Below are 72,089 nucleotides of genomic sequence, written 5' to 3'. Positions count from 1 at the left end.
GGAAACCACTTTTGCACTTGTATTAGTGTGGAAAAAACACTTTTTGCACATGTGATAGTGTTGAAAAACCACTTTTCGCACTTGTGTTAGTGTTGAAAAACCACTTTTCGCACTTGTGTTGGTGCAGGAAACCACTTTTGCACTTGTATTGGTGTGGAAAAACCACTTTTCGCACTTGTGTTAGTGTTGAAAAACCACTTTTCGCACTTGTGTTAGTGTTGAAAAACCACTTTTCGCAATTGTGTTAGTGTTGAAAAACCACTTTTCGCACTTGTGTTGGTGCAGGAAACCACTTTTGCACTTGTATTAGTGTGGAAAAAACACTTTTTGCACTTGTGATAGTGTTGAAAAACCACTTTTCGCACTTGTGTTAGTGTTGAAAAAATCACTTTTCGAACTTGTGTTGGTGCAGGAAACCACTTTTGCATTTGTATTAGTGTGGAAAAAACCACTTTTCGCACTTGTGTTAGTGTTGAAAAACCACTTTTCGCACTTGTGTTAGTGTTGAAAAACCACTTTTCGCACTTGTGTTAGTGTTGAAAAACCACGTTTCGCACTTGTGTTGGTGCAGGAAACCACTTTTGCACTTGTATTTGTGTGGAAAAACCACTTTTCGCACTTGTGTTAGTGTTGAAAAACCACTTTTCGCACTTGTGTTAGTGTTGATAAACCACTTTTCGCACTTGTGTTGGTGCAGGAAACCACTTTTGCACTTGTATTAATGTGGAAAAAACACTTTTTGCACTTGTGATAGTGTTGAAAAACCACTTTTCGCACTTGTGTTAGTGTTGAAAAAACCACTTTTCGAACTTGTGTTGGTGCAGGAAACCGCTTTTGCACTTGTATTAGTGTGGAAAAACCACTTTTCGCACTTGTGTTAGTGTTGAAAAACCACTTTTCGCACTTGTGTTAGTGTTGAAAAACCACTTTTCGCACTTGTGTTAGTGTTGAAAAACCACTTTTCGCACTTGTGTTTGTGCAGGAAACCACTTTTGCACTTGAATTAGTGTGGAAAAACCACTTTTCGCACTTGTGTTAGTGTTGAAAAACCACTTTTTGCACTTGTGTTAGTGTTGAAAAACCACTTTTCGCACTTGTGTTGGTGCAGGAAACCACTTTTGCACTTGTATTAGTGTGGAAAAAACACTTTTTGCACTTGTGATAGTGTTGAAAAACCACTTTTCGCACTTGTGTTAGTGTTGAAAAACCACTTTTCGCACTTGTGTTGGTGCAGGAAACCACTTTTGCACTTGTATTAGTGTGGGAAAGACACTTTTCGCACTTGTGTTAGTGTTGAAAAACCACTTTTCGCACTTGTGTTAGTGTTGAAAAACCACTTTTCGCACTTGTGTTGGTGCAGGAAACCAGTTTTGCACTTGTATTAGTGTGGAAAAACCACTTTTCGCACTTGTGTTCGTGTTGAAAAACCACTTTTCGCACTTGTGTTAGTGTTGAAAAACAACTTTTCGCACTTGTGTTGGTGCAGGAAACCACTTTTGCACTTGTATTAGTGTGGAAAAACCACTTTTCGCACTTGTGTTAGTGTTGAAAAACCACTTTTCGCACTTGTGTTAGTGTTGATAAACCACTTTTCGCACTTGTGTTGGTGCAGGAAACCACTTTTGCACTTGTATTAGTGTGGAAAAAACACTTTTTGCACTTGTGATAGTGTTGAAAAACCACTTTTCGCACTTGTGTTAGTGTTGAAAAAACCACTTTTCGAACTTGTGTTGGTGCAGGAAACCACTTTTGCACTTGTATTAGTGTGGAAAACCACTTTTTGCACTTGTGTTAGTGTTGAAAAACCACTTTTCGCACTTGTGTTAGTGTTGAAAAACCACTTTTCGCACTTGTGTTAGTGTTGAAAAACCACTTTTCGCACTTGTGTTGGTGCAGGAAACCACTTTTGCACTTGTATTAGTGTGGAAAAAACCACTTTTCGCACTTGTGTTAGTGTTGAAAAACCACTTTTTGCACTTGTGTTAGTGTTGAAAAACCACTTTTCGCACTTGTGTTGGTGCAGGAAAACACTTTTGCGCTTGTATTAGTGTGGAAAAAACACTTTTTGCACTTGTGATAGTGTTGAAAAACCACTTTTCGCACTTGTGTTAGTGTTGAAAAACACTTTTCGCACTTGTGTTGGTGCAGGAAACCACTTTTGCACTTGTATTGGTGTGGAAAAACCACTTTTCGCACTTGTGTTAGTGTTGAAAAACCACTTTTCGCACTTGTGTTAGCGTTGAAAAACCACTTTTCGCAATTGTGTTAGTGTTGAAAAACCACTTTTCGCACTTGTGTTGGTGCAGGAAACCACTTTTGCACTTGTATTAGTGTGGAAAAAACACTTTTTGCACTTGTGATAGTGTTGAAAAACCACTTTTCGCACTTGTGTTAGTGTTGAAAAACCACTTTTCGCACTTGTGTTGGTGCAGGAAACCACTTTTGCACTTGTATTAGTGTGGAAAAACCACTTTTCGCACTTGTGTTAGTGTTGAAAAACCACTTTTCGCACTTGTGTTAGTGTTGAAAAACCACTTTTCGCACTTGTGTTAGTGTTGAAAAACTACTTTTCACACTTGTGTTAGTGTTGAAAAACCACTTTTCGCACTTGTGTTGGTGCAGGAAACCACTTTTGCACTTGTATTAGTGTGGAAAAACCACTTTTCGCACTTGTGTTAGTGTTGAAAAACCACTTTTCGCACTTGTGTTAGTGTTGAAAAACCACTTTTCGCACTTGTGTTTGTGCAGGAAACCACTTTTGCACTTGTATTAGTGTGGAAAAACCACTTTTCGCACTTATGTTAGTGTTGAAAAACCACTTTTTGCACTTGTGTTAGTGTTGAAAAACCACTTTTCGCACTTGTGTTGGTGCAGGAAACCACTCTTGCACTTGTATTAGTGTGGAAAAAACACTTTTTGCACTTGTGATAGTGTTGAAAAACCACTTTTCGCACTTGTGTTAGTGTTGAAAAACCACTTTTCACACTTGTGTTGGTGCAGGAAACCACTTTTGCACTTGTATTAGTGTGGAAAAAACACTTTTCGCACTTGTGTTAGTGTTGAAAAACCACTTTTCGCACTTGTGTTAGTGTTGAAAAACCACTTTTCGCACTTGTGTTGGTGCAGGAAACCACTTTTGCACTTGTATTAGTGTGGAAAAACCACTTTTCGCACTTGTGTTAGTGTTGAAAAACCACTTTTCGCACTTGTGTTAGTGTTGAAAAACCACTTTTCGCACTTGTGTTGGTGCAGGAAACCACTTTTGCACTTGTATTAGTGTGGAAAAAACACTTTTTGCACTTGTGATAGTGTTGAAAAACCACTTTTCGCACTTGTGTTAGTGTTGAAAAACCACTTTTCGCACTTGTGTTGGTGCAGGAAACCACTTTTGCACTTGTATTAGTGTGGAAAAACCACTTTTCGCACTTGTGTTAGTGTTGAAAAACCACTTTTCGAACTTGTGTTAGTGTTGAAAAACCACTTTTCGCACTTGTGTTAGTGTTGAAAAACCACTTTTCGCACTTGTGTTGGTGCAGGAAACCACTTTTGCACTTGTATTAGTGTGGAAAAAACACTTTTTGCACTTGTGATAGTGTTGAAAAACCACTTTTCGCACTTGTGTTAGTGTTGAAAAAACCACTTTTCGAACTTGTGTTGGTGCAGGAAACCACTTTTGCACTTGTATTAGTGTGGAAAAACCACTTTTCGCACTTGTGTTAGTGTTGAAAAACCACTTTTCGCACTTGTGTTAGTGTTGAAAAACCACTTTTCGCACTTGTGTTGGTGCAGGAAACCACTTTTGCACTTGTATTAGTGTGGAAAAACCACTTTTCGCACTTGTGTTAGTGTTGAAAAACCACTTTTTGCACTTGTGTTAGTGTTGAAAAACCACTTTTCGCACTTGTGTTGGTGCAGGAAACCACTTTTGCACTTGTATTAGTGTGGAAAAAACACTTTTTGCACATGTGATAGTGTTGAAAAACCACTTTTCGCACTTGTGTTAGTGTTGAAAAACCACTTTTCGCACTTGTGTTGGTGCAGGAAACCACTTTTGCACTTGTATTGGTGTGGAAAAACCACTTTTCGCACTTGTGTTAGTGTTGAAAAACCACTTTTCGCACTTGTGTTAGTGTTGAAAAACCACTTTTCGCAATTGTGTTAGTATTGAAAAACCACTTTTCGCACTTGTGTTGGTGCAGGAAACCACTTTTGCACTTGCATTAGTGTGGAAAAAACACTTTTTGCACTTGTGATAGTGTTGAAAAACCACTTTTTGCACTTGTGTTAGTGTTGAAAAACCACTTTTCGCACTTGTGTTGGTGCAGGAAACCACTTTTGCACTTGTATTAGTGTGGAAAAACCACTTTTCGCACTTGTGTTAGTGTTGAAAAACCACTTTTCGCACTTGTGTTAGTGTTGAAAAACCACTTTTCGCACTTGTGTTAGTGTTGAAAAACCACTTTTCGCATTTGTGTTTGTGCAGGAAACCACTTTTGCACTTGAATTAGTGTGGAAAAACCACTTTTCGCACTTGTGTTAGTGTTGAAAAACCACTTTTTGCACTTGTGTTAGTGTTGAAAAACCACTTTTCGCACTTGTGTTGGTGCAGGAAACCACTTTTGCAATTGTATTAGTGTGGAAAAAACACTTTTTGCACTTGTGATAGTGATGAAAAACCACTTTTCGCACTTGTGTTAGTGTTGAAAAACCACTTTTCGCACTTGTGTTGGTGCAGGAAACCACCTTTGCACTTGTATTAGTGTGGAAAAACCACTTTTCGCACTTGTGTTAGTGTTGAAAAACCACTTTTCGCACTTGTGTTAGTGTTGAAAAACCACTTTTCGCACTTGTGTTGGTGCAGGAAACCACTTTTGCACTTGTATTAGTGTGGAAAAACCACTTTTCGCACTTGTGTTAGTGTTGAAAAACCACTTTTCGCACTTGTGTTAGTGTTGAAAAACCACTTTTCGCACTTATGTTGGTGCAGGAAACCACTTTTGCACTTGTATTAGTGTGGAAAAAACACTTTTTGCACTTGTGATAGTGTTGAAAAACCACTTTTCGCACTTGTGTTAGTGTTGAAAAACCACTTTTCGCACTTGTGTTGGTGCAGGAAACCACTTTTGCACTTGTATTAGTGTGGAAAAACCACTTTTCGCACTTGTGTTAGTGTTGAAAAACCACTTTTCGCACTTGTGTTAGTGTTGAAAAACCACTTTTCGCACTTGTGTTAGTGTTGAAAAACCACTTTTCGCACTTGTGTTGGTGCAGGAATCCACTTTTGCACTTGTATTAGTGTGGAAAAACACTTTTTGCACTTGTGATAGTGTTGAAAAACCACTTTTCGCACTTGTGTTAGTGTTGAAAAAACCACTTTTCGCACTTGTGTTGGTGCAGGAAACCACTTTTGCACTTGTATTAGTGTGGAAAAACCACTTTTCGCACTTGTGTTAGTGTTGAAAAACCACTTTTCGCACTTGTGTTGGTGTCGGAAACCACTTTTCGCACTTGTGTTAGTGTTGAAAAAACACTTTTCGTACCTGTGTTGGTGTCGGAAACCACTTTTCGCACTTGTGTTAGTGTTGAAAACCCACTTTTCGCACTTGTGTTGGTGTAGGAAACCACTTTTCGCACTTGTATTAGTGTGGCAAAACCACTTTTCGCACTTGTGTTGGTGTAGGAAACCACTTTTTGGACTTGTATTAGTGTGGAAAAACCACTTTTCGCACTTGTGTTAGTGTTGAAAACCCACTTTTCGCTCTTGTGTTGGTGATGAAAATCCACTTTTCGCACTTGTGTTCGTGCTGAAAAACCACTTTTCGCACTTGTGTTGGTGTAGGAAACCACGTTTCGCACTTGTGTTGGTGTTGATAAACCACTTTTCGCACTTGTACTAGTGTGGAAAAACCACTTTTCGCACTTGTGTTGGTGTAGGAAACCACTTTTCGCACTTGGTTCGTGTTGAAAACTTTTTCTTCGCACTTGTGTTGGTGTAGGAAACCACTTTTCGCACTTGTGTTTGTGTTGAAAACTCACTTTTCGCACTTGTGTTGGTGAAGGAAACCACTTTTCGCACTTGTATTAGTTTGGAAAAACCACTTTTCGCACTTGTGTTAGTATTGAAAAACCACTTTTTGCACTTGTTTTGGTGTAGGAAACCACTTTTCGCACTTGTATTAGTGTGGAAAAACCACTTTTCGCAATTGTGTTGATGTAGGAAACCACTTTTCGCACTTGTGTTGGTGAAGGAAACGACTGTTCGCACTTGTATTACTGTGGAAAAACCACTTTTCGCACTTGTGTTCGTGTTGAAAAACCACTTTTCGCACTTGTGTTGGTGGAGAAAACCACTTTTCGCACTTGTATTAGTGTGGAAAAACCATTTTTCGCACTTGTGTTGGTGTAGGAAACCACTTTTCGCACTTGTGTTAGTGTTGAACACCCACTTTTCGCACTTGTGTTGGTGTTGGAAACCACTTTTTGCACTTGTGTTTGTGTTGAAAACCAACTTTTCACACTTGTGTTGTTGCAGCAAACCACTTCTCGCACTTGTATTAGTGTAGCAAAACCACTTGTCGCACTTGTGTTTGTGTAGGAAACCACTTTTCGCACTTGTATTGGTGTGGAAAAACCACTTTTCGCATTTGTGTTAGTGTTGAAAAACCACTTTTTGCACTTGTGTTGGTGTCGGAAACCACTTTTCGCACTTGTATTAGTGTGGCAATACCACTTTTCGCACTTGTGTTGGTGTAGGAACCACTTTTCGGACTTGTATTAGTGTGGAAAAACCACTTTTCGCACTTGTGTTGGTGTAGGAAACCACTTTTCGCACTTGTATTAGTTTGGAAAAACCACTTTTCGCACTTGTGTTAGTGTTGAAAATCCCACTTTTCGCACTTGTGTTGGTGTGGGAAACCACTTTTCACACTTGTGTTGGTGAAGGAAACCACTTTTCGCACAAGTATTAGTGTGGAAAAACCACTTTTCACACTTGTGTTACTGCAGGAAACCACTTTTCTCACTTGTGTTCGTGTTGAAAAAACACTTTTCGCACTTGCATTTGTGTTGAAAAACCACTTTTCGCACTTGTGTTGGTGTCGGAAACCACTTTTTGCACTTGTGTTAGTGTTGAAAAACCACTTTTCGCACTTGTGTTGGTGTAGGAAACCACTTTTCGCACTTGTGTTGGTGTAGGAAACCACTTTTCGCACTTGTGTTGGTGTTGAAAAAACACCTTTCGCACTTGTATTAGTGTGGAAAAACCACTTTTTGCACTTGTGTTGGTGTAGGAAACCACTTTTCGCACTTGTATTAGTGTGGAAAACCACTTTTCGCACGTGTGTTAGTGTTGAAAAACCACTTTTCGCACTTGTGTTGGTGTCGGAAACCACTTTTCGCAATTGTGTTAGTGTGGAAAACCACTTTTCGCACTTGTGTTGGTGTAAGAAACCACTTTTCGCACTTGTGTTTGTGTTAAAAACACACTTTTCGCACTTGTGTTGGTGTAGGAAACCACTTTTCGCACTTGTGTTAGTGTTGAAAACCCACTTTTCACACTTGTGTTGGTGTAGGAAACCACTTTTCGCACTTGTATTAGTGTGGAAAAACCACTTTTCGCACTTGTGTTGGTGTAGGAAACCACTTTTCGCACTTGTGTTGGTGAAGGAAACCACTTTTCGCACTTGTGTTGGTGTAGGAAACCACTTTTCGCACTTGCGTTGGTGTTGAAGAACCACTTTTCGCACATGTATTAGTGTGGCAAAACCACTTTTCGCACTTGTGTTGGTGTAGGAAACCACTTTTCGCACTTGTGTTAGTGTTAAAAACCCACTTTTCGCTCTTGTGTTGGTGTTGAAAATCCACTTTTCGCACTTGTGTTCGTGCTGAAAAACCACTTTTCGCACTTGTGTTGGTGTAGGAAACCACATTTCGCACTTGTGTTGGTGTTGAAAAACCACTTTTCGTACTTGTACTAGTGTGGAAAAACCACTTTTCGCACTTGTGTTGGTGTAGGAAACCACTTTTCGCACTTGGTTCGTGTTGAAAACCCACTTTTCGCACTTGTGTTGGTGAAGGAAACCACTTTTCGCACTTCTATTAGTTTGGAAAAACCACTTTTCGCACTTGTGTTAGTATTGAAAAACCACTTTTTGCACTTGTTTTGGTGTAGGAAACCACTTTTCGCACTTGTATTAGTGTGGAAAAACCACTTTTCGCAATTGTGTTGGTGTAGGAAACCACTTTTCGCACTTGTGTTGGTGAAGGAAACGACTTTTCGCACTTGTATTAGTGTGGAAAAACCACTTTTCGCACTTGTGTTCGTGTTGAAAAACCACTTTTCGCACTTGTGTTGGTGGAGAAAACCACTTTTCGCACTTGTATTAGTGTGGAAAAACCATTTTTCGCACTTGTGTTGGTGTAGGAAACCACTTTTCGCACTTGTGTTAGTGTTGAAAACCCACTTTTCGCACTTGTGTTGGTGTTGGAAACCACTTTTCGCACTTGTGTTTGTGTTGAAAACCAACTTTTCGCACTTGTGTTGTTGCAGCAAACCACTCCTCGCACTTGTATTAGTGTAGCAAAACAACTTGTCGCACTTGTGTTTGTGTAGGAAACCACTTTTCGCACTTGTATTATTGTGGAAAAACCACTTTTTGCATTTGTGTTGGTGTTGAAAAACCACTTTTTGCACTTGTGTTGGTGTCGGAAACCACTTTTCGCATTTGTATTAGTGTGGCAAAACGACTTTTCGCACTTGTGTTGGTGTAGGAAACCACTTTTCGGACTTGTATTAGTGTGGAAGAACCACTTTTCGCACTTGTGTTGGTGTAGGAAACCACTTTTTGCACTTGTATTAGTTTGGAAAAACCACTTTTCGCACTTGTGTTAGTGTTGAAAATCCCACTTTTCGCACTTGTGTTGGTGTGGGAAACCACTTTTCGAACTTGTGTTGGTGAAGGAAACCACTTTTCGCACATGTATTAGTGTGGAAAAACCACTTTTCACACTTGTGTTACTGCAGGAAACCACTTTTGCACTTGTATTAGTGTGGAAAAAACACTTTTCGCAATTGTGTTAGTGTTGAAAAACCACTTTTCGCACTTGTGTTGGTGCAGGAAACCACTTTTGCACTTGTATTAGTGTGGAAAAAACACTTTTTGCACTTGTGATAGTGTTGAAAAACCACTTTTCGCACTTGTGTTAGTGTTGAAAAACCACTTTTCGCACTTGTGTTGGTGCAGGAAACCACTTTTGCACTTGTATTAGTGTGGGAAAACCACTTTTCGCACTTGTGTTAGTGTTGAAAAACCACTTTTCGCACTTGTGTTAGTGTTGAAAAACCACTTTTCGCACTTGTGTTAGTGTTGAAAAACCACTTTTCGCATTTGTGTTTGTGCAGGAAACCACTTTTGCACTTGAATTAGTGTGGAAAAACCACTTTTCGCACTTGTGTTAGTGTTGAAAAACCACTTTTTGCACTTGTGTTAGTGTTGAAAAACCACTTTTCGCACTTGTGTTGGTGCAGGAAACCACTTTTGCAATTGTATTAGTGTGGAAAAAACACTTTTTGCACTTGTGATAGTGTTGAAAAACCACTTTTCGCACTTGTGTTAGTGTTGAAAAACCACTTTTCGCACTTGTGTTGGTGCAGGAAACCACTTTTGCACTTGTATTAGTGTGGAAAAAACACTTTTCGCACTTGTGTTAGTGTTGAAAAACCACTTTTCGCACTTGTGTTAGTGTTGAAAAACCACTTTTCGCACTTGTGTTGGTGCAGGAAACCACTTTTGCACTTGTATTAGTGTGGAAAAACCACTTTTCGCACTTGTGTTAGTGTTGAAAAACCACTTTTCGCACTTGGGTTAGTGTTGAAAAACCACTTTTCGCACTTATGTTGGTGCAGGAAACCACTTTTGCACTTGTATTAGTGTGGAAAAAACACTTTTTGCACTTGTGATAGTGTTGAAAAACCACTTTTCGCACTTGTGTTAGTGTTGAAAAACCACTTTTCGCACTTGTGTTAGTGTTGAAAAACCACTTTTCGCACTTATGTTGGTGCAGGAAACCACTTTTGCACTTGTATTAGTGTGGAAAAAACACTTTTTGCACTTGTGATAGTGTTGAAAAACCACTTTTCGCACTTGTGTTAGTGTTGAAAAACCACTTTTCGCACTTGTGTTGGTGCAGGAAACCACTTTTGCACTTGTATTAGTGTGGAAAAACCACTTTTAGCACTTGTGTTAGTGTTGAAAAACCACTTTTCGCACTTGTGTTAGTGTTGAAAAACCACTTTTCGCACTTGTGTTGGTGCAGGAATCCACTTTTGCACTTGTATTAGTGTGGAAAAAACACTTTTTGCACTTGTGATAGTGTTGAAAAACCACTTTTCGCACTTGTGTTAGTGTTGAAAAAACCACTTTTCGCACTTGTGTTGGTGCAGGAAACCACTTTTGCACTTGTATTAGTGTGGAAAAACCACTTTTCGCACTTGTGTTAGTGTTGAAAAACCACTTTCCGCACTTGTGTTGGTGTCGGAAACCACTTTTCGCACTTGTGTTAGTGTTGAAAAAACACTTTTCGTACCTGTGTTGGTGTCGGAAACCACTTTTCGCACTTGTGTTAGTGTTGAAAACCCACTTTTCGCACTTGTGTTGGTGTAGGAAACCACTTTTCGCACTTGTATTAGTGTGGCAAAACCACTTTTCGCACTTGTGTTGGTGTAGGAAACCACTTTTTGGACTTGTATTAGTGTGGAAAAACCACTTTTCCCACTTGTGTTAGTGTTGAAAACCCACTTTTCGCTCTTGTGTTGGTGATGAAAATCCACTTTTCGCACTTGTGTTCGTGCTGAAAAACCACTTTTCGCACTTGTGTTGGTGTAGGAAACCACGTTTCGCACTTGTGTTGGTGTTGAAAAACCACTTTTCGCACTTGTACTAGTGTGGAAAAACCACTTTTTGCACTTGTGTTGGTGTAGGAAACCACTTTTCGCACTTGGTTTGTGTTGAAAACTTTTTCTTCGCACTTGTGTTGGTGTAGGAAACCACTTTTCGCACTTGTGTTTGTGTTGAAAACTCACTTTTCGCACTTGTGTTGGTGAAGGAAACCACTTTTCGCACTTGTATTAGTTTGGAAAAACCACTTTTCGCACTTGTGTTAGTATTGAAAAACCACTTTTTGCACTTGTTTTGGTGTAGGAAACCACTTTTCGCACTTGTATTAGTGTGGAAAAACCACTTTTCGCAATTGTGTTGGTGTAGGAAACCACTTTTCGCACTTGTGTTGGTGAAGGAAATGACTGTTCGCACTTGTATTACTGTGGAAAAACCACTTTTCGCACTTGTGTTCGTGTTGAAAAACCACTTTTCGCACTTGTGTTGGTGGAGAAAACCACTTTTCGCACTTGTATTAGTGTGGAAAAACCATTTTTCGCACTTGTGTTGGTGTAGGAAACCACTTTTCGCACTTGTGTTAGTGTTGAAAACCCACTTTTCGCACTTGTGTTGGTGTTGGAAACCACTTTTCGCACTTGTGTTTGTGTTGAAAACCAACTTTTCACACTTGTGTTGTTGCAGCAAACCACTTCTCGCACTTGTATTAGTGTAGCAAAACCACTTGTCGCACTTGTGTTTGTGTAGGAAACCACTTTTCGCACTTGTATTAGTGTGGAAAAACCACTTTTCGCATTTGTGTTAGTGTTGAAAAACCACTTTTTGCACTTGTGTTGGTGTCGGAAACCACTTTTCGCACTTGTATTAGTGTGGCAAAACCACTTTTCGCACTTGTGTTGGTGTAGGAACCACTTTTCGGACTTGTATTAGTGTGGAAAAACCACTTTTCGCACTTGTGTTGGTGTAGGAAACCACTTTTCGCACTTGTATTAGTTTGGAAAAACCACTTTTCGCACTTGTGTTAGTGTTGAAAATCCCACTTTTCGCACTTGTGTTGGTGTGGGAAACCACTTTTCACACTTGTGTTGGTGAAGGAAACCACTTTTCGCACAAGTATTAGTGTGGAAAAACCACTTTTCACACTTGTGTTACTGCAGGAAACCACTTTTCTCACTTGTGTTCGTGTTGAAAAAACACTTTTCGCACTTGCATTTGTGTTGAAAAACCACTTTTCGCCCTTGTGTTGGTGTCGGAAACCACTTTTTGCACTTGTGTTAGTGTTGAAAAACCACTTTTCGCACTTGTGTTGGTGTAGGAAACCACTTTTCGCACTTGTGTTGGTGTAGGAAACCACTTTTCGCACTTGTGTTGGTGTTGAAAAAACACCTTTCGCACTTGTATTAGTGTGGAAAAACCACTTTTTGCACTTGTGTTGGTGTAGGAAACCACTTTTCGCACTTGTATTAGTGTGGAAAACCACTTTTCGCACGTGTGTTAGTGTTGAAAAACCACTTTTCGCACTTGTGTTGGTGTCGGAAACCACTTTTCGCACTTGTGTTAGTGTGGAAAACCACTTTTCGCACTTGTGTTGGTGTAAGAAACCACTTTTCGCACTTGTGTTTGTGTTAAAAACACACTTTTCGCACTTGTGTTGGTGTAGGAAACCACTTTTCGCACTTGTGTTAGTGTTGAAACCCCACTTTTCACACTTGTGTTGGTGTAAGAAACCACATTTCGCACTTGTGTTTGTGTTGAATAACCACTTTTTGCACTTGTTTTGGTGTAGGAAACCACTTTTCGCACTTGTATTAGTGTGGAAAAACCACTTTTCGCACTTGTGTTGGTGTAGGAAACCACTTTTCGCACTTGTGTTGGTGAAGGAAACCACTTTTCGCACTTGTGTTGGTGTAGGAAACCACTTTTCGCACTTGCGTTGGTGTTGAAGAAGCACTTTTCGCACATGTATTAGTGTGGAAAAACCACTTTTCGCACTTGTGTTGGTGTAGGAAACCACTTTTCGCACTTGTGTTAGTGTTAAAAACCCACTTTTCGCTCTTGTGTTGGTGTTGAAAATCCACTTTTCGCACTTGTGTTCGTGCTGAAAAACCACTTTTCGCACTTGTGTTGGTGTAGGAAACCACATTTCGCACTTGTGTTGGTGTTGAAAAACCACTTTTCGCACTTGTACTTGTGTGGAAAAACCACTTTTCGCACTTGTGTTGGTGTAGGAAACCACTTTTCGCACTTGGTTCGTGTTGAAAACCCACTTTTCGCACTTGTGTTGGTGAAGGAAACCACTTTTCGCACTTCTATTAGTTTGGAAAAACCACTTTTCACACTTGTGTTAGTATTGAAAAACCACTTTTTGCACTTGTGTTAGTGTGGAAAAACCACTTTTCGCACTTGTGTTAGTGTTGAAAAACCACTTTTTGCACTTGTGTTAGTGTTGAAAAACCACTTTTCGCACTTGTGTTGGTGCAGGAAACCACTTTTGCAATTGTATTAGTGTGGAAAAAACACTTTTTGCACTTGTGATAGTGTTGAAAAACCACTTTTCGCACTTGTGTTGGTGTAGGAAACCACTTTTCGCACTTGTGTTAGTGTTGAAAACCCACTTTTCGCACTTGTGTTGGTGTTGGAAACCACTTTTCGCACTTGTGTTTGTGTTGAAAACCAACTTTTCGCACTTGTGTTGTTGCAGCAAACCACTCCTCGCACTTGTATTAGTGTAGCAAAACAACTTGTCGCACTTGTGTTTGTGTAGGAAACCACTTTTCGCACTTGTATTATTGTGGAAAAACCACTTTTTGCATTTGTGTTGGTGTTGAAAAACCACTTTTTGCACTTGTGTTGGTGTCGGAAACCACTTTTCGCATTTGTATTAGTGTGGCAAAACCACTTTTCGCACTTGTGTTGGTGTAGGAAACCACTTTTCGGACTTGTATTAGTGTGGAAAAACCACTTTTCGCACTTGTGTTGGTGTAGGAAACCACTTTTCGCACTTGTATTAGTTTGGAAAAACCACTTTTCGCACTTGTGTTAGTGTTGAAAATCCCACTTTTCGCACTTGCGTTGGTGTGGGAAACCACTTTTCGAACTTGTGTTGGTGAAGGAAACCACTTTTCGCACATGTATTAGTGTGGAAAAACCACTTTTCACACTTGTGTTACTGCAGGAAACCACTTTTGCACTTGTATTAGTGTGGAAAAAACACTTTTCGCAATTGTGTTAGTGTTGAAAAACCACTTTTCGCACTTGTGTTGGTGCAGGAAACCACTTTTGCACTTGTATTAGTGTGGAAAAAACACTTTTTGCACTTGTGATAGTGTTGAAAAACCACTTTTCGCACTTGTGTTAGTGTTGAAAAACCACTTTTCGCACTTGTGTTGGTGCAGGAAACCACTTTTGCACTTGTATTAGTGTGGAAAAACCACTTTTCGCACTTGTGTTAGTGTTGAAAAACCACTTTTCGCACTTGTGTTAGTGTTGAAAAACCACTTTTCGCACTTGTGTTCGTGTTGAAAAACCACTTTTCGCATTTGTGTTTGTGCAGGAAACCACTTTTGCACTTGAATTAGTGTGGAAAAACCACTTTTCACACTTGTGTTAGTGTTGAAAAACCACTTTTTGCACTTGTGTTAGTGTTGAAAAACCACTTTTCGCACTTGTGTTGGTGCAGGAAACCACTTTTGCAATTGTATTAGTGTGGAAAAAACACTTTTTGCACTTGTGATAGTGTTGAAAAACCACTTTTCGTACTTGTGTTAGTGTTGAAAAACCACTTTTCGCACTTGTGTTGGTGCAGGAAACCACTTTTGCACTTGTATTAGTGTGGAAAAAACACTTTTCGCACTTGTGTTAGTGTTGAAAAACCACTTTTCGCACTTGTGTTAGTGTTGAAAAACCACTTTTCACACTTGTGTTGGTGTAGGAAACCACTTTTCGCACTTGTATTAGTGTGGAAAAACCACTTTTCGCACTTGTGTTGGTGTAGGAAACCACTTTTCGCACTTGTGTTGGTGAAGGAAACCACTTTTCGCACTTGTGTTGGTGAAGGAAACCACTTTTCGCACTTGCGTTGGTGTTGAAGAACCACTTTTCGCACATGTATTAGTGTGGCAAAACCACTTTTCGCACTTGTGTTGGTGTAGGAAACCACTTTTCGCACTTGTGTTAGTGTTAAAAACCCACTTTTCGCTCTTGTGTTGGTGTTGAAAATCCACTTTTCGCACTTGTGTTCGTGCTGAAAAACCACTTTTCGCACTTGTGTTGGTGTAGGAAACCACATTTCGCACTTGTGTTGGTGTTGAAAAACCACTTTTCGTACTTGTACTAGTGTGGAAAAACCACTTTTCGCACTTGTGTTGGTGTAGGAAACCACTTTTCGCACTTGGTTCGTGTTGAAAACCCACTTTTCGCACTTGTGTTGGTGAAGGAAACCACTTTTCGCACTTCTATTAGTTTGGAAAAACCACTTTTCGCACTTGTGTTAGTATTGAAAAACCACTTTTTGCACTTGTTTTGGTGTAGGAAACCACTTTTCGCACTTGTATTAGTTTGGAAAACCCACTTTTCGCACTTGTGTTGGTGTTGGAAACCACTTTTCGCACTTGTGTTTGTGTTGAAAACCAACTTTTCGCACTTGTGTTGTTGCAGCAAACCACTTTTCGCACATGTATTAGTGTGGAAAAACCACTTTTCACACTTGTGTTACTGCAGGAAACCACTTTTGCACTTGTATTATTGTGGAAAAAACACTTTTCGCAATTGTGTTAGTGTTGAAAAACCACTTTTCGCACTTGTGTTGGTGCAGGAAACCACTTTTGCACTTGTATTAGTGTGGAAAAAACACTTTTTGCACTTGTGATAGTGTTGAAAAACCACTTTTCGCACTTGTGTTAGTGTTGAAAAACCACTTTTCGCACTTGTGTTGGTGCAGGAAACCACTTTTGCACTTGTATTAGTGTGGAAAAACCACTTTTCGCACTTGTGTTAGTGTTGAAAAACCACTTTTCGCACTTGTGTTAGTGTTGAAAAACCACTTTTCGCACTTGTGTTAGTGTTGAAAAACCACTTTTCGCATTTGTGTTTGTGCAGGAAACCACTTTTGCACTTGAATTAGTGTGGAAAAACCACTTTTCGCACTTGTGTTAGTGTTGAAAAACCACTTTTTGCACTTGTGTTAGTGTTGAAAAACCACTTTTCGCACTTGTGTTGGTGCAGGAAACCACTTTTGCAATTGTATTAGTGTGGAAAAAACACTTTTTGCACTTGTGATAGTGTTGAAAAACCACTTTTCGCACTTGTATTAGTGTTGAAAAACCACTTTTCGCACTTGTGTTGGTGCAGGAAACCACTTTTGCACTTGTATTAGTGTGGAAAAAACACTTTTCGCACTTGTGTTAGTGTTGAAAAACCACTTTTCGCACTTGTGTTAGTGTTGAAAAACCACTTTTCGCACTTGTGTTGGTGCAGGAAACCACTTTTGCACTTGTATTAGTGTGGAAAAACCACTTTTCGCACTTGTGTTAGTGTTGAAAAACCACTTTTCGCACTTGTGTTAGTGTTGAAAAACCACTTTTCGCACTTATGTTGGTGCAGGAAACCACTTTTGCACTTGTATTAGTGTGGAAAAAACACTTTTTGCACTTGTGATAGTGTTGAAAAACCACTTTTCGCACTTGTGTTAGTGTTGAAAAACCACTTTTCGCACTTGTGTTAGTGTTGAAAAACCACTTTTCGCACTTATGTTGGTGCAGGAAACCACTTTTGCACTTGTATTAGTGTGGAAAAAACACTTTTTGCACTTGTGATAGTGTTGAAAAACCACTTTTCGCACTTGTGTTAGTGTTGAAAAACCACTTTTCGCACTTGTGTTGGTGCAGGAAACCACTTTTGCACTTGTATTAGTGTGGAAAAACCACTTTTAGCACTTGTGTTAGTGTTGAAAAACCACTTTTCGCACTTGTGTTAGTGTTGAAAAACCACTTTTCGCACTTGTGTTGGTGCAGGAATCCACTTTTGCACTTGTATTAGTGTGGAAAAAACACTTTTTGCACTTGTGATAGTGTTGAAAAACCACTTTTCGCACTTGTGTTAGTGTTGAAAAAACCACTTTTCGCACTTGTGTTGGTGCAGGAAACCACTTTTGCACTTGTATTAGTGTGGAAAAACCACTTTTCGCACTTGTGTTAGTGTTGAAAAACCACTTTCCGCACTTGTGTTGGTGTCGGAAACCACTTTTCGCACTTGTGTTAGTGTTGAAAAAACACTTTTCGTACCTGTGTTGGTGTCGGAAACCACTTTTCGCACTTGTGTTAGTGTTGAAAACCCACTTTTCGCACTTGTGTTGGTGTAGGAAACCACTTTTCGCACTTGTATTAGTGTGGCAAAACCACTTTTCGCACTTGTGTTGGTGTAGGAAACCACTTTTTGGACTTGTATTAGTGTGGAAAAACCACTTTTCCCACTTGTGTTAGTGTTGAAAACCCACTTTTCGCTCTTGTGTTGGTGATGAAAATCCACTTTTCGCACTTGTGTTCGTGCTGAAAAACCACTTTTCGCACTTGTGTTGGTGTAGGAAACCACGTTTCGCACTTGTGTTGGTGTTGAAAAACCACTTTTCGCACTTGTACTAGTGTGGAAAAACCACTTTTCGCACTTGTGTTGGTGTAGGAAACCACTTTTCGCACTTGGTTTGTGTTGAAAACTTTTTCTTCGCACTTGTGTTGGTGTAGGAAACCACTTTTCGCACTTGTGTTTGTGTTGAAAACTCACTTTTCGCACTTGTGTTGGTGAAGGAAACCACTTTTCGCACTTGTATTAGTTTGGAAAAACCACTTTTCGCACTTGTGTTAGTATTGAAAAACCACTTTTTGCACTTGTTTTGGTGTAGGAAACCACTTTTCGCACTTGTATTAGTGTGGAAAAACCACTTTTCGCAATTGTGTTGGTGTAGGAAACCACTTTTCGCACTTGTGTTGGTGAAGGAAATGACTGTTCGCACTTGTATTACTGTGGAAAAACCACTTTTCGCACTTGTGTTCGTGTTGAAAAACCACTTTTCGCACTTGTGTTGGTGGAGAAAACCACTTTTCGCACTTGTATTAGTGTGGAAAAACCATTTTTCGCACTTGTGTTGGTGTAGGAAACCACTTTTCGCACTTGTGTTAGTGTTGAAAACCCACTTTTCGCACTTGTGTTGGTGTTGGAAACCACTTTTCGCACTTGTGTTTGTGTTGAAAACCAACTTTTCACACTTGTGTTGTTGCAGCAAACCACTTCTCGCACTTGTATTAGTGTAGCAAAACCACTTGTCGCACTTGTGTTTGTGTAGGAAACCACTTTTCGCACTTGTATTAGTGTGGAAAAACCACTTTTCGCATTTGTGTTAGTGTTGAAAAACCACTTTTTGCACTTGTGTTGGTGTCGGAAACCACTTTTCGCACTTGTATTAGTGTGGCAAAACCACTTTTCGCACTTGTGTTGGTGTAGGAACCACTTTTCGGACTTGTATTAGTGTGGAAAAACCACTTTTCGCACTTGTGTTGGTGTAGGAAACCACTTTTCGCACTTGTATTAGTTTGGAAAAACCACTTTTCGCACTTGTGTTAGTGTTGAAAATCCCACTTTTCGCACTTGTGTTGGTGTGGGAAACCACTTTTCACACTTGTGTTGGTGAAGGAAACCACTTTTCGCACAAGTATTAGTGTGGAAAAACCACTTTTCACACTTGTGTTACTGCAGGAAACCACTTTTCTCACTTGTGTTCGTGTTGAAAAAACACTTTTCGCACTTGCATTTGTGTTGAAAAACCACTTTTCGCCCTTGTGTTGGTGTCGGAAACCACTGTTTGCACTTGTGTTAGTGTTGAAAAACCACTTTTCGCACTTGTGTTGGTGTAGGAAACCACTTTTCGCACTTGTGTTGGTGTAGGAAACCACTTTTCGCACTTGTGTTGGTGTTGAAAAAACACCTTTCGCACTTGTATTAGTGTGGAAAAACCACTTTTTGCACTTGTGTTGGTGTAGGAAACCACTTTTCGCACTTGTATTAGTGTGGAAAACCACTTTTCGCACGTGTGTTAGTGTTGAAAAACCACTTTTCGCACTTCTGTTGGTGTCGGAAACCACTTTTCGCACTTGTGTTAGTGTGGAAAACCACTTTTCGCACTTGTGTTGGTGTAAGAAACCACTTTTCGCACTTGTGTTTGTGTTAAAAACACACTTTTCGCACTTGTGTTGGTGTAGGAAACCACTTTTCGCACTTGTGTTAGTGTTGAAACCCCACTTTTCACACTTGTGTTGGTGTAAGAAACCACATTTCGCACTTGTGTTTGTGTTGAATAACCACTTTTTGCACTTGTTTTGGTGTAGGAAACCACTTTTCGCACTTGTATTAGTGTGGAAAAACCACTTTTCGCACTTGTGTTGGTGTAGGAAACCACTTTTCGCACTTGTGTTGGTGAAGGAAACCACTTTTCGCACTTGTGTTGGTGTAGGAAACCACTTTTCGCACTTGCGTTGGTGTTGAAGAAGCACTTTTCGCACATGTATTAGTGTGGAAAAACCACTTTTCGCACTTGTGTTGGTGTAGGAAACCACTTTTCGCACTTGTGTTAGTGTTAAAAACCCACTTTTCGCTCTTGTGTTGGTGTTGAAAATCCACTTTTCGCACTTGTGTTCGTGCTGAAAAACCACTTTTCGCACTTGTGTTGGTGTAGGAAACCACATTTCGCACTTGTGTTGGTGTTGAAAAACCACTTTTCGCACTTGTACTTGTGTGGAAAAACCACTTTTCGCACTTGTGTTGGTGTAGGAAACCACTTTTCGCACTTGGTTCGTGTTGAAAACCCACTTTTCGCACTTGTGTTGGTGAAGGAAACCACTTTTCGCACTTCTATTAGTTTGGAAAAACCACTTTTCGCACTTGTGTTAGTATTGAAAAACCACTTTTTGCACTTGTGTTAGTGTGGAAAAACCACTTTTCGCACTTGTGTTAGTGTTGAAAAACCACTTTTTGCACTTGTGTTAGTGTTGAAAAACCACTTTTCGCACTTGTGTTGGTGCAGGAAACCACTTTTGCAATTGTATTAGTGTGGAAAAAACACTTTTTGCACTTGTGATAGTGTTGAAAAACCACTTTTCGCACTTGTGTTGGTGTAGGAAACCACTTTTCGCACTTGTGTTAGTGTTGAAAACCCACTTTTCGCACTTGTGTTGGTGTTGGAAACCACTTTTCACACTTGTGTTTGTGTTGAAAACCAACTTTTCGCACTTGTGTTGTTGCAGCAAACCACTCCTCGCACTTGTATTAGTGTAGCAAAACAACTTGTCGCACTTGTGTTTGTGTAGGAAACCACTTTTCGCACTTGTATTATTGTGGAAAAACCACTTTTTGCATTTGTGTTGGTGTTGAAAAACCACTTTTTGCACTTGTGTTGGTGTCGGAAACCACTTTTCGCATTTGTATTAGTGTGGCAAAACCACTTTTCGCACTTGTGTTGGTGTAGGAAACCACTTTTCGGACTTGTATTAGTGTGGAAAAACCACTTTTCGCACTTGTGTTGGTGTAGGAAACCACTTTTCGCACTTGTATTAGTTTGGAAAAACCACTTTTCGCACTTGTGTTAGTGTTGAAAATCCCACTTTTCGCACTTGCGTTGGTGTGGGAAACCACTTTTCGAACTTGTGTTGGTGAAGGAAACCACTTTTCGCACATGTATTAGTGTGGAAAAACCACTTTTCACACTTGTGTTACTGCAGGAAACCACTTTTGCACTTGTATTAGTGTGGAAAAAACACTTTTCGCAATTGTGTTAGTGTTGAAAAACCACTTTTCGCACTTGTGTTGGTGCAGGAAACCACTTTTGCACTTGTATTAGTGTGGAAAAAACACTTTTTGCACTTGTGATAGTGTTGAAAAACCACTTTTCGCACTTGTGTTAGTGTTGAAAAACCACTTTTCGCACTTGTGTTGGTGCAGGAAACCACTTTTGCACTTGTATTAGTGTGGAAAAACCACTTTTCGCACTTGTGTTAGTGTTGAAAAACCACTTTTCGCACTTGTGTTAGTGTTGAAAAACCACTTTTCGCACTTGTGTTCGTGTTGAAAAACCACTTTTCGCATTTGTGTTTGTGCAGGAAACCACTTTTGCACTTGAATTAGTGTGGAAAAACCACTTTTCACACTTGTGTTAGTGTTGAAAAACCACTTTTTGCACTTGTGTTAGTGTTGAAAAACCACTTTTCGCACTTGTGTTGGTGCAGGAAACCACTTTTGCAATTGTATTAGTGTGGAAAAAACACTTTTTGCACTTGTGATAGTGTTGAAAAACCACTTTTCGTACTTGTGTTAGTGTTGAAAAACCACTTTTCGCACTTGTGTTGGTGCAGGAAACCACTTTTGCACTTGTATTAGTGTGGAAAAAACACTTTTCGCACTTGTGTTAGTGTTGAAAAACCACTTTTCGCACTTGTGTTAGTGTTGAAAAACCACTTTTCGCACTTGTGTTGGTGCAGGAAACCACTTTTGCACTTGTATTAGTGTGGAAAAACCACTTTTCGCACTTGTGTTAGTGTTGAAAAACCACTTTTCGCACTTGTGTTAGTGTTGAAAAACCACTTTTCGCACTTATGTTGGTGCAGGAAACCACTTTTGCACTTGTATTAGTGTGGAAAAAACACTTTTTGCACTTGTGATAGTGTTGAAAAAACACTTTTCGCACTTGTGTTAGTGTTGAAAAACCACTTTTCGCACTTGTGTTGGTGCAGGAAACCACTTTTGCACTTGTATTAGTGTGGAAAAACCACTTTTCGCACTTGTGTTAGTGTTGAAAAACCACTTTTCGCACTTGTGTTAGTGTTGAAAAACCACTTTTCGCACTTGTGTTAGTGTTGAAAAACCACTTTTCGCACTTGTGTTGGTGCAGGAATCCACTTTTGCACTTGTATTAGTGTGGAAAAAACACTTTTTGCACTTGTGATAGTGTTGAAAAACCACTTTTCGCACTTGTGTTAGTGTTGAAAAAACCAATTTTCGCACTTGTGTTGGTGCAGGAAACCACTTTTGCACTTGTATTAGTGTGGAAAAACCACTTTTCGCACTTGTGTTAGTGTTGAAAAACCACTTTTCGCACTTATGTTGGTGTCGGAAACCACTTTTCGCACTTGTGTTAGTGTTGAAAAAACACTTTTCGTACCTGTGTTGGTGTCGGAAACCACTTTTCGCACTTGTGTTAGTGTTGAAAACCCACTTTTCGCACTTGTGTTGGTGTAGGAAACCACTTTTCGCACTTGTATTAGTGTGGCAAAACCACTTTTCGCACTTGTGTTGGTGTAGGAAACCACTTTTTGGACTTGTATTAGTGTGGAAAAACCACTTTTCGCACTTGTGTTAGTGTTGAAAACCCACTTTTCGCTCTTGTGTTGCTGATGAAAATCCACTTTTCGCACTTGTGTTCGTGCTGAAAAACCACTTTTCGCACTTGTGTTGGTGTAGGAAACCACGTTTCGCACTTGTGTTGGTGTTGAAAAACCACTTTTCGCACTTGTACTAGTGTGGAAAAACCACTTTTCGCACTTGTGTTGGTGTAGGAAACCACTTTTCGCACTTGGTTCGTGTTGAAAACTTTTTCTTCGCACTTGTGTTGGTGTAGGAAACCACTTTTCGCACTTGTGTTTGTGTTGAAAACTCACTTTTCGCACTTGTGTTGGTGAAGGAAACCACTTTTCGCACTTGTATTAGTTTGGAAAAACCACTTTTCGCACTTGTGTTAGTATTGAAAAACCACTTTTTGCACTTGTTTTGGTGTAGGAAACCACTTTTCGCACTTGTATTAGTGTGGAAAAACCACTTTTCGCAATTGTGTTGGTGTAGGAAACCACTTTTCGCACTTGTGTTGGTGAAAGAAACGACTGTTCGCACTTGTATTACTGTGGAAAAACCACTTTTCGCACTTGTGTTCGTGTTGAAAAACCACTTTTCGCACTTGTGTTAGTGTTGAAAAACCACTTTTTGCACTTGTGTTAGTGTTGAAAAACCACTTTTCGCACTTGTGTTGGTGCAGGAAACCACTTTTGCAATTGTATTAGTGTGGAAAAAACACTTTTTGCACTTGTGATAGTGTTGAAAAACCACTTTTCGTACTTGTGTTAGTGTTGAAAAACCACTTTTCGCACTTGTGTTGGTGCAGGAAACCACTTTTGCACTTGTATTAGTGTGGAAAAAACACTTTTCGCACTTGTGTTAGTGTTGAAAAACCACTTTTCGCACTTGTGTTAGTGTTGAAAAACCACTTTTCGCACTTGTGTTGGTGCAGGAAACCACTTTTGCACTTGTATTAGTGTGGAAAAACCACTTTTCGCACTTGTGTTAGTGTTGAAAAACCACTTTTCGCACTTGTGTTAGTGTTGAAAAACCACTTTTCGCACTTATGTTGGTGCAGGAAACCACTTTTGCACTTGTATTAGTGTGGAAAAAACACTTTTTGCACTTGTGATAGTGTTGAAAAAACACTTTTCGCACTTGTGTTAGTGTTGAAAAACCACTTTTCGCACTTGTGTTGGTGCAGGAAACCACTTTTGCACTTGTATTAGTGTGGAAAAACCACTTTTCGCACTTGTGTTAGTGTTGAAAAACCACTTTTCGCACTTGTGTTAGTGTTGAAAAACCACTTTTCGCACTTGTGTTAGTGTTGAAAAACCACTTTTCGCACTTGTGTTGGTGCAGGAATCCACTTTTGCACTTGTATTAGTGTGGAAAAAACACTTTTTGCACTTGTGATAGTGTTGAAAAACCACTTTTCGCACTTGTGTTAGTGTTGAAAAAACCAATTTTCGCACTTGTGTTGGTGCAGGAAACCACTTTTGCACTTGTATTAGTGTGGAAAAACCACTTTTCGCACTTGTGTTAGTGTTGAAAAACCACTTTTCGCACTTGTGTTGGTGTCGGAAACCACTTTTCGCACTTGTGTTAGTGTTGAAAAAACACTTTTCGTACCTGTGTTGGTGTCGGAAACCACTTTTCGCACTTGTGTTAGTGTTGAAAACCCACTTTTCGCACTTGTGTTGGTGTAGGAAACCACTTTTCGCACTTGTATTAGTGTGGCAAAACCACTTTTCGCACTTGTGTTGGTGTAGGAAACCACTTTTTGGACTTGTATTAGTGTGGAAAAACCACTTTTCGCACTTGTGTTAGTGTTGAAAACCCACTTTTCGCTCTTGTGTTGCTGATGAAAATCCACTTTTCGCACTTGTGTTCGTGCTGAAAAACCACTTTTCGCACTTGTGTTGGTGTAGGAAACCACGTTTCGCACTAGTGTTGGTGTTGAAAAACCACTTTTCGCACTTGTACTAGTGTGGAAAAACCACTTTTCGCACTTGTGTTGGTGTAGGAAACCACTTTTCGCACTTGGTTCGTGTTGAAAACTTTTTCTTCGCACTTGTGTTGGTGTAGGAAACCACTTTTCGCACTTGTGTTTGTGTTGAAAACTCACTTTTCGCACTTGTGTTGGTGAAGGAAACCACTTTTCGCACTTGTATTAGTTTGGAAAAACCACTTTTCGCACTTGTGTTAGTATTGAAAAACCACTTTTTGCACTTGTTTTGGTGTAGGAAACCACTTTTCGCACTTGTATTAGTGTGGAAAAACCACTTTTCGCAATTGTGTTGGTGTAGGAAACCACTTTTCGCACTTGTGTTGGTGAAAGAAACGACTGTTCGCACTTGTATTACTGTGGAAAAACCACTTTTCGCACTTGTGTTCGTGTTGAAAAACCACTTTTCGCACTTGTGTTGGTGGAGAAAACCACTTTTCGCACTTGTATTAGTGTGGAAAAACCATTTTTCGCACTTGTGTTGGTGTAGGAAACCACTTTTCGCACTTGTGTTAGTGTTGAAAACCCACTTTTCGCACTTGTGTTGGTGTTGGAAACCACTTTTCGCACTTGTGTTTGTGTTGAAAACCAACTTTTCACACTTGTGTTGTTGCAGCAAACCACTTCTCGCACTTGTATTAGTGTAGCAAAACCACTTGTCGCACTTGTGTTTGTGTAGGAAACCACTTTTCGCACTTGTATTAGTGTGGAAAAACCACTTTTCGCATTTGTGTTAGTGTTGAAAAACCACTTTTTGCACTTGTGTTGGTGTTGGAAACCACTTTTCGCACTTGTATTAGTGTGGCAAAACCACTTTTCGCACTTGTGTTGGTGTAGGAACCACTTTTCGGACTTGTATTAGTGTGGAAAAACCACTTTTCGCACTTGTGTTGGTGTAGGAAACCACTTTTCGCACTTGTATTAGTTTGGAAAAACCACTTTTCGCACTTGTGTTAGTGTTGAAAATCCCACTTTTCGCACTTGTGTTGGTGTGGGAAACCACTTTTCACACTTGTGTTGGTGAAGGAAACCACTTTTCGCACAAGTATTAGTGTGGAAAAACCACTTTTCACACTTGTGTTACTGCAGGAAACCACTTTTCTCACTTGTGTTCGTGTTGAAAAAACACTTTTCGCACTTGCATTTGTGTTGAAAAACCACTTTTCGCACTTGTGTTGGTGTCGGAAACCACTTTTTGCACTTGTGTTAGTGTTGAAAAACCACTTTTCGCACTTGTGTTGGTGTAGGAAACCACTTTTCGCACTTGTGTTGGTGTAGGAAACCACTTTTCGCACTTGTGTTGGTGTTGAAAAAACACCTTTCGCACTTGTATTAGTGTGGAAAAACCACTTTTTGCACTTGTGTTGGTGTAGGAAACCACTTTTCGCACTTGTATTAGTGTGGAAAACCACTTTTCGCACGTGTGTTAGTGTTGAAAAACCACTTTTCGCACTTGTGTTGGTGTCGGAAACCACTTTTCGCACTTGTGTTAGTGTGGAAAACCACTTTTCGCACTTGTGTTGGTGTAAGAAACCACTTTTCGCACTTGTGTTTGTGTTAAAAACACACTTTTCGCACTTGTGTTGGTGTAGGAAACCACTTTTCGCACTTGTGTTAGTGTTGAAAACCCACTTTTCACACTTGTGTTGGTGTAAGAAACCACATTTCGCACTTGTGTTTGTGTTGAATAACCACTTTTTGCACTTGTTTTGGTGTAGGAAACCACTTTTCGCACTTGTATTAGTGTGGAAAAACCACTTTTCGCACTTGTGTTGGTGTAGGAAACCACTTTTCGCACTTGTGTTGGTGAGGGAAACCACTTTTCGCACTTGTGTTGGTGTAGGAAACCACTTTTCGCACTTGCGTTGGTGTTGAAGAACCACTTTTCGCACATGTATTAGTGTGGCAAAACCACTTTTTGCACTTGTGTTGGTGTAGGAAACCACTTTTCGCACTTGTGTTAGTGTTAAAAACCCACTTTTCGCCCTTGTGTTGGTGTTGAAAATCCACTTTTCGCACTTGTGTTCGTGCTGAAAAACCACTTTTCGCACTTGTGTTGGTGTAGGAAACCACATTTCGCACTTGTGTTGGTGTTGAAAAACCACTTTTCGCACTTGTACTAGTGTGGAAAAACCACTTTTCGCACTTGTGTTGGTGTAGGAAACCACTTTTCGCACTTGGTTCGTGTTGAAAACCCACTTTTCGCACTTGTGTTGGTGAAGGAAACCACTTTTCGCACTTCTATTAGTTTGGAAAAACCACTTTTCGCACTTGTGTTAGTATTGAAAAACCACTTTTTGCACTTGTTTTGGTGTAGGAAACCACTTTTTGCACTTGTTTTGGTGTAGGAAACCACTTTTTGCACTTGTATTAGTGTGGAAAAACCACTTTTCGCAATTGTGTTGGTGTAGGAAACCACTTTTCGCACTTGTGTTGGTGAAGGAAACGACTTTTCGCACTTGTATTAGTGTGGAAAAACCACTTTTCGCACTTGTGTTGGTGGAGAAAACCACTTTTCGCACTTGTGTTGGTGGAGAAAACCACTTTTCGCACTTGTATTAGTGTGGAAAAACCATTTTTCGCACTTGTGTTGGTGTAGGAAACCACTTTTCGCACTTGTGTTAGTGTTGAAAACCCACTTTTCGCACTTGTGTTGGTGTTGGAAACCACTTTTCGCACTTGTGTTTGTGTTGAAAACCAACTTTTCGCACTTGTGTTGTTGCAGCAAACCACTCCTCGCACTTGTATTAGTGTAGCAAAACAACTTGTCGCACTTGTGTTTGTGTAGGAAACCACTTTTCGCACTTGTATTATTGTGGAAAAACCACTTTTTGCATTTGTGTTGGTGTTGAAAAACCACTTTTTGCACTTGTGTTGGTGTCGGAAACCACTTTTCGCATTTGTATTAGTGTGGCAAAACCACTTTTCGCACTTGTGTTGGTGTAGGAAACCACTTTTTGCACTTGTGTTAGTGTTGAAAAACCACTTTTCGCACTTGTGTTGGTGTAGGAAAGCACTTTTCGCACTTGTGTTGGTGTAGGAATCCACTTTTCGCACTTGTGTTGGTGTTGAAAAACCACTTTTCGCACTTCTATTAGTGTGGAAAAACCACTTTTCGCACTTGCATTTGTGTTGAAAAACCACTTTTCGCACTTGTGTTGGTGTCGGAAACCACTTTTTGCACTTGTGTTAGTGTTGAAAAACCACTTTTCGCACTTGTGTTGGTGTAGGAATGCACTTTTCGCACTTGTGTTGGTGTAGGAATCCACTTTTCGCACTTGTGTTGGTGTTGAAAAACCACTTTTTGCACTTCTATTAGTGTGGAAAAACCACTTTTTGCACTTGTGTTGGTGTAGGAAACCACTTTTCGCACTTGTATTAGTGTGGCAAACCACTTTTCGCACGTATGTTAGTTTGTTAGTGTTGAAAAACCACTTTTCGCACTTGTGTTGGTGTCAGAAACCACTTTTCGCACTTGTGTTAGTGTTGAAAAAACACTTTTCGCACTTATGTTGGTGTAGGAAACCACTTTTTGCACTTGTGTTAGTTTGGAAAAACCACTTTTCGCACTTGTGTTAGTGTTGAAAATCCCACTTTTCACACTTGTGTTGGTGTAGGACACCACTTTTCGCACTTATGTTGGTGAAGGAAACCACTTTGTGCACTTGTATTAGTGTGGAAAAACCACTTTTCACACTTGTGTTACTGCAGGAAAACACTTTTCGCACTTGTGTTCGTGTTGAAAAAACACTGTTCGCACTTGCATTTGTGTTGAAAAACCACTTTTCGCACTTGTGTTCATGTTGAAAAACCACTTTTCGCACTTGTGTTGGTGTAGGAAACCACTTTTCGCACTTGTGTTGGTGTAGGAAACCACTTTTCGCACTTGTGTTGGTGTTGAAAAACCACTTTTCGCACTTGTATTAGTGTTGAAAACCACTTTTTGCACTTGTGTTGGTGTAGGAAACCACTTTTCGCACTTGGTTAGTGTAGAAAACCCACTTTTCGCACTTGTGTTGGGGTAAGAAACCACTTTTCGCACTTGTGTTTGTGTTGAAAACCCACTTTTCGCACTTGTGTTTGTGTAGGAAACCACTTTTCGCACTTGTGTTAGTGTTGAAACCCCACTTTTTGCACTTGTTTTGGTGTAGGAAACCACTTTTCGCACTTGTATTAGTGTGGAAAAACAACTTTTTACACTTGTGTTGGTGTAGGAAACCACTTTTCGCACTTGTGTTAGTGTTGAAAAACCACTTTTCGCACTTGTGTTAGTGTTGAAAAACCACTTTTCGCACTTGTGTTGGTGCAGGAATCCACTTTTGCACTTGTATTAGTGTGGAAAAAACACTTTTTGCACTTGTGATAGTGTTGAAAAACCACTTTTCGCACTTGTGTTAGTGTTGAAAAAAACAATTTTCGCACTTGTGTTGGTGCAGGAAACCACTTTTGCACTTGTATTAGTGTGGAAAAACCACTTTTCGCACTTGTGTTAGTGTTGAAAAACCACTTTTCGCACTTGTGTTGGTGTCGGAAACCACTTTTCGCACTTGTGTTAGTGTTGAAAAAACACTTTTCGTACCTGTGTTGGTGTCGGAAACCACTTTTCGCACTTGTGTTAGTGTTGAAAACCCACTTTTCGCACTTGTGTTGGTGTAGGAAACCACTTTTCGCACTTGTATTAGTGTGGCAAAACCACTTTTCGCACTTGTGTTGGTGTAGGAAACCACTTTTTGGACTTGTATTAGTGTGGAAAAACCACTTTTCGCACTTGTGTTAGTGTTGAAAACCCACTTTTCGCTCTTGTGTTGCTGATGAAAATCCACTTTTCGCACTTGTGTTCGTGCTGAAAAACCACTTTTCGCACTTGTGTTGGTGTAGGAAACCACGTTTCGCACTAGTGTTGGTGTTGAAAAACCACTTTTCGCACTTGTACTAGTGTGGAAAAACCACTTTTCGCACTTGTGTTGGTGTAGGAAACCACTTTTCGCACTTGGTTCGTGTTGAAAACTTTTTCTTCGCACTTGTGTTGGTGTAGGAAACCACTTTTCGCACTTGTGTTTGTGTTGAAAACTCACTTTTCGCACTTGTGTTGGTGAAGGAAACCACTTTTCGCACTTGTATTAGTTTGGAAAAACCACTTTTCGCACTTGTGTTAGTATTGAAAAACCACTTTTTGCACTTGTTTTGGTGTAGGAAACCACTTTTCGCACTTGTATTAGTGTGGAAAAACCACTTTTCGCAATTGTGTTGGTGTAGGAAACCACTTTTCGCACTTGTGTTGGTGAAAGAAACGACTGTTCGCACTTGTATTACTGTGGAAAAACCACTTTTCGCACTTGTGTTCGTGTTGAAAAACCACTTTTCGCACTTGTGTTGGTGGAGAAAACCACTTTTCGCACTTGTATTAGTGTGGAAAAACCATTTTTCGCACTTGTGTTGGTGTAGGAAACCACTTTTCGCACTTGTGTTAGTGTTGAAAACCCACTTTTCGCACTTGTGTTGGTGTTGGAAACCACTTTTCGCACTTGTGTTTGTGTTGAAAACCAACTTTTCACACTTGTGTTGTTGCAGCAAACCACTTCTCGCACTTGTATTAGTGTAGCAAAACCACTTGTCGCACTTGTGTTTGTGTAGGAAACCACTTTTCGCACTTGTATTAGTGTGGAAAAACCACTTTTCGCATTTGTGTTAGTGTTGAAAAACCACTTTTTGCACTTGTGTTGGTGTTGGAAACCACTTTTCGCACTTGTATTAGTGTGGCAAAACCACTTTTCGCACTTGTGTTGGTGTAGGAACCACTTTTCGGACTTGTATTAGTGTGGAAAAACCACTTTTCGCACTTGTGTTGGTGTAGGAAACCACTTTTCGCACTTGTATTAGTTTGGAAAAACCACTTTTCGCACTTGTGTTAGTGTTGAAAATCCCACTTTTCGCACTTGTGTTGGTGTGGGAAACCACTTTTCACACTTGTGTTGGTGAAGGAAACCACTTTTCGCACAAGTATTAGTGTGGAAAAACCACTTTTCACACTTGTGTTACTGCAGGAAACCACTTTTCTCACTTGTGTTCGTGTTGAAAAAACACTTTTCGCACTTGCATTTGTGTTGAAAAACCACTTTTCGCACTTGTGTTGGTGTCGGAAACCACTTTTTGCACTTGTGTTAGTGTTGAAAAACCACTTTTCGCACTTGTGTTGGTGTAGGAAACCACTTTTCGCACTTGTGTTGGTGTAGGAAACCACTTTTCGCACTTGTGTTGGTGTTGAAAAAACACCTTTCGCACTTGTATTAGTGTGGAAAAACCACTTTTTGCACTTGTGTTGGTGTAGGAAACCACTTTTCGCACTTGTATTAGTGTGGAAAACCACTTTTCGCACGTGTGTTAGTGTTGAAAAACCACTTTTCGCACTTGTGTTGGTGTCGGAAACCACTTTTCGCACTTGTGTTAGTGTGGAAAACCACTTTTCGCACTTGTGTTGGTGTAAGAAACCACTTTTCGCACTTGTGTTTGTGTTAAAAACACACTTTTCGCACTTGTGTTGGTGTAGGAAACCACTTTTCGCACTTGTGTTAGTGTTGAAAACCCACTTTTCACACTTGTGTTGGTGTAAGAAACCACATTTCGCACTTGTGTTTGTGTTGAATAACCACTTTTTGCACTTGTTTTGGTGTAGGAAACCACTTTTCGCACTTGTATTAGTGTGGAAAAACCACTTTTCGCACTTGTGTTGGTGTAGGAAACCACTTTTCGCACTTGTGTTGGTGAGGGAAACCACTTTTCGCACTTGTGTTGGTGTAGGAAACCACTTTTCGCACTTGCGTTGGTGTTGAAGAACCACTTTTCGCACATGTATTAGTGTGGCAAAACCACTTTTTGCACTTGTGTTGGTGTAGGAAACCACTTTTCGCACTTGTGTTAGTGTTAAAAACCCACTTTTCGCCCTTGTGTTGGTGTTGAAAATCCACTTTTCGCACTTGTGTTCGTGCTGAAAAACCACTTTTCGCACTTGTGTTGGTGTAGGAAACCACATTTCGCACTTGTGTTGGTGTTGAAAAACCACTTTTCGCACTTGTACTAGTGTGGAAAAACCACTTTTCGCACTTGTGTTGGTGTAGGAAACCACTTTTCGCACTTGGTTCGTGTTGAAAACCCACTTTTCGCACTTGTGTTGGTGAAGGAAACCACTTTTCGCACTTCTATTAGTTTGGAAAAACCACTTTTCGCACTTGTGTTAGTATTGAAAAACCACTTTTTGCACTTGTTTTGGTGTAGGAAACCACTTTTTGCACTTGTTTTGGTGTAGGAAACCACTTTTTGCACTTGTATTAGTGTGGAAAAACCACTTTTCGCAATTGTGTTGGTGTAGGAAACCACTTTTCGCACTTGTGTTGGTGAAGGAAACGACTTTTCGCACTTGTATTAGTGTGGAAAAACCACTTTTCGCACTTGTGTTGGTGGAGAAAACCACTTTTCGCACTTGTGTTGGTGGAGAAAACCACTTTTCGCACTTGTATTAGTGTGGAAAAACCATTTTTCGCACTTGTGTTGGTGTAGGAAACCACTTTTCGCACTTGTGTTAGTGTTGAAAACCCACTTTTCGCACTTGTGTTGGTGTTGGAAACCACTTTTCGCACTTGTGTTTGTGTTGAAAACCAACTTTTCGCACTTGTGTTGTTGCAGCAAACCACTCCTCGCACTTGTATTAGTGTAGCAAAACAACTTGTCGCACTTGTGTTTGTGTAGGAAACCACTTTTCGCACTTGTATTATTGTGGAAAAACCACTTTTTGCATTTGTGTTGGTGTTGAAAAACCACTTTTTGCACTTGTGTTGGTGTCGGAAACCACTTTTCGCATTTGTATTAGTGTGGCAAAACCACTTTTCGCACTTGTGTTGGTGTAGGAAACCACTTTTTGCACTTGTGTTAGTGTTGAAAAACCACTTTTCGCACTTGTGTTGGTGTAGGAAAGCACTTTTCGCACTTGTGTTGGTGTAGGAATCCACTTTTCGCACTTGTGTTGGTGTTGAAAAACCACTTTTCGCACTTCTATTAGTGTGGAAAAACCACTTTTCGCACTTGCATTTGTGTTGAAAAACCACTTTTCGCACTTGTGTTGGTGTCGGAAACCACTTTTTGCACTTGTGTTAGTGTTGAAAAACCACTTTTCGCACTTGTGTTGGTGTAGGAATGCACTTTTCGCACTTGTGTTGGTGTAGGAATCCACTTTTCGCACTTGTGTTGGTGTTGAAAAACCACTTTTTGCACTTCTATTAGTGTGGAAAAACCACTTTTTGCACTTGTGTTGGTGTAGGAAACCACTTTTCGCACTTGTATTAGTGTGGCAAACCACTTTTCGCACGTATGTTAGTTTGTTAGTGTTGAAAAACCACTTTTCGCACTTGTGTTGGTGTCAGAAACCACTTTTCGCACTTGTGTTAGTGTTGAAAAAACACTTTTCGCACTTATGTTGGTGTAGGAAACCACTTTTTGCACTTGTGTTAGTTTGGAAAAACCACTTTTCGCACTTGTGTTAGTGTTGAAAATCCCACTTTTCACACTTGTGTTGGTGTAGGACACCACTTTTCGCACTTATGTTGGTGAAGGAAACCACTTTGTGCACTTGTATTAGTGTGGAAAAACCACTTTTCACACTTGTGTTACTGCAGGAAAACACTTTTCGCACTTGTGTTCGTGTTGAAAAAACACTGTTCGCACTTGCATTTGTGTTGAAAAACCACTTTTCGCACTTGTGTTCATGTTGAAAAACCACTTTTCGCACTTGTGTTGGTGTAGGAAACCACTTTTCGCACTTGTGTTGGTGTAGGAAACCACTTTTCGCACTTGTGTTGGTGTTGAAAAACCACTTTTCGCACTTGTATTAGTGTTGAAAACCACTTTTTGCACTTGTGTTGGTGTAGGAAACCACTTTTCGCACTTGGTTAGTGTAGAAAACCCACTTTTCGCACTTGTGTTGGGGTAAGAAACCACTTTTCGCACTTGTGTTTGTGTTGAAAACCCACTTTTCGCACTTGTGTTTGTGTAGGAAACCACTTTTCGCACTTGTGTTAGTGTTGAAACCCCACTTTTTGCACTTGTTTTGGTGTAGGAAACCACTTTTCGCACTTGTATTAGTGTGGAAAAACAACTTTTTACACTTGTGTTAGGGTTGAAAAACCACTTTTCGCAATTGTGTTGGTGTAGGAAACCACTTTTCGCACTTGCATTTGTGTTGAAAAACCACTTTTCGCAATTGTGTTGGTGTGGTAAACCACTTTTCACACTTGTATTAGTGTGGCAAACCCACTTTTCGCACATGTGTTGGCGTAGCAAACCACTTCTCGCACTTGTATTAGTGTGGCAAAACTACTTTTCACACTTCTGTTGGTGTAGGAAACCACTTTTCGCACTTGTATTAGTGTGGAAAAACCACTTTTCACACTTGTGTTAGTGTTGAAAAACCACTTTTCGCACTTGTGTTGGTGTAGGAAACCACTTTTCGCACTTGAGTTGGTGTTGAAAAAACACCTCTCGCACTTGTGTTGGTGTAGGAAACCACTTTTCCCACTTGTGTTAGTGTTGAAAAAACACCTCTCGCACTTGTGTTGGTGTAGGAACCCACTTTTCACACCTGTGTTAGTGTTGAAAAACCACTTTTCGCACTTGTACTAGTGTGGAAAAACCACTTTTCGCACTTGTGTTCGTGTTGAAAAACCACTTTTCGCACTTGTGTTGGTGGAGAAAACCACTTTTCGCACTTGTATTAGTGTGGAAAAACCATTTTTCGCACTTGTGTTGGTGTAGGAAACCACTTTTCGCACTTGTGTTAGTGTTGAAAACCCACTTTTCGCACTTGTGTTGGTGTTGGAAACCACTTTTCGCACTTGTGTTTGTGTTGAAAACCAACTTTTCGCACTTGTGTTGTTGCAGCAAACCACTCCTCGCACTTGTATTAGTGTAGCAAAACAACTTGTCGCACTTGTGTTTGTGTAGGAAACCACTTTTCGCACTTGTATTATTGTGGAAAAACCACTTTTTGCATTTGTGTTGGTGTTGAAAAACCACTTTTTGCACTTGTGTTGGTGTCGGAAACCACTTTTCGCATTTGTATTAGTGTGGCAAAACCACTTTTCGCACTTGTGTTGGTGTAGGAAACCACTTTTCGGACTTGTATTAGTGTGGAAAAACCACTTTTCGCACTTGTGTTGGTGTAGGAAACCACTTTTCGCACTTGTATTAGTTTGGAAAAACCACTTTTCGCACTTGTGTTAGTGTTGAAAATCCCACTTTTCGCACTTGCGTTGGTGTGGGAAACCACTTTTCGAACTTGTGTTGGTGAAGGAAACCACTTTTCGCACATGTATTAGTGTGGAAAAACCACTTTTCACACTTGTGTTACTGCAGGAAACCACTTTTGCACTTGTATTAGTGTGGAAAAAACACTTTTCGCAATTGTGTTAGTGTTGAAAAACCACTTTTCGCACTTGTGTTGGTGCAGGAAACCACTTTTGCACTTGTATTAGTGTGGAAAAAACACTTTTTGCACTTGTGATAGTGTTGAAAAACCACTTTTCGCACTTGTGTTAGTGTTGAAAAACCACTTTTCGCACTTGTGTTGGTGCAGGAAACCACTTTTGCACTTGTATTAGTGTGGAAAAACCACTTTTCGCACTTGTGTTAGTGTTGAAAAACCACTTTTCGCACTTGTGTTAGTGTTGAAAAACCACTTTTCACACTTGTGTTAGTGTTGAAAAACCACTTTTCGCATTTGTGTTTGTGCAGGAAACCACTTTTGCACTTGAATTAGTGTGGAAAAACCACTTTTTGCACTTGTGTTAGTGTTGAAAAACCACTTTTTGCACTTGTGTTAGTGTTGAAAAACCACTTTTCGCACTTGTGTTGGTGCAGGAAACCACTTTTGCAATTGTATTAGTGTGGAAAAAACACTTTTTGCACTTGTGATAGTGTTGAAAAACCACGTTTCGTACTTGTGTTAGTGTTGAAAAACCACTTTTCGCACTTGTGTTGGTGCAGAAAACCACTTTTGCACTTGTATTAGTGTGGAAAAAACACTTTTCGCACTTGTGTTAGTGTTGAAAAACCACTTTTCGCACTTGTGTTAGTGTTGAAAAACCACTTTTCGCACTTGTGTTGGTGCGGGAAACCACTTTTGCACTTGTATTAGTGTGGAAAAACCACTTTTCGCACTTGTGTTAGTGTTGAAAAACCACTTTTCGCACTTGTGTTAGTGTTGAAAAACCACTTTTCGCACTTATGTTGGTGCAGGAAACCACTTTTGCACTTGTATTAGTGTGGAAAAAACACTTTTTGCACTTGTGATAGTGTTGAAAAACCACTTTTCGCACTTGTGTTAGTGTTGAAAAACCACTTTTCGCACTTGTGTTGGTGCAGGAAACCACTTTTGCACTTGTATTAGTGTGGAAAAACCACTTTTCGCACTTGTGTTAGTGTTGAAAAACCACTTTTCGCACTTGTGTTAGTGTTGAAAAACCACTTTTCGCACTTGTGTTAGTGTTGAAAAACCACTTTTCGCACTTGTGTTGGTGCAGGAATCCACTTTTGCACTTGTATTAGTGTGGAAAAAACACTTTTTGCACTTGTGATAGTGTTGAAAAACCACTTTTCGCACGTGTGTTAGTGTTGAAAAAACCACTTTTCTCACTTGTGTTGGTGCAGGAAACCACTTTTGCACTTGTATTAGTGTGGAAAAACCACTTTTCGCACTTGTGTTAGTGTTGAAAAACCACTTTTCGCACTTGTGTTGGTGTCGGAAACCACTTTTCGCACTTGTGTTAGTGTTGAAAAAACACTTTTCGTACCTGTGTTGGTGTCGGAAACCACTTTTCGCACTTGTGTTAGTGTTGAAAACCCACTTTTCGCACTTGTGTTGGTGTAGGAAACCACTTTTCGCACTTGTATTAGTGTGGCAAAACCACTTTTCGCACTTGTGTTGGTGTAGGAAACCACTTTTTGGACTTGTATTAGTGTGGAAAAACCACTTTTCGCACTTGTGTTAGTGTTGAAAACCCACTTTTCGCTCTTGTGTTGCTGATGAAAATCCACTTTTCGCACTTGTGTTCGTGCTGAAAAACCACTTTTCGCACTTGTGTTGGTGTAGGAAACCACGTTTCGCACTTGTGTTGGTGTTGAAAAACCACTTTTCGCACTTGTACTAGTGTGGAAAAACCACTTTTCGCACTTGTGTTGGTGTAGGAAACCACTTTTCGCACTTGGTTCGTGTTGAAAACTTTTTCTTCGCACTTGTGTTGGTGTAGGAAACCACTTTTCGCACTTGTGTTTGTGTTGAAAACTCACTTTTCGCACTTGTGTTGGTGAAGGAAACCACTTTTCGCACTTGTATTAGTTTGGAAAAACCACTTTTCGCACTTGTGTTAGTATTGAAAAACCACTTTTTGCACTTGTTTTGGTGTAGGAAACCACTTTTCGCACTTGTATTAGTGTGGAAAAACCACTTTTCGCAATTGTGTTGGTGTAGGAAACCACTTTTCGCACTTGTGTTGGTGAAGGAAATGACTGTTCGCACTTGTATTACTGTGGAAAAACCACTTTTCGCACTTGTGTTCGTGTTGAAAAACCACTTTTCGCACTTGTGTTGGTGGAGAAAACCACTTTTCGCACTTGTATTAGTGTGGAAAAACCATTTTTCGCACTTGTGTTGGTGTAGGAAACCACTTTTCGCACTTGTGTTAGTGTTGAAAACCCACTTTTCGCACTTGTGTTGGTGTTGGAAACCACTTTTCGCACTTGTGTTTGTGTTGAAAACCAACTTTTCACACTTGTGTTGTTGCAGCAAACCACTTCTCGCACTTGTATTAGTGTAGCAAAACCACTTGTCGCACTTGTGTTTGTGTAGGAAACCACTTTTCGCACTTGTATTAGTGTGGAAAAACCACTTTTCGCATTTGTGTTAGTGTTGAAAAACCACTTTTTGCACTTGTGTTGGTGTCGGAAACCACTTTTCGCACTTGTATTAGTGTGGCAAAACCACTTTTCGCACTTGTGTTGGTGTAGGAACCACTTTTCGGACTTGTATTAGTGTGGAAAAACCACTTTTCGCACTTGTGTTGGTGTAGGAAACCACTTTTCGCACTTGTATTAGTTTGGAAAAACCACTTTTCGCACTTGTGTTAGTGTTGAAAATCCCACTTTTCGCACTTGTGTTGGTGTGGGAAACCACTTTTCACACTTGTGTTGGTGAAGGAAACCACTTTTCGCACAAGTATTAGTGTGGAAAAACCACTTTTCACACTTGTGTTACTGCAGGAAACTACTTTTCTCACTTGTGTTCGTGTTGAAAAAACACTTTTCGCACTTGCATTTGTGTTGAAAAACCACTTTTCGCCCTTGTGTTGGTGTCGGAAACCACTTTTTGCACTTGTGTTAGTGTTGAAAAACCACTTTTCGCACTTGTGTTGGTGTAGGAAACCACTTTTCGCACTTGTGTTGGTGTAGGAAACCACTTTTCGCACTTGTGTTGGTGTTGAAAAAACACCTTTCGCACTTGTATTAGTGTGGAAAAACCACTTTTTGCACTTGTGTTGGTGTAGGAAACCACTTTTCGCACTTGTATTAGTGTGGAAAACCACTTTTCGCACGTGTGTTAGTGTTGAAAAACCACTTTTCGCACTTCTGTTGGTGTCGGAAACCACTTTTCGCACTTGTGTTAGTGTGGAAAACCACTTTTCGCACTTGTGTTGGTGTAAGAAACCACTTTTCGCACTTGTGTTTGTGTTAAAAACACACTTTTCGCACTTGTGTTGGTGTAGGAAACCACTTTTCGCACTTGTGTTAGTGTTGAAACCCCACTTTTCACACTTGTGTTGGTGTAAGAAACCACATTTCGCACTTGTGTTTGTGTTGAATAACCACTTTTTGCACTTGTTTTGGTGTAGGAAACCACTTTTCGCACTTGTATTAGTGTGGAAAAACCACTTTTCGCACTTGTGTTGGTGTAGGAAACCACTTTTCGCACTTGTGTTGGTGAAGGAAACCACTTTTCGCACTTGTGTTGGTGTAGGAAACCACTTTTCGCACTTGCGTTGGTGTTGAAGAAGCACTTTTCGCACATGTATTAGTGTGGAAAAACCACTTTTCGCACTTGTGTTGGTGTAGGAAACCACTTTTCGCACTTGTGTTAGTGTTAAAAACCCACTTTTCGCTCTTGTGTTGGTGTTGAAAATCCACTTTTCGCACTTGTGTTCGTGCTGAAAAACCACTTTTCGCACTTGTGTTGGTGTAGGAAACCACATTTCGCACTTGTGTTGGTGTTGAAAAACCACTTTTCGCACTTGTACTTGTGTGGAAAAACCACTTTTCGCACTTGTGTTGGTGTAGGAAACCACTTTTCGCACTTGGTTCGTGTTGAAAACCCACTTTTCGCACTTGTGTTGGTGAAGGAAACCACTTTTCGCACTTCTATTAGTTTGGAAAAACCACTTTTCGCACTTGTGTTAGTATTGAAAAACCACTTTTTGCACTTGTGTTAGTGTGGAAAAACCACTTTTCGCACTTGTGTTAGTGTTGAAAAACCACTTTTTGCACTTGTGTTAGTGTTGAAAAACCACTTTTCGCACTTGTGTTGGTGCAGGAAACCACTTTTGCAATTGTATTAGTGTGGAAAAAACACTTTTTGCACTTGTGATAGTGTTGAAAAACCACTTTTCGCACTTGTGTTGGTGTAGGAAACCACTTTTCGCACTTGTGTTAGTGTTGAAAACCCACTTTTCGCACTTGTGTTGGTGTTGGAAACCACTTTTCACACTTGTGTTTGTGTTGAAAACCAACTTTTCGCACTTGTGTTGTTGCAGCAAACCACTCCTCGCACTTGTATTAGTGTAGCAAAACAACTTGTCGCACTTGTGTTTGTGTAGGAAACCACTTTTCGCACTTGTATTATTGTGGAAAAACCACTTTTTGCATTTGTGTTGGTGTTGAAAAACCACTTTTTGCACTTGTGTTGGTGTCGGAAACCACTTTTCGCATTTGTATTAGTGTGGCAAAACCACTTTTCGCACTTGTGTTGGTGTAGGAAACCACTTTTCGGACTTGTATTAGTGTGGAAAAACCACTTTTCGCACTTGTGTTGGTGTAGGAAACCACTTTTCGCACTTGTATTAGTTTGGAAAAACCACTTTTCGCACTTGTGTTAGTGTTGAAAATCCCACTTTTCGCACTTGCGTTGGTGTGGGAAACCACTTTTCGAACTTGTGTTGGTGAAGGAAACCACTTTTCGCACATGTATTAGTGTGGAAAAACCACTTTTCACACTTGTGTTACTGCAGGAAACCACTTTTGCACTTGTATTAGTGTGGAAAAAACACTTTTCGCAATTGTGTTAGTGTTGAAAAACCACTTTTCGCACTTGTGTTGGTGCAGGAAACCACTTTTGCACTTGTATTAGTGTGGAAAAAACACTTTTTGCACTTGTGATAGTGTTGAAAAACCACTTTTCGCACTTGTGTTAGTGTTGAAAAACCACTTTTCGCACTTGTGTTGGTGCAGGAAACCACTTTTGCACTTGTATTAGTGTGGAAAAACCACTTTTCGCACTTGTGTTAGTGTTGAAAAACCACTTTTCGCACTTGTGTTAGTGTTGAAAAACCACTTTTCGCACTTGTGTTCGTGTTGAAAAACCACTTTTCGCATTTGTGTTTGTGCAGGAAACCACTTTTGCACTTGAATTAGTGTGGAAAAACCACTTTTCACACTTGTGTTAGTGTTGAAAAACCACTTTTTGCACTTGTGTTAGTGTTGAAAAACCACTTTTCGCACTTGTGTTGGTGCAGGAAACCACTTTTGCAATTGTATTAGTGTGGAAAAAACACTTTTTGCACTTGTGATAGTGTTGAAAAACCACTTTTCGTACTTGTGTTAGTGTTGAAAAACCACTTTTCGCACTTGTGTTGGTGCAGGAAACCACTTTTGCACTTGTATTAGTGTGGCAAAAACACTTTTCGCACTTGTGTTAGTGTTGAAAAACCACTTTTCGCACTTGTGTTAGTGTTGAAAAACCACTTTTCGCACTTGTGTTGGTGCAGGAAACCACTTTTGCACTTGTATTAGTGTGGAAAAACCACTTTTCGCACTTGTGTTAGTGTTGAAAAACCACTTTTCGCACTTGTGTTAGTGTTGAAAAACCACTTTTCGCACTTATGTTGGTGCAGGAAACCACTTTTGCACTTGTATTAGTGTGGAAAAAACACTTTTTGCACTTGTGATAGTGTTGAAAAAACACTTTTCGCACTTGTGTTAGTGTTGAAAAACCACTTTTCGCACTTGTGTTGGTGCAGGAAACCACTTTTGCACTTGTATTAGTGTGGAAAAACCACTTTTCGCACTTGTGTTAGTGTTGAAAAACCACTTTTCGCACTTGTGTTAGTGTTGAAAAACCACTTTTCGCACTTGTGTTAGTGTTGAAAAACCACTTTTCGCACTTGTGTTGGTGCAGGAATCCACTTTTGCACTTGTATTAGTGTGGAAAAAACACTTTTTGCACTTGTGATAGTGTTGAAAAACCACTTTTCGCACTTGTGTTAGTGTTGAAAAAACCAATTTTCGCACTTGTGTTGGTGCAGGAAACCACTTTTGCACTTGTATTAGTGTGGAAAAACCACTTTTCGCACTTGTGTTAGTGTTGAAAAACCACTTTTCGCACTTGTGTTGGTGTCGGAAACCACTTTTCGCACTTGTGTTAGTGTTGAAAAAACACTTTTCGTACCTGTGTTGGTGTCGGAAACCACTTTTCGCACTTGTGTTAGTGTTGAAAACCCACTTTTCGCACTTGTGTTGGTGTAGGAAACCACTTTTCGCACTTGTATTAGTGTGGCAAAACCACTTTTCGCACTTGTGTTGGTGTAGGAAACCACTTTTTGGACTTGTATTAGTGTGGAAAAACCACTTTTCGCACTTGTGTTAGTGTTGAAAACCCACTTTTCGCTCTTGTGTTGCTGATGAAAATCCACTTTTCGCACTTGTGTTCGTGCTGAAAAACCACTTTTCGCACTTGTGTTGGTGTAGGAAACCACGTTTCGCACTTGTGTTGGTGTTGAAAAACCACTTTTCGCACTTGTACTAGTGTGGAAAAACCACTTTTCGCACTTGTGTTGGTGTAGGAAACCACTTTTCGCACTTGGTTCGTGTTGAAAACTTTTTCTTCGCACTTGTGTTGGTGTAGGAAACCACTTTTCGCACTTGTGTTTGTGTTGAAAACTCACTTTTCGCACTTGTGTTGGTGAAGGAAACCACTTTTCGCACTTGTATTAGTTTGGAAAAACCACTTTTCGCACTTGTGTTAGTATTGAAAAACCACTTTTTGCACTTGTTTTGGTGTAGGAAACCACTTTTCGCACTTGTATTAGTGTGGAAAAACCACTTTTCGCAATTGTGTTGGTGTAGGAAACCACTTTTCGCACTTGTGTTGGTGAAAGAAACGACTGTTCGCACTTGTATTACTGTGGAAAAACCACTTTTCGCACTTGTGTTCGTGTTGAAAAACCACTTTTCGCACTTGTGTTGGTGGAGAAAACCACTTTTCGCACTTGTATTAGTGTGGAAAAACCATTTTTCGCACTTGTGTTGGTGTAGGAAACCACTTTTCGCACTTGTGTTAGTGTTGAAAACCCACTTTTCGCACTTGTGTTGGTGTTGGAAACCACTTTTCGCACTTGTGTTTGTGTTGAAAACCAACTTTTCACACTTGTGTTGTTGCAGCAAACCACTTCTCGCACTTGTATTAGTGTAGCAAAACCACTTGTCGCACTTGTGTTTGTGTAGGAAACCACTTTTCGCACTTGTATTAGTGTGGAAAAACCACTTTTCGCATTTGTGTTAGTGTTGAAAAACCACTTTTTGCACTTGTGTTGGTGTTGGAAACCACTTTTCGCACTTGTATTAGTGTGGCAAAACCACTTTTCGCACTTGTGTTGGTGTAGGAACCACTTTTCGGACTTGTATTAGTGTGGAAAAACCACTTTTCGCACTTGTGTTGGTGTAGGAAACCACTTTTCGCACTTGTATTAGTTTGGAAAAACCACTTTTCGCACTTGTGTTAGTGTTGAAAATCCCACTTTTCGCACTTGTGTTGGTGTGGGAAACCACTTTTCACACTTGTGTTGGTGAAGGAAACCACTTTTCGCACAAGTATTAGTGTGGAAAAACCACTTTTCACACTTGTGTTACTGCAGGAAACCACTTTTCTCACTTGTGTTCGTGTTGAAAAAACACTTTTCGCACTTGCATTTGTGTTGAAAAACCACTTTTCGCACTTGTGTTGGTGTCGGAAACCACTTTTTGCACTTGTGTTAGTGTTGAAAAACCACTTTTCGCACTTGTGTTGGTGTAGGAAACCACTTTTCGCACTTGTGTTGGTGTAGGAAACCACTTTTCGCACTTGTGTTGGTGTTGAAAAAACACCTTTCGCACTTGTATTAGTGTGGAAAAACCACTTTTTGCACTTGTGTTGGTGTAGGAAACCACTTTTCGCACTTGTATTAGTGTGGAAAACCACTTTTCGCACGTGTGTTAGTGTTGAAAAACCACTTTTCGCACTTGTGTTGGTGTCGGAAACCACTTTTCGCACTTGTGTTAGTGTGGAAAACCACTTTTCGCACTTGTGTTGGTGTAAGAAACCACTTTTCGCACTTGTGTTTGTGTTAAAAACACACTTTTCGCACTTGTGTTGGTGTAGGAAACCACTTTTCGCACTTGTGTTAGTGTTGAAAACCCACTTTTCACACTTGTGTTGGTGTAAGAAACCACATTTCGCACTTGTGTTTGTGTTGAATAACCACTTTGTTGCACTTGTTTTGGTGTAGGAAACCACTTTTCGCACTTGTATTAGTGTGGAAAAACCACTTTTCGCACTTGTGTTGGTGTAGGAAACCACTTTTCGCACTTGTGTTGGTGAGGGAAACCACTTTTCGCACTTGTGTTGGTGTAGGAAACCACTTTTCGCACTTGCGTTGGTGTTGAAGAACCACTTTTCGCACATGTATTAGTGTGGCAAAACCACTTTTTGCACTTGTGTTGGTGTAGGAAACCACTTTTCGCACTTGTGTTAGTGTTAAAAACCCACTTTTCGCCCTTGTGTTGGTGTTGAAAATCCACTTTTCGCACTTGTGTTCGTGCTGAAAAACCACTTTTCGCACTTGTGTTGGTGTAGGAAACCACATTTCGCACTTGTGTTGGTGTTGAAAAACCACTTTTCGCACTTGTACTAGTGTGGAAAAACCACTTTTCGCACTTGTGTTGGTGTAGGAAACCACTTTTCGCACTTGGTTCGTGTTGAAAACCCACTTTTCGCACTTGTGTTGGTGAAGGAAACCACTTTTCGCACTTCTATTAGTTTGGAAAAACCACTTTTCGCACTTGTGTTAGTATTGAAAAACCACTTTTTGCACTTGTTTTGGTGTAGGAAACCACTTTTTGCACTTGTTTTGGTGTAGGAAACCACTTTTTGCACTTGTATTAGTGTGGAAAAACCACTTTTCGCAATTCTGTTGGTGTAGGAAACCACTTTTCGCACTTGTGTTGGTGAAGGAAACGACTTTTCGCACTTGTATTAGTGTGGAAAAACCACTTTTCGCACTTGTGTTGGTGGAGAAAACCACTTTTCGCACTTGTGTTGGTGGAGAAAACCACTTTTCGCACTTGTATTAGTGTGGAAAAACCATTTTTCGCACTTGTGTTGGTGTAGGAAACCACTTTTCGCACTTGTGTTAGTGTTGAAAACCCACTTTTCGCACTTGTGTTGGTGTTGGAAACCACTTTTCGCACTTGTGTTTGTGTTGAAAACCAACTTTTCGCACTTGTGTTGTTGCAGCAAACCACTCCTCGCACTTGTATTAGTGTAGCAAAACAACTTGTCGCACTTGTGTTTGTGTAGGAAACCACTTTTCGCACTTGTATTATTGTGGAAAAACCACTTTTTGCATTTGTGTTGGTGTTGAAAAACCACTTTTTGCACTTGTGTTGGTGTCGGAAACCACTTTTCGCATTTGTATTAGTGTGGCAAAACCACTTTTCGCACTTGTGTTGGTGTAGGAAACCACTTTTTGCACTTGTGTTAGTGTTGAAAAACCACTTTTCGCACTTGTGTTGGTGTAGGAAAGCACTTTTCGCACTTGTGTTGGTGTAGGAATCCACTTTTCGCACTTGTGTTGGTGTTGAAAAACCACTTTTCGCACTTCTATTAGTGTGGAAAAACCACTTTTCGCACTTGCATTTGTGTTGAAAAACCACTTTTCGCACTTGTGTTGGTGTCGGAAACCACTTTTTGCACTTGTGTTAGTGTTGAAAAACCACTTTTCGCACTTGTGTTGGTGTAGGAATGCACTTTTCGCACTTGTGTTGGTGTAGGAATCCACTTTTCGCACTTGTGTTGGTGTTGAAAAACCACTTTTTGCACTTCTATTAGTGTGGAAAAACCACTTTTTGCACTTGTGTTGGTGTAGGAAACCACTTTTCGCACTTGTATTAGTGTGGCAAACCACTTTTCGCACGTATGTTAGTTTGTTAGTGTTGAAAACCCACTTTTCGCACTTGTGTTGGTGTCAGAAACCACTTTTCGCACTTGTGTTAGTGTTGAAAAAACACTTTTCGCACTTATGTTGGTGTAGGAAACCACTTTTTGCACTTGTGTTAGTTTGGAAAAACCACTTTTCGCACTTGTGTTAGTGTTGAAAATCCCACTTTTCACACTTGTGTTGGTGTAGGACACCACTTTTCGCACTTATGTTGGTGAAGGAAACCACTTTGTGCACTTGTATTAGTGTGGAAAAACCACTTTTCACACTTGTGTTACTGCAGGAAAACACTTTTCGCACTTGTGTTCGTGTTGAAAAAACACTGTTCGCACTTGCATTTGTGTTGAAAAACCACTTTTCGCACTTGTGTTCATGTTGAAAAACCACTTTTCGCACTTGTGTTGGTGTAGGAAACCACTTTTCGCACTTGTGTTGGTGTAGGAAACCACTTTTCGCACTTGTGTTGGTGTTGAAAAACCACTTTTCGCACTTGTATTAGTGTTGAAAACCACTTTTTGCACTTGTGTTGGTGTAGGAAACCACTTTTCGCACTTGGTTAGTGTAGAAAACCCACTTTTCGCACTTGTGTTGGGGTAAGAAACCACTTTTCGCACTTGTGTTTGTGTTGAAAACCCACTTTTCGCACTTGTGTTTGTGTAGGAAACCACTTTTCGCACTTGTGTTAGTGTTGAAACCCCACTTTTTGCACTTGTTTTGGTGTAGGAAACCACTTTTCGCACTTGTATTAGTGTGGAAAAACAACTTTTTACACTTGTGTTAGGGTTGAAAAACCACTTTTCGCAATTGTGTTGGTGTAGGAAACCACTTTTCGCACTTGCATTTGTGTTGAAAAACCACTTTTCGCAATTGTGTTGGTGTGGTAAACCACTTTTCACACTTGTATTAGTGTGGCAAACCCACTTTTCGCACATGTGTTGGCGTAGCAAACCACTTCTCGCACTTGTATTAGTGTGGCAAAACTACTTTTCACACTTCTGTTGGTGTAGGAAACCACTTTTCGCACTTGTATTAGTGTGGAAAAACCACTTTTCACACTTGTGTTAGTGTTGAAAAACCACTTTTCGCACTTGTGTTGGTGTAGGAAACCACTTTTCGCACTTGAGTTGGTGTTGAAAAAACACCTCTCGCACTTGTGTTGGTGTAGGAAACCACTTTTCCCACTTGTGTTAGTGTTGAAAAAACACCTCTCGCACTTGTGTTGGTGTAGGAACCCACTTTTCACACCTGTGTTAGTGTTGAAAAACCACTTTTCGCACTTGTACTAGTGTGGAAAAACCACTTTTCGCACTTGTGTTCGTGTTGAAAAACCACTTTTCGCACTTGTGTTGGTGGAGAAAACCACTTTTCGCACTTGTATTAGTGTGGAAAAACCATTTTTCGCACTTGTGTTGGTGTAGGAAACCACTTTTCGCACTTGTGTTAGTGTTGAAAACCCACTTTTCGCACTTGTGTTGGTGTTGGAAACCACTTTTCGCACTTGTGTTTGTGTTGAAAACCAACTTTTCGCACTTGTGTTGTTGCAGCAAACCACTCCTCGCACTTGTATTAGTGTAGCAAAACAACTTGTCGCACTTGTGTTTGTGTAGGAAACCACTTTTCGCACTTGTATTATTGTGGAAAAACCACTTTTTGCATTTGTGTTGGTGTTGAAAAACCACTTTTTGCACTTGTGTTGGTGTCGGAAACCACTTTTCGCATTTGTATTAGTGTGGCAAAACCACTTTTCGCACTTGTGTTGGTGTAGGAAACCACTTTTCGGACTTGTATTAGTGTGGAAAAACCACTTTTCGCACTTGTGTTGGTGTAGGAAACCACTTTTCGCACTTGTATTAGTTTGGAAAAACCACTTTTCGCACTTGTGTTAGTGTTGAAAATCCCACTTTTCGCACTTGCGTTGGTGTGGGAAACCACTTTTCGAACTTGTGTTGGTGAAGGAAACCACTTTTCGCACATGTATTAGTGTGGAAAAACCACTTTTCACACTTGTGTTACTGCAGGAAACCACTTTTGCACTTGTATTAGTGTGGAAAAAACACTTTTCGCAATTGTGTTAGTGTTGAAAAACCACTTTTCGCACTTGTGTTGGTGCAGGAAACCACTTTTGCACTTGTATTAGTGTGGAAAAAACACTTTTTGCACTTGTGATAGTGTTGAAAAACCACTTTTCGCACTTGTGTTAGTGTTGAAAAACCACTTTTCGCACTTGTGTTGGTGCAGGAAACCACTTTTGCACTTGTATTAGTGTGGAAAAACCACTTTTCGCACTTGTGTTAGTGTTGAAAAACCACTTTTCGCACTTGTGTTAGTGTTGAAAAACCACTTTTCACACTTGTGTTAGTGTTGAAAAACCACTTTTCGCATTTGTGTTTGTGCAGGAAACCACTTTTGCACTTGAATTAGTGTGGAAAAACCACTTTTTGCACTTGTGTTAGTGTTGAAAAACCACTTTTTGCACTTGTGTTAGTGTTGAAAAACCACTTTTCGCACTTGTGTTGGTGCAGGAAACCACTTTTGCAATTGTATTAGTGTGGAAAAAACACTTTTTGCACTTGTGATAGTGTTGAAAAACCACGTTTCGTACTTGTGTTAGTGTTGAAAAACCACTTTTCGCACTTGTGTTGGTGCAGAAAACCACTTTTGCACTTGTATTAGTGTGGAAAAAACACTTTTCGCACTTGTGTTAGTGTTGAAAAACCACTTTTCGCACTTGTGTTAGTGTTGAAAAACCACTTTTCGCACTTGTGTTGGTGCGGGAAACCACTTTTGCACTTGTATTAGTGTGGAAAAACCACTTTTCGCACTTGTGTTAGTGTTGAAAAACCACTTTTCGCACTTGTGTTAGTGTTGAAAAACCACTTTTCGCACTTATGTTGGTGCAGGAAACCACTTTTGCACTTGTATTAGTGTGGAAAAAACACTTTTTGCACTTGTGATAGTGTTGAAAAACCACTTTTCGCACTTGTGTTAGTGTTGAAAAACCACTTTTCGCACTTGTGTTGGTGCAGGAAACCACTTTTGCACTTGTATTAGTGTGGAAAAACCACTTTTCGCACTTGTGTTAGTGTTGAAAAACCACTTTTCGCACTTGTGTTAGTGTTGAAAAACCACTTTTCGCACTTGTGTTAGTGTTGAAAAACCACTTTTCGCACTTGTGTTGGTGCAGGAATCCACTTTTGCACTTGTATTAGTGTGGAAAAAACACTTTTTGCACTTGTGATAGTGTTGAAAAACCACTTTTCGCACGTGTGTTAGTGTTGAAAAAACCACTTTTCTCACTTGTGTTGGTGCAGGAAACCACTTTTGCACTTGTATTAGTGTGGAAAAACCACTTTTCGCACTTGTGTTAGTGTTGAAAAACCACTTTTCGCACTTGTGTTGGTGTCGGAAACCACTTTTCGCACTTGTGTTAGTGTTGAAAAAACACTTTTCGTACCTGTGTTGGTGTCGGAAACCACTTTTCGCACTTGTGTTAGTGTTGAAAACCCACTTTTCGCACTTGTGTTGGTGTAGGAAACCACTTTTCGCACTTGTATTAGTGTGGCAAAACCACTTTTCGCACTTGTGTTGGTGTAGGAAACCACTTTTTGGACTTGTATTAGTGTGGAAAAACCACTTTTCGCACTTGTGTTAGTGTTGAAAACCCACTTTTCGCTCTTGTGTTGCTGATGAAAATCCACTTTTCGCACTTGTGTTCGTGCTGAAAAACCACTTTTCGCACTTGTGTTGGTGTAGGAAACCACGTTTCGCACTTGTGTTGGTGTTGAAAAACCACTTTTCGCACTTGTACTAGTGTGGAAAAACCACTTTTCGCACTTGTGTTGGTGTAGGAAACCACTTTTCGCACTTGGTTCGTGTTGAAAACTTTTTCTTCGCACTTGTGTTGGTGTAGGAAACCACTTTTCGCACTTGTGTTTGTGTTGAAAACTCACTTTTCGCACTTGTGTTGGTGAAGGAAACCACTTTTCGCACTTGTATTAGTTTGGAAAAACCACTTTTCGCACTTGTGTTAGTATTGAAAAACCACTTTTTGCACTTATTTTGGTGTAGGAAACCACTTTTCGCACTTGTATTAGTGTGGAAAAACCACTTTTCGCAATTGTGTTGGTGTAGGAAACCACTTTTCGCACTTGTGTTGGTGAAGGAAACGACTGTTCGCACTTGTATTACTGTGGAAAAACCACTTTTCGCACTTGTGTTCGTGTTGAAAAACCACTTTTCGCACTTGTGTTGGTGGAGAAAACCACTTTTCGCACTTGTATTAGTGTGGAAAAACCATTTTTCGCACTTGTGTTGGTGTAGGAAACCACTTTTCGCACTTGTGTTAGTGTTGAAAACCCACTTTTCGCACTTGTGTTGGTGTAGGAAACCACTTTTCGCACTTGTGTTAGTGTTGAAAACCCACTTTTCGCACTTGTGTTGGTGTTGGAAACCACTTTTCGCACTTGTGTTTGTGTTGAAAACCAACTTTTCACACTTGTGTTGTTGCAGCAAACCACTTCTCGCACTTGTATTAGTGTAGCAAAACCACTTGTCGCACTTGTGTTTGTGTAGGAAACCACTTTTCGCACTTGTATTAGTGTGGAAAAACCACTTTTCGCATTTGTGTTAGTGTTGAAAAACCACTTTTTGCACTTGTGTTGGTGTCGGAAACCACTTTTCGCACTTGTATTAGTGTGGCAAAACCACTTTTCGCACTTGTGTTGGTGTAGGAACCACTTTTCGGACTTGTATTAGTGTGGAAAAACCACTTTTCGCACTTGTGTTGGTGTAGGAAACCACTTTTCGCACTTGTATTAGTTTGGAAAAACCACTTTTCGCACTTGTGTTAGTGTTGAAAATCCCACTTTTCGCACTTGTGTTGGTGTGGGAAACCACTTTTCACACTTGTGTTGGTGAAGGAAACCAATTTTCGCACAAGTATTAGTGTGGAAAAACCACTTTTCACACTTGTGTTACTGCAGGAAACCACTTTTCTCACTTGTGTTCGTGTTGAAAAAACACTTTTCGCACTTGCATTTGTGTTGAAAAACCACTTTTCGCACTTGTGTTGGTGTCGGAAACCACTTTTTGCACTTGTGTTAGTGTTGAAAAACCACTTTTCGCACTTGTGTTGGTGTAGGAAACCACTTTTCGCACTTGTGTTGGTGTAGGAAACCACTTTTCGCACTTGTGTTGGTGTTGAAAAAACACCTTTCGCACTTGTATTAGTGTGGAAAAACCACTTTTTGCACTTGTGTTGGTGTAGGAAACCACTTTTCGCACTTGTATTAGTGTGGAAAACCACTTTTCGCACGTGTGTTAGTGTTGAAAAACCACTTTTCGCACTTGTGTTGGTGTCGGAAACCACTTTTCGCACTTGTGTTAGTGTGGAAAACCACTTTTCGCACTTGTGTTGGTGTAAGAAACCACTTTTCGCACTTGTGTTTGTGTTAAAAACACACTTTTCGCACTTGTGTTGGTGTAGGAAACCACTTTTCGCACTTGTGTTAGTGTTGAAAACCCACTTTTCACACTTGTGTTGGTGTAAGAAACCACATTTCGCACTTGTGTTTGTGTTGAATAACCACTTTTTGCACTTGTTTTGGTGTAGGAAACCACTTTTCGCACTTGTATTAGTGTGGAAAAACCACTTTTCGCACTTGTGTTGGTGTAGGAAACCACTTTTCGCACTTGTGTTGGTGAAGGAAACCACTTTTTGCACTTGTGTTGGTGTAGGAAACCACTTTTCGCACTTGCGTTGGTGTTGAAGAACCACTTTTCGCACATGTATTAGTGTGGAAAAACCACTTTTCGCACTTGTGTTGGTGTAGGAAACCACTTTTCGCACTTGTGTTAGTGTTAAAAACCCACTTTTCGCTCTTGTGTTGGTGTTGAAAATCCACTTTTCGCACTTGTGTTCGTGCTGAAAAACCACTTTTCGCACTTGTGTTGGTGTAGGAAACCACATTTCGCACTTGTGTTGGTGTTGAAAAACCACTTTTCGCACTTGTACTAGTGTGGAAAAACCACTTTTCGCACTTGTGTTGGTGTAGGAAACCACTTTTCGCACTTGGTTCGTGTTGAAAACCCACTTTTCGCACTTGTGTTGGTGAAGGAAACCACTTTTCGCACTTCTATTAGTTTGGAAAAACCACTTTTCGCACTTGTGTTAGTATTGAAAAACCACTTTTTGCACTTGTTTTGGTGTAGGAAACCACTTTTCGCACTTGTATTAGTGTGGAAAAACCACTTTTCGCAATTGTGTTGGTGTAGGAAACCACTTTTCGCACTTGTGTTGGTGAAGGAAATGACTTTTCGCACTTGTATTAGTGTGGAAAAACCACTTTTCGCACTTGTGTTCGTGTTGAAAAACCACTTTTCGCACTTGTGTTGGTGGAGAAAACCACTTTTCGCACTTGTATTAGTGTGGAAAAACCATTTTTCGCACTTGTGTGGGTGTAGGAGACCACTTTTCGCACTTGTGTTAGTGTTGAAAACCCACTTTTCGCACTTGTGTTGGTGTTGGAAACCACTTTTCGCACTTGTGTTTGTGTTGAAAACCAACTTTTCGCACTTGTGTTGTTGCAGCAAACCACTCCTCGCACTTGTATTAGTGTAGCAAAACAACTTGTCGCACTTGTGTTGGTGTAGGAAACCACTTTTCGCACTTGTGTTGGTGTCGGAAACCACTTTTTGCACTTGTGTTAGTGTTGAAAAACCACTTTTCGCACTTGTGTTGGTGTAGGAAACCACTTTTCGCACTTGTGTTGGTGTAGGAAACCACTTTTCGCACTTGTGTTGGTGTTGAAAAAACACCTTTCGCACTTGTATTAGTGTGGAAAAACCACTTTTTGCACTTGTGTTGGTGTAGGAAACCACTTTTCGCACTTGTATTAGTGTGGAAAACCACTTTTCGCACGTGTGTTAGTGTTGAAAAACCACTTTTCGCACTTGTGTTGATGTCGGAAACCACTTTTCGCACTTGTGTTAGTGTGGAAAACCACTTTTCGCACTTGTGTTGGTGTAAGAAACCACTTTTCGCACTTGTGTTTGTGTTAAAAACACACTTTTCGCACTTGTGTTGGTGTAGGAAACCACTTTTCGCACTTGTGTTAGTGTTGAAAACCCACTTTTCACACTTGTGTTGGTGTAAGAAACCACATTTCGCACTTGTGTTTGTGTTGAATAACCACTTTTTGCACTTGTTTTGGTGTAGGAAACCACTTTTCGCACTTGTATTAGTGTGGAAAAACCACTTTTCGCACTTGTGTTGGTGTAGGAAACCACTTTTCGCACTTGTGTTGGTGAAGGAAACCACTTTTCGCACTTGTGTTGGTGTAGGAAACCACTTTTCGCACTTGCGTTGGTGTTGAAGAACCACTTTTCGCACATGTATTAGTGTGGAAAAACCACTTTTCGCACTTGTGTTGGTGTAGGAAACCACTTTTCGCACTTGTGTTAGTGTTAAAAACCCACTTTTCGCTCTTGTGTTGGTGTTGAAAATCCACTTTTCGCACTTGTGTTCGTGCTGAAAAACCACTTTTCGCACTTGTGTTGGTGTAGGAAACCACATTTCGCACTTGTGTTGGTGTTGAAAAACCACTTTTCGCACTTGTACTAGTGTGGAAAAACCACTTTTCGCACTTGTGTTGGTGTAGGAAACCACTTTTCGCACTTGGTTCGTGTTGAAAACCCACTTTTCGCACTTGTGTTGGTGAAGGAAACCACTTTTCGCACTTCTATTAGTTTGGAAAAACCACTTTTCGCACTTGTGTTAGTATTGAAAAACCACTTTTTGCACTTGTTTTGGTGTAGGAAACCACTTTTCGCACTTGTATTAGTGTGGAAAAACCACTTTTCGCAATTGTGTTGTTGTAGGAAACCACTTTTCGCACTTGTATTAGTGTGGAAAAACCACTTTTCGCACTTGTGTTCGTGTTGAAAAACCACTTTTCGCACTTGTGTTGGTGGAGAAAACCACTTTTCGCACTTGTATTAGTGTGGAAAAACCATTTTTCGCACTTGTGTTGGTGTAGGAAACCACTTTTCGCACTTGTGTTAGTGTTGAAAACCCACTTTTCGCACTTGTGTTGGTGTTGGAAACCACTTTTCGCACTTGTGTTTGTGTTGAAAACCAACTTTTCGCACTTGTGTTGTTGCAGCAAACCACTCCTCGCACTTGTATTAGTGTAGCAAAACAACTTGTCGCACTTGTGTTTGTGTAGGAAACCACTTTTCGCACTTGTATTATTGTGGAAAAACCACTTTTTGCATTTGTGTTGGTGTTGAAAAACCACTTTTTGCACTTGTGTTGGTGTCGGAAACCACTTTTCGCATTTGTATTAGTGTGGCAAAACCACTTTTCGCACTTGTGTTGGTGTAGGAAACCACTTTTCGGACTTGTATTAGTGTGGAAAAACCACTTTTCGCACTTGTGTTGGTGTAGGAAACCACTTTTCGCACTTGTATTAGTTTGGAAAAACCACTTTTCGCACTTGTGTTAGTGTTGAAAATCCCACTTTTCGCACTTGCGTTGGTGTGTGAAACCACTTTTCGAACTTGTGTTGGTGAAGGAAACCACTTTTCGCACATGTATTAGTGTGGAAAAACCACTTTTCACACTTGTGTTACTGCAGGAAACCACTTTTGCACTTGTATTAGTGTGGAAAAAACACTTTTCGCAATTGTGTTAGTGTTGAAAAACCACTTTTCGCACTTGTGTTGGTGCAGGAAACCACTTTTGCACTTGTATTAGTGTGGAAAAAAACACTTTTTGCACTTGTGATAGTGTTGAAAAACCACTTTTCGCACTTGTGTTAGTGTTGAAAAACCACTTTTCGCACTTGTGTTGGTGCAGGAAACCACTTTTGCACTTGTATTAGTGTGGAAAAACCACTTTTCGCACTTGTGTTAGTGTTGAAAAACCACTTTTCGCACTTGTGTTAGTGTTGAAAAACCACTTTTCGCACTTGTGTTAGTGTTGAAAAACCACTTTTCGCATTTGTGTTTGTGCAGGAAACCACTTTTGCACTTGAATTAGTGTGGAAAAACCACTTTTCGCACTTGTGTTAGTGTTGAAAAACCACTTTTTGCACTTGTGTTAGTGTTGAAAAACCACTTTTCGCACTTGTGTTGGTGCAGGAAACCACTTTTGCAATTGTATTAGTGTGGAAAAAACACTTTTTGCACTTGTGATAGTGTTGAAAAACCACTTTTCGTACTTGTGTTAGTGTTGAAAAACCACTTTTCGCACTTGTGTTGGTGCAGGAAACCACTTTTGCACTTGTATTAGTGTGGAAAAACCACTTTTCGCACTTGTGTTAGTGTTGAAAAACCACTTTTCGCACTTGTGTTAGTGTTGAAAAACCACTTTTCGCACTTATGTTGGTGCAGGAAACCACTTTTGCACTTGTATTAGTGTGGAAAAAACACTTTTTGCACTTGTGATAGTGTTGAAAAACCACTTTTCGCACTTGTGTTAGTGTTGAAAAACCACTTTTCGCACTTGTGTTGGTGCAGGAAACCACTTTTGCACTTGTATTAGTGTGGAAAAACCACTTTTCGCACTTGTGTTAGTGTTGAAAAACCACTTTTCGCACTTGTGTTAGTGTTGAAAAACCACTTTTCGCACTTGTGTTAGTGTTGAAAAACCACTTTTCGCACTTGTGTTGGTGCAGGAATCCACTTTTGCACTTGTATTAGTGTGGAAAAACACTTTTTGCACTTGTGATAGTGTTGAAAAACCACTTTTCGCACTTGTGTTAGTGTTGAAAAAACCACTTTTCGCACTTGTGTTGGTGCAGGAAACCACTTTTGCACTTGTATTAGTGTGGAAAAACCACTTTTCGCACTTGTGTTAGTGTTGAAAAACCACTTTTCGCACTTGTGTTGGTGTCGGAAACCACTTTTTGGACTTGTATTAGTGTGGAAAAACCACTTTTTGCACTTGTGTTAGTGTTGAAAACCCACTTTTCGCTCTTGTGTTGCTGATGAAAATCCACTATTCGCACTTGTGTTCGTGCTGAAAAACCACTTTTCGCACTTGTGTTGGTGTAGGAAACCACGTTTCGCACTTGTGTTGGTGTTGAAAAACCACTTTTCGCACTTGTACTAGTGTGGAAAAACCACTTTTCGCACTTGTGTTGGTGTAGGAAACCACTTTTCGCACTTGGTTCGTGTTGAAAACTTTTTCTTCGCACTTGTGTTGGTGTAGGAAACCACTTTTCGCACTTGTGTTTGTGTTGAAAACTCACTTTTCGCACTTGTGTTGGTGAAGGAAACCACTTTTCGCACTTGTATTAGTTTGGAAAAACCACTTTTCGCACTTGTGTTAGTATTGAAAAACCACTTTTTGCACTTGTTTTGGTGTAGGAAACCACTTTTCGCACTTGTATTAGTGTGGAAAAACACTTTTCGCAATTGTGTTGGTGTAGGAAACCACTTTTCGCACTTGTGTTGGTGAAGGAAACGACTGTTCGCACTTGTATTACTGTGGAAAAACCACTTTTCGCACTTGTGTTCGTGTTGAAAAACCACTTTTCGCACTTGTGTTGGTGGAGAAAACCACTTTTCGCACTTGTATTAGTGTGGAAAAACCATTTTTCGCACTTGTGTTGGTGTAGGAAACCACTTTTCGCACTTGTGTTAGTGTTGAAAACCCACTTTTCGCACTTGTGTTGGTGTTGGAAACCACTTTTCGCACTTGTGTTTGTGTTGAAAACCAACTTTTCACACTTGTGTTGTTGCAGCAAACCACTTCTCGCACTTGTATTAGTGTAGCAAAACCACTTGTCGCACTTGTGTTTGTGTAGGAAACCACTTTTCGCACTTATATTAGTGTGGAAAAACCACTTTTCGCATTTGTGTTAGTGTTGAAAAACCACTTTTTGCACTTGTGTTGGTGTTGGAAACCACTTTTCGCACTTGTATTAGTGTGGAAAAACCACTTTTCCCACTTGTGTTGGTGTAGGAAACCACTTTTCGCACTTGGTTCGTGTTGAAAACTTTTTCTTCGCACTTGTGTTGGTGTAGGAAACCACTTTTCGCACTTGTGTTTGTGTTGAAAACTCACTTTTCGCACTTGTGTTGGTGAAGGAAACCACTTTTCGCACTTGTATTAGTTTGGAAAAACCACTTTTCGCAGTTGTGTTAGTATTGAAAAACCACTTTTTGCACTTGTTTTGGTGTAGGAAACCACTTTTCGCACTTGTATTAGTGTGGAAAAGCCACTTTTCGCAATTGTGTTGGTGTAGGAAACCACTTTTCGCACTTGTGTTGGTGAAGGAAACGACTGTTCGCACTTGTATTACTGTGGAAAAACCACTTTTCGCACTTGTGTTCGTGTTGAAAAACCACTTTTCGCACTTGTGTTGGTGGAGAAAACCACTTTTCGCACTTGTATTAGTGTGGGAAAACCATTTTTCGCACTTGTGTTGGTGTAGGAAACCACTTTTCGCACTTGTGTTAGTGTTGAAAACCCACTTTTCGCACTTGTGTTGGTGTTGGAAACCACTTTTCGCACTTGTGTTTGTGTTGAAAACCAACTTTTCACACTTGTGTTGTTGCAGCAAACCACTTCTCGCACTTGTATTAGTGTAGCAAAACCACTTGTCGCACTTGTGTTTGTGTAGGAAACCACTTTTCGCACTTGTATTAGTGTGGAAAAACCACTTTTCGCATTTGTGTTAGTGTTGAAAAACCACTTTTTGCACTTGTGTTGGTGTCGGAAACCACTTTTCGCACTTGTATTAGTGTGGCAAAACCACTTTTCGCACTTGTGTTGGTGTAGGAACCACTTTTCGGACTTGTATTAGTGTGGAAAAACCACTTTTCGCACTTGTGTTGGTGTAGGAAACCACTTTTCGCACTTGTATTAGTTTGGAAAAACCACTTTTCGCACTTGTGTTAGTGTTGAAAATCCCACTTTTCGCACTTGTGTTGGTGTGGGAAACCACTTTTCACACTTGTGTTGGTGAAGGAAACCAATTTTCGCACAAGTATTAGTGTGGAAAAACCACTTTTCACACTTGTGTTACTGCAGGAAACCACTTTTCTCACTTGTGTTCGTGTTGAAAAAACACTTTTCGCACTTGCATTTGTGTTGAAAAACCACTTTTCGCACTTGTGTTGGTGTCGGAAACCACTTTTTGCACTTGTGTTAGTGTTGAAAAACCACTTTTCGCACTTGTGTTGGTGTAGGAAACCACTTTTCGCACTTGTGTTGGTGTAGGAAACCACTTTTCGCACTTGTGTTGGTGTTGAAAAAACACCTTTCGCACTTGTATTAGTGTGGAAAAACCACTTTTCGCACTTGTGTTCGTGTTGAAAAACCACTTTTCGCACTTGTGTTGGTGGAGAAAACCACTTTTCGCACTTGTATTAGTGTGGAAAAACCATTTTTCGCACTTGTGTTGGTGTAGGAGACCACTTTTCGCACTTGTGTTAGTGTTGAAAACCCACTTTTCGCACTTGTGTTGGTGTTGGAAACCACTTTTCGCACTTGTGTTTGTGTTGAAAACCAACTTTTCGCACTTGTGTTGTTGCAGCAAACCACTCCTCGCACTTGTATTAGTGTAGCAAAACAACTTGTCGCACTTGTGTTGGTGTAGGAAACCACTTTTCGCACTTGTGTTGGTGTCGGAAACCACTTTTTGCACTTGTGTTAGTGTTGAAAAACCACTTTTCGCACTTGTGTTGGTGTAGGAAACCACTTTTCACACTTGTGTTGGTGTAGGAAACCACTTTTCGCACTTGTGTTGGTGTTGAAAAAACACCTTTCGCACTTGTATTAGTGTGGAAAAACCACTTTTTGCACTTGTGTTGGTGTAGGAAACCACTTTTCGCACTTGTATTAGTGTGGAAAACCACTTTTCGCACGTGTGTTAGTGTTGAAAAACCACTTTTCGCACTTGTGTTGATGTCGGAAACCACTTTTCGCACTTGTGTTAGTGTGGAAAACCACTTTTCGCACTGATGTTGGTGTAAGAAACCACTTTTCGCACTTGTGTTTGTGTTAAAAACACACTTTTCGCACTTGTGTTGGTGTAGGAAACCACTTTTCGCACTTGTGTTAGTGTTGAAAACCCACTTTTCACACTTGTGTTGGTGTAAGAAACCACATTTCGCACTTGTGTTTGTGTTGAATAACCACTTTTTGCACTTGTTTTGGTGTAGGAAACCACTTTTCGCACTTGTATTAGTGTGGAAAAACCACTTTTCGCACTTGTGTTGGTGTAGGAAACCACTTTTCGCACTTGTGTTGGTGAAGGAAACCACTTTTCGCACTTGTGTTGGTGTAGGAAACCACTTTTCGCACTTGCGTTGGTGTTGAAGAACCACTTTTCGCACATGTATTAGTGTGGAAAAACCACTTTTCGCACTTGTGTTGGTGTAGGAAACCACTTTTCGCACTTGTGTTAGTGTTAATAACCCACTTTTCGCTCTTGTGTTGGTGTTGAAAATCCACTTTTCGCACTTGTGTTCGTGCTGAAAAACCACTTTTCGCACTTGTGTTGGTGTAGGAAACCACATTTCGCACTTGTGTTGGTGTTGAAAAACCACTTTTCGCACTTGTACTAGTGTGGAAAAACCACTTTTCGCACTTGTGTTGGTGTAGGAAACCACTTTTCGCACTTGGTTCGTGTTGAAAACCCACTTTTCGCACTTGTGTTGGTGAAGGAAACCACTTTTCGCACTTCTATTAGTTTGGAAAAACCACTTTTCGCACTTGTGTTAGTATTGAAAAACCACTTTTTGCACTTGTTTTGGTGTAGGAAACCACTTTTCGCACTTGTATTAGTGTGGAAAAACCACTTTTCGCAATTGTGTTGTTGTAGGAAACCACTTTTCGCACTTGTGTTGGTGAAGGAAATGACTTTTCGCACTTGTATTAGTGTGGAAAAACCACTTTTCGCACTTGTGTTCGTGTTGAAAAACCACTTTTCGCACTTGTGTTGGTGGAGAAAACCACTTTTCGCACTTGTATTAGTGTGGAAAAACCATTTTTCGCACTTGTGTTGGTGTAGGAAACCACTTTTCGCACTTGTGTTAGTGTTGAAAACCCACTTTTCGCACTTGTGTTGGTGTTGGAAACCACTTTTCGCACTTGTGTTTGTGTTGAAAACCAACTTTTCGCACTTGTGTTGTTGCAGCAAACCACTCCTCGCACTTGTATTAGTGTAGCAAAACAACTTGTCGCACTTGTGTTTGTGTAGGAAACCACTTTTCGCACTGTATTATTGTGGAAAAACCACTTTTTGCATTTGTGTTGGTGTTGAAAAACCACTTTTTGCACTTGTGTTGGTGTCGGAAACCACTTTTCGCATTTGTATTAGTGTGGCAAAACCACTTTTCGCACTTGTGTTGGTGTAGGAAACCACTTTTCGGACTTGTATTAGTGTGGAAAAACCACTTTTCGCACTTGTGTTGGTGTAGGAAACCACTTTTCGCACTTGTATTAGTTTGGAAAAACCACTTTTCGCACTTGTGTTAGTGTTGAAAATCCCACTTTTCGCACTTGCGTTGGTGTGTGAAACCACTTTTCGAACTTGTGTTGGTGAAGGAAACCACTTTTCGCACATGTATTAGTGTGGAAAAACCACTTTTCACACTTGTGTTACTGCAGGAAACCACTTTTGCACTTGTATTAGTGTGGAAAAAACACTTTTCGCAATTGTGTTAGTGTTGAAAAACCACTTTTCGCACTTGTGTTGGTGCAGGAAACCACTTTTGCACTTGTATTAGGGTGGAAAAAAACACTTTTTGCACTTGTGATAGTGTTGAAAAACCACTTTTCGCACTTGTGTTAGTGTTGAAAAACCACTTTTCGCACTTGTGTTGGTGCAGGAAACCACTTTTGCACTTGTATTAGTGTGGAAAAACCACTTTTCGCACTTGTGTTAGTGTTAAAAACCACTTTTCGCACTTGTGTTAGTGTTGAAAAACCACTTTTCGCACTTGTGTAAGTGTTGAAAAACCACTTTTCGCATTTGTGTTTGTGCAGGAAACCACTTTTGCACTTGAATTAGTGTGGAAAAACCACTTTTCGCACTTGTGTTAGTGTTGAAAAACCACTTTTTGCACTTGTGTTAGTGTTGAAAAACCACTTTTCGCACTTGTGTTGGTGCAGGAAACCACTTTTGCAATTGTATTAGTGTGGAAAAAACACTTTTTGCACTTGTGATAGTGTTGAAAAACCACTTTTCGTACTTGTGTTAGTGTTGAAAAACCACTTTTCGCACTTTTGTTGGTGCAGGAAACCACTTTTGCACTTGTATTAGTGTGGAAAAAACACTTTTCGCACTTGTGTTAGTGTTGAAAAACCACTTTTCGCACTTGTGTTAGTGTTGAAAAACCACTTTTCGCACTTGTGTTGGTGCAGGAAACCACTTTTGCACTTGTATTAGTGTGGAAAACCCACTTTTCGCACTTGTGTTAGTGTTGAAAAACCACTTTTCGCACTTGTGTTAGTGTTGAAAAACCACTTTTCGCACTTATGTTGGTGCAGGAAACCACTTTTGCACTTGTATTAGTGTGGAAAAAACACTTTTTGCACTTGTGATAGTGTTGAAAAACCACTTTTCGCACTTGTGTTAGTGTTGAAAAACCACTTTTCGCACTTGTGTTGGTGCAGGAAACCACTTTTGCACTTGTATTAGTGTGGAAAAACCACTTTTCGCACTTGTGTTAGTGTTGAAAAACCACTTTTCGCACTTGTGTTAGTGTTGAAAAACCACTTTTCGCACTTGTGTTAGTGTTGAAAAACCACTTTTCGCACTTGTGTTGGTGCAGGAATCCACTTTTGCACTTGTATTAGTGTGGAAAAACACTTTTTGCACTTGTGATAGTGTTGAAAAACCACTTTTCGCACTTGTGTTAGTGTTGAAAAAACCACTTTTCGCACTTGTGTTGGTGCAGGAAACCACTTTTGCACTTGTATTAGTGTGGAAAAACCACTATTCGCACTTGTGTTCGTGCTGAAAAACCACTTTTCGCACTTGTGTTGGTGTAGGAAACCACGTTTCGCACTTGTGTTGGTGTTGAAAAACCACTTTTCGCACTTGTACTAGTGTGGAAAAACCACTTTTCGCACTTGTGTTGGTGTAGGAAACCACTTTTCGCACTTGGTTCGTGTTGAAAACTTTTTCTTCGCACTTGTGTTGGTGTAGGAAACCACTTTTCGCACTTGTGTTTGTGTTGAAAACTCACTTTTCGCACTTGTGTTGGTGAAGGAAACCACTTTTCGCACTTGTATTAGTTTGGAAAAACCACTTTTCGCACTTGTGTTAGTATTGAAAAACCACTTTTTGCACTTGTTTTGGTGTAGGAAACCACTTTTCGCACTTGTATTAGTGTGGAAAAACCACTTTTCGCAATTGTGTTGGTGTAGGAAACCACTTTTCGCACTTGTGTTGGTGAAGGAAACGACTGTTCGCACTTGTATTACTGTGGAAAAACCACTTTTCGCACTTGTGTTCGTGTTGAAAAACCACTTTTCGCACTTGTGTTGGTGGAGAAAACCACTTTTCGCACTTGTATTAGTGTGGAAAAACCATTTTTCGCACTTGTGTTGGTGTAGGAAACCACTTTTCGCACTTGTGTTAGTGTTGAAAACCCACTTTTCGCACTTGTGTTGGTGTTGGAAACCACTTTTCGCACTTGTGTTTGTGTTGAAAACCAACTTTTCACACTTGTGTTGTTGCAGCAAACCACTTCTCGCACTTGTATTAGTGTAGCAAAACCACTTGTCGCACTTGTGTTTGTGTAGGAAACCACTTTTCGCACTTGTATTAGTGTGGAAAAACCACTTTTCGCATTTGTGTTAGTGTTGAAAAACCACTTTTTGCACTTGTGTTGGTGTTGGAAACCACTTTTCGCACTTGTATTAGTGTGGCACAACCACTTTTCGCACTTGTGTTGGTGTAGGAACCACTTTTCGGACTTGTATTAGTGTGGAAAAACCACTTTTCGCACTTGTGTTGGTGTAGGAAACCACTTTTCGCACTTGGTTCGTGTTGAAAACTTTTTCTTCGCACTTGTGTTGGTGTAGGAAACCACTTTTCGCACTTGTGTTTGTGTTGAAAACTCACTTTTCGCACTTGTGTTGGTGAAGGAAACCACTTTTCGCACTTGTATTAGTTTGGAAAAACCACTTTTCGCACTTGTGTTAGTATTGAAAAACCACTTTTTGCACTTGTTTTGGTGTAGGAAACCACTTTTCGCACTTGTATTAGTGTGGAAAAACCACTTTTCGCAATTGTGTTGGTGTAGGAAACCACTTTTCGCACTTGTGTTGGTGAAGGAAACGACTGTTCGCACTTGTATTACTGTGGAAAAACCACTTTTCGCACTTGTGTTCGTGTTGAAAAACCACTTTTCGCACTTGTGTTGGTGGAGAAAACCACTTTTCGCACTTGTATTAGTGTGGAAAAACCATTTTTCGCACTTGTGTTGGTGTAGGAAACCACTTTTCGCACTTGTGTTAGTGTTGAAAACCCACTTTTCGCACTTGTGTTGGTGTTGCAAACCACTTTTCGCACTTGTGTTTGTGTTGAAAACCAACTTTTCACACTTGTGTTGTTGCAGCAAACCACTTCTCGCACTTGTATTAGTGTAGCAAAACCACTTGTCGCACTTGTGTTTGTGTAGGAAACCACTTTTCGCACTTGTATTAGTGTGGAAAAACCACTTTTCGCATTTGTGTTAGTGTTGAAAAACCACTTTTTGCACTTGTGTTGGTGTCGGAAACCACTTTTCGCACTTGTATTAGTGTGGCAAAACCACTTTTCGCACTTGTGTTGGTGTAGGAACCACTTTTCGGACTTGTATTAGTGTGGAAAAACCACTTTTCGCACTTGTGTTGGTGTAGGAAACCACTTTTCGCACTTGTATTAGTTTGGAAAAACCACTTTTCGCACTTGTGTTAGTGTTGAAAATCCCACTTTTCGCACTTGTGTTGGTGTGGGAAACCACTTTTCACACTTGTGTTGGTGAAGGAAACCAATTTTCGCACAAGTATTAGTGTGGAAAAACCACTTTTCACACTTGTGTTACTGCAGGAAACCACTTTTCTCACTTGTGTTCGTGTTGAAAAAACACTTTTCGCACTTGCATTTGTGTTGAAAAACCACTTTTCGCACTTGTGTTGGTGTCGGAAACCACTTTTTGCACTTGTGTTAGTGTTGAAAAACCACTTTTCGCACTTGTGTTGGTGTAGGAAACCACTTTTCGCACTTGTGTTGGTGTAGGAAACCACTTTTCGCACTTGTGTTGGTGTTGAAAAAACACCTTTCGCACTTGTATTAGTGTGGAAAAACCACTTTTTGCACTTGTGTTGGTGTAGGAAACCACTTTTCGCACTTGTATTAGTGTGGAAAACCACTTTTCGCACGTGTGTTAGTGTTGAAAAACCACTTTTCGCACTTGTGTTGGTGTCGGAAACCACTTTTCGCACTTGTGTTAGTGTGGAAAACCACTTTTCGCACTTGTGTTGGTGCAAGAAACCACTTTTCGCCCTTGTGTTTGTGTTAAAAACACACTTTTCGCACTTGTGTTGGTGTAGGAAACCACTTTTCGCACTTGTGTTAGTGTTGAAAACCCACTTTTCACACTTGTGTTGGTGTAAGAAACCACATTTCGCACTTGTGTTTGTGTTGAATAACCACTTTTTGCACTTGTTTTGGTGTAGGAAACCACTTTTCGCACTTGTATTAGTGTGGAAAAACCACTTTTCGCACTTGTGTTGGTGTAGGAAGCCACTTTTCGCACTTGTGTTGGTGAAGGAAACCACTTTTCGCACTTGTATTGGTGTAGGAAACCACTTTTCGCACTTGCGTTGGTGTTGAAGAACCACTTTTCGCACATGTATTAGTGTGGAAAACCACTTTTCGCACTTGTGTTGGTGTAGGAAACCACTTTTCGCACTTGTGTTAGTGTTAAAAACCCACTTTTCGCTCTTGTGTTGGTGTTGAAAATCCACTTTTCGCACTTGTGTTCGTGCTGAAAAACCACTTTTCGCACTTGTGTTGGTGTAGGAAACCACATTTCGCACTTGTGTTGGTGTTGAAAAACCACTTTTCGCACTTGTACTAGTGTGGAAAAACCACTTTTCGCACTTGTGTTGGTGTAGGAAACCACTTTTCGCACTTGGTTCGTGTTGAAAACCCACTTTTCGCACTTGTGTTGGTGAAGGAAACCACTTTTCGCACTTCTATTAGTTTGGAAAAACCACTTTTCGCACTTGTGTTAGTATTGAAAAACCACATTTTGCACTTGTTTTGGTGTAGGAAACCACTTTTCGCACTTGTATTAGTGTGGAAAAACCACTTTTCGCAATTGTGTTGGTGTAGGAAACCACTTTTCGCACTTGTGTTGGTGAAGGAAATGACTTTTCGCACTTGTATTAGTGTGGAAAAACCACTTTTCGCACTTGTGTTCGTGTTGAAAAACCACTTTTCGCACTTGTGTTGCTGGAGAAAACCACTTTTCGCACTTGTATTAGTGTGGAAAAACCATTTTTCGCACTTGTGTTGGTGTAGGAAACCACTTTTCGCACTTGTGTTAGTGTTGAAAACCCACTTTTCGCACTTGTGTTGGTGTTGGAAACCACTTTTCGCACTTGTGTTTGTGTTGAAAACCAACTTTTCGCACTTGTGTTGTTGCAGCAAACCACTCCTCGCACTTGTATTAGTGTAGCAAAACAACTTGTCGCACTTGTGTTTGTGTAGGAAACCACTTTTCGCACTTGTATTATTGTGGAAAAACCACTTTTTGCATTTGTGTTGGTGTTGAAAAACCACTTTTTGCACTTGTGTTGGTGTCGGAAACCACTTTTCGCATTTGTATTAGTGTGGCAAAACCACTTTTCGCACTTGTGTTGGTGTAGGAAACCACTTTTCGGACTTGTATTAGTGTGGAAAAACCACTTTTCGCACTTGTGTTGGTGTAGGAAACCACTTTTCGCACTTGTATTAGTTTGGAAAAACCACTTTTCGCACTTGTGTTAGTGTTGAAAATCCCACTTTTCGCACTTGCGTTGGTGTGTGAAACCACTTTTCGAACTTGTGTTGGTGAAGGAAACCACTTTTCGCACATGTATTAGTGTGGAAAAACCACTTTTCACACTTGTGTTACTGCAGGAAACCACTTTTGCACTTGTATTAGTGTGGAAAAAACACTTTTCGCAATTGTGTTAGTGTTGAAAAACCACTTTTCGCACTTGTGTTGGTGCAGGAAACCACTTTTGCACTTGTATTAGTGTGGAAAAAACACTTTTTGCACTTGTGATAGTGTTGAAAAACCACTTTTCGCACTTGTGTTAGTGTTGAAAAACCACTTTTCGCACTTGTGTTGGTGCAGGAAACCACTTTTGCACTTGTATTAGTGTGGAAAAACCACTTTTCGCACTTGTGTTAGTGTTGAAAAACCACTTTTCGCACTTGTGTTAGTGTTGAAAAACCACTTTTCGCACTTGTGTTAGTGTTGAAAAACCACTTTTCGCATTTGTGTTTGTGCAGGAAACCACTTTTGCACTTGAATTAGTGTGGAAAAACCACTTTTCGCACTTGTGTTAGTGTTGAAAAACCACTTTTTGCACTTGTGTTAGTGTTGAAAAACCACTTTTCGCACTTGTGTTGGTGCAGGAAACCACTTTTGCAATTGTATTAGTGTGGAAAAAACACTTTTTGCACTTGTGATAGTGTTGAAAAACCACTTTTCGTACTTGTGTTAGTGTTGAAAAACCACTTTTCGCACTTGTGTTGGTGCAGGAAACCACTTTTGCACTTGTATTAGTGTGGAAAAAACACTTTTCGCACTTGTGTTAGTGTTGAAAAACCACTTTTCGCACTTGTGTTAGTGTTGAAAAACCACTTTTCGCACTTGTGTTGGTGCAGGAAACCACTTTTGCACTTGTATTAGTGTGGAAAAACCACTTTTCGCACTTGTGTTAGTGTTGAAAAACCACTTTTCGCACTTGTGTTAGTGTTGAAAAACCACTTTTCGCACTTATGTTGGTGCAGGAAACCACTTTTGCACTTGTATTAGTGTGGAAAAAACACTTTTTGCACTTGTGATAGTGTTGAAAAACCACTTTTCGCACTTGTGTTAGTGTTGAAAAACCACATTTCGCACTTGTGTTGGTGCAGGAAACCACTTTTGCACTTGTATTAGTGTGGAAAAACCACTTTTCGCACTTGTGTTAGTGTTGAAAAACCACTTTTCGCACTTGTGTTAGTGTTGAAAAACCACTTTTCGCACTTGTGTTAGTGTTGAAAAACCACTTTTCGCACTTGTGTTGGTGCAGGAATCCACTTTTGCACTTGTATTAGTGTGGAAAAACACTTTTTGCACTTGTGATAGTGTTGAAAAACCACTTTTCGCACTTGTGTTAGTGTTGAAAAAACCACTTTTCGCACTTGTGTTGGTGCAGGAAACCACTTTTGCACTTGTATTAGTGTGGAAAAACCACTTTTCGCACTTGTGTTAGTGTTGAAAAACCACTTTTCGCACTTGTGTTGGTGTCGGAAACCACTTTTTGGACTTGTATTAGTGTGGAAAAACCACTTTTCGCACTTGTGTTAGTGTTGAAAACCCACTTTTCGCTCTTGTGTTGCTGATGAAAATCCACTTTTCGCACTTGTGTTCGTGCTGAAAAACCACTTTTCGCACTTGTGTTGGTGTAGGAAACCACTTTTCGCACTTGGTTCGTGTTGAAAACTGTTTCTTCGCACTTGTGTTGGTGTAGGAAACCACTTTTCGCACTTGTGTTTGTGTTGAAAACTCACTTTTCGCACTTGTGTTGGTGAAGGAAACCACTTTTCGCACTTGTATTAGTTTGGAAAAACCACTTTTCGCACTTGTGTTAGTATTGAAAAACCACTTTTTGCACTTGTTTTGGTGTAGGAAACCACTTTTCGCACTTGTATTAGTGTGGAAAAACCACTTTTCGCAATTGTGTTGGTGTAGGAAACCCCTTTTCGCACTTGTGTTGGTGAAGGAAACGACTGTTCGCACTTGTATTACTGTGGAAAAACCACTTTTCGCACTTGTGTTCGTGTTGAAAAACCACTTTTCGCACTTGTGTTGGTGGAGAAAACCACTTTTCGCACTTGTATTAGTGTGGAAAAACCATTTTTCGCACTTGTGTTGGTGTAGGAAACCACTTTTCGCACTTGTGTTAGTGTTGAAAACCCACTTTTCGCACTTGTGTTGGTGTTGGAAACCACTTTTCGCACTTGTGTTTGTGTTGAAACCAACTTTTCACACTTGTGTTGTTGCAGCAAACCACTTCTCGCACTTGTATTAGTGTAGCAAAACCACTTGTCGCACTTGTGTTTGTGTAGGAAACCACTTTTCACACTTGTATTAGTGTGGAAAAACCACTTTTCGCATTTGTGTTAGTGTTGAAAAACCACTTTTTGCACTTGTGTTGGTGTTGGAAACCACTTTTCGCACTTGTATTAGTGTGGCAAAACCACTTTTCGCACTTGTGTTGGTGTAGGAACCACTTTTCGGACTTGTATTAGTGTGGAAAAACCACTTTTCGCACTTGTGTTGGTGTAGGAAACCACTTTTCGCACTTGTATTAGTTTGGAAAAACCACTTTTCGCACTTGTGTTAGTGTTGAAAATCCCACTTTTCGCACTTGTGTTGGTGTGGGAAACCACTTTTCACACTTGTGTTGGTGAAGGAAACCAATTTTCGCACAAGTATTAGTGTGGAAAAACCACTTTTCACACTTGTGTTACTGCAGGAAACCACTTTTCTCACTTGTGTTCGTGTTGAAAAAACACTTTTCGCACTTGCATTTGTGTTGAAAAACAACTTTTCGCACTTGTGTTGGTGTCGGAAACCACTTTTTGCACTTGTGTTAGTGTTGAAAAACCACTTTTCGCACTTGTGTTGGTGTTGAAAAAACACCTTTCGCACTTGTATTAGTGTGGAAAAACCACTTTTTGCACTTGTGTTGGTGTAGGAAACCACTTTTCGCACTTGTATTAGTGTGGAAAACCACTTTTCGCACGTGTGTTAGTGTTGAAAAACCACTTTTCGCACTTGTGTTGGTGTCGGAAACCACTTTTCGCACTTGTGTTAGTGTGGAAAACCACTTTTCGCACTTGTGTTGGTGTAAGAAACCACTTTTCGCACTTGTGTTTGTGTAAAAACACACTTTTCGCACTTGTGTTGGTGTAGGAAACCACTTTTCGCACTTGTGTTAGTGTTGAAAACCCACTTTTCACACTTGTGTTGGTGTAAGAAACCACATTTCGCACTTGTGTTTGTGTTGAATAACCACTTTTTGCACTTGTTTTGGTGTAGGAAACCACTTTTCGCACTTGTATTAGTGTGGAAAAACCACTTTTCGCACTTGTGTTGGTGTAGGAAACCACTTTTCGCACTTGTGTTGGTGAAGGAAACCACTTTTCGCACTTGTGTTGGTGTAGTAAACCACTTTTCGCACTTGCGTTGGTGTTGAAGAACCACTTTTCGCACATGTATTAGTGTGGAAAAACCACTTTTCGCACTTGTGTTGGTGTAGGAAACCACTTTTCGCACTTGTGTTAGTGTTAAAAACCCACTTTTCGCTCTTGTGTTGGTGTTGAAAATCCACTTTTCGCACTTGTGTTCATGCTGAAAAACCACTTTTCGCACTTGTGTTGGTGTAGGAAACCACATTTCGCACTTGTGTTGGTGTTGAAAAACCACTTTTCGCACTTGTACTAGTGTGGAAAAACCACTTTTCGCACTTGTGTTGGTGTAGGAAACCACTTTTTGCACTTGGTTCGTGTTGAAAACCCACTTTTCGCACTTGTGTTGGTGAAGGAAACCACTTTTCGCACTTCTATTAGTTTGGAAAAACCACTTTTCGCACTTGTGTTAGTATTGAAAAACCACTTTTTGCACTTGTTTTGGTGTAGGAAACCACTTTTCGCACTTGTATTAGTGTGGAAAAACCACTTTTCGCAATTGTGTTGGTGTAGGAAACCACTTTTCGCACTTGTGTTGGTGAAGGAAATGACTTTTCGCACTTGTATTAGTGTGGAAAACCACTTTTCGCACTTGTGTTCGTGTTGAAAAACCACTTTTCGCACTTGTGTTGGTGGAGAAAACCACTTTTCGCACTTGTATTAGTGTGGAAAAACCATTTTTCGCACTTGTGTTGGTGTAGGAAACCACTTTTCGCACTTGTGTTAGTGTTGAAAACCCACTTTTCGCACTTGTGTTGGTGTTGGAAACCACTTTTCGCACTTGTGTTTGTGTTGAAAACCAACTTTTCGCACTTGTGTTGTTGCAGCAAACCACTCCTCGCACTTGTATTAGTGTGGAAAAACCACTTTTTGCATTTGTGTTGGTGTTGAAAAACCACTTTTTGCACTTGTGTTGGTGTCGGAAACCACTTTTCGCATTTGTATTAGTGTGGCAAAACCACTTTTCGCACTTGTGTTGGTGTAGGAAACCACTTTTCGGACTTGTATTAGTGTGGAAAAACCACTTTTCGCACTTGTGTTGGTGTAGGAAACAACTTTTCGCACTTGTATTAGTTTGGAAAAACCACTTTTCGCACTTGTGTTAGTGTTGAAAATCCCACTTTTCGCACTTGCGTTGGTGTGGGAAACCACTTTTCGAACTTGTGTTGGTGAAGGAAACCACTTTTCGCACATGTATTAGTGTGGAAAAACCACTTTTCACACTTGTGTTACTGCAGGAAACCACTTTTGCACTTGTATTAGTGTAGAAAAAACACTTTTCGCAATTGTGTTAGTGTTGAAAAACCACTTTTCGCACTTGTGTTGGTGCAGGAAACCACTTTTGCACTTGTATTAGTGTGGAAAAAACACTTTTTGCACTTGTGATAGTGTTGAAAAACCACTTTTCGCACTTGTGTTAGTGTTGAAAAACCACTTTTCGCACTTGTGTTGGTGCAGGAAACCACTTTTGCACTTGTATTAGTGTGGAAAAACCACTTTTCGCACTTGTGTTAGTGTTGAAAAACCACTTTTCGCACTTGTGTTAGTGTTGAAAAACCACTTTTCGCACTTGTGTTAGTGTTGAAAAACCACTTTTCGCATTTGTGTTTGTGCAGGAAACCACTTTTGCACTTGAATTAGTGTGGAAAAACCACTTTTTGCACTTGTGTTAGTGTTGAAAAACCACTTTTTACACTTGTGTTAGTGTTGAAAAACCACTTTTTGCACTTGTGTTGGTGCAGGAAACCACTTTTGCAATTGTATTAGTGTGGAAAAAACACTTTTTGCACTTGTGATAGTGTTGAAAAACCACTTTTCGTACTTGTGTTAGTGTTGAAAAACCACTTTTCGCACTTGTGTTGGTGCAGGAAACCACTTTTGCACTTGTATTAGTGTGGAAAAAACACTTTTCGCACTTGTGTTAGTGTTGAAAAACCACTTTTCGCACTTGTGTTAGTGTTGAAAAACCACTTTTCGCACTTGTGTTGGTGCAGGAAACCACTTTTGCACTTGTATTAGTGTGGAAAAACCACTTTTCGCACTTGTGTTAGTGTTGAAAAACCACTTTTCGCACTTGTGTTAGTGTTGAAAAACCACTTTTCGCACTTATGTTGGTGCAGGAAACCACTTTTGCACTTGTATTAGTGTGGAAAAAACACTTTTTGCACTTGTGATAGTGTTGAAAAACCACTTTTCGCACTTGTGTTAGTGTTGAAAAACCACTTTTCACACTTGTGTTGGTGCAGGAAACCACTTTTGCACTTGTATTAGTGTGGAAAAAACACTTTTTGCACTTGTGATAGTGTTGAAAAACCACTTTTCGCACTTGTGTTAGTGTTGAAAAAACCACTTTTCGCACTTGTGTTGGTGCAGGAAACCACTTTTGCACTTGTATTAGTGTGGAAAAACCACTTTTCGCACTTGTGTTAGTGTTGAAAAACCACTTTTCGCACTTGTGTTGGTGTCGGAAACCACTTTTCGCACTTGTGTTAGTGTTGAAAAACACTTTTCGTACCTGTGTTGGTGTCGGAAACCACTTTTCGCACTTGTGTTAGTGTTGAAAACCCACTTTTCGCACTTGTGTTGGTGTAGGAAACCACTTTTCGCACTTGTATTAGTGTGGCAAAACCACTTTTTGCACTTGTGTTGGTGTAGGAAACCACTTTTTGGACTTGTATTAGTGTGGAAAAACCACTTTTCGCACTTGTGTTAGTGTTGAAAACCCACTTTTCGCACTTGGGTTGGTGTAGGAAACCACGTTTCGCACTTGTGTTGGTGTTGAAAAACCACTTTTCGCACTTGTACTAGTGTGGAAAAACCACTTTTCGCACTTGTGTTGGTGTAGGAAACCACTTTTCGCACTTGGTTCGTGTTGAAAACTTTTTCGTCGCACTTGTGTTGGTGTAGGAAACCACTTTTCGCACTTGTGTTTGTGTTGAAAACTCACTTTTCGCACTTGTGTTGGTGAAGGAAACCACTTTTCGCACTTGTATTAGTTTGGAAAAACCACTTTTCGCACTTGTGTTAGTATTGAAAAACCACTTTTTGCACTTGTTTTGGTGTAGGAAACCACTTTTCGCACTTGTATTAGTGTGGAAAAACCACTTTTCGCAATTGTGTTGGTGTAGGAAACCACTTTTCGCACTTGTGTTGGTGAAGGAAACGACTGTTTGCACTTGTATTACTGTGGAAAAACCACTTTTCGCACTTGTGTTCGTGTTGAAAAACCACTTTTCGCACTTGTGTTGGTGGAGAAAACCACTTTTCGCACTTGTATTAGTGTGGAAAAACCATTTTTCGCACTTGTGTTGGTGTAGGAAACCACTTTTCGCACTTGTGTTAGTGTTGAAAACCCACTTTTCGCACTTGTGTTGGTGTTGGAAACCACTTTTCGCACTTGTGTTTGTGTTGAAAACCAACTTTTCACACTTGTGTTGTTGCAGCAAACCACTTCTCGCACTTGTATTAGTGTAGCAAAACCACTTGTCGCACTTGTGTTTGTGTAGGAAACCACTTTTCGCACTTGTATTAGTGTGGAAAAACCACTTTTCGCATTTGTGTTAGTGTTGAAAAACCACTTTTTGCACTTGTGTTGGTGTTGGAAACCACTTTTCGCACTTGTATTAGTGTGGCAAAACCACTTTTCGCACTTGTGTTGGTGTAGGAACCACTTTTCGGACTTGTATTAGTGTGGAAAAACCACTTTTCGCACTTGTGTTGGTGTAGGAAACCACTTTTCGCACTTGTATTAGTTTGGAAAAACCACTTTTCGCACTTGTGTTAGTGTTGAAAATCC

This window comes from Myxine glutinosa, chromosome 12 (genome assembly GCF_964187855.1).
Source record: "Myxine glutinosa chromosome 12, kmMyxGlut1.1, whole genome shotgun sequence".
Taxonomy (NCBI): domain Eukaryota; kingdom Metazoa; phylum Chordata; class Myxini; order Myxiniformes; family Myxinidae; genus Myxine; species Myxine glutinosa.
The sequence above is the reverse complement of the archived record's forward strand: the minus strand, read 5'-3'. Positions refer to the sequence as shown.